The sequence below is a fragment of the Ictidomys tridecemlineatus genome, chromosome 9 (assembly GCF_052094955.1).
Source record: "Ictidomys tridecemlineatus isolate mIctTri1 chromosome 9, mIctTri1.hap1, whole genome shotgun sequence".
Taxonomy (NCBI): Eukaryota; Metazoa; Chordata; class Mammalia; order Rodentia; family Sciuridae; genus Ictidomys; species Ictidomys tridecemlineatus.
The window spans coordinates 74,715,231-74,787,319 of NC_135485.1; the positions used below are offsets into that span (position 1 = coordinate 74,715,231).

Sequence of the window (72,089 nt, forward strand, 5' to 3'; positions counted from 1 at the left end):
TCATTCCACAGGGCCATCTGAAGTCATGCTACTCTTAATCTATTCTGAAAATCAAAGATCCCACCATTTCTGAATTTCTTAAGGTCATTGATCTACTTTATGTTTCCTGTGATATACAGCCTAATCTAGCTTGGAGGTGAAATGTACCATTAAGAAAAAAAAAGTTAAGAAAAAGGATTAAGAAAAGTTAAGAAAAGGATTCTGCCATGCAGCACTTTCTGTTTCAAGTACAATTAAAGATCATATGACAAAAAGGATGTTTTTACATCTCTATGGGGTCCATTGATGACATGGACACATAATAATGTAGCTTTGTGGTGGTCTGTTAACATTTTTGTATTTTGTTCCTCTTTCCTAATAAGTATTTTCAGAAACACTGCCTCAGTGAGGGACACTGCTGTGTGCATGTATGCATGCAGGTGTTATGATTTAATTAAGCTATTTAACTCTTTTATTTGGTGCAAATAATCTTTATACTGCTTTTCTTGTTGAAGTTGCATGAGTTTATTCATATTAAAATAAAAATTTCCAGGAGATAGAAAATATCAAGGCTATAAGGAAACCCATATGTTTGGATTTTTCATATCCCCTGATGGTGTTTGAAATCTCTCTTCAACATTTCAATCAAGACTTCCTAAGCCATTGTCTTCATGTCCCTTGACAGTGAACTCACTACCTTCCAAGTCTGCCTACCAGGTTCCACCTTTAAACACCTCAGGGTTTTGGATAGTTCTATTCTATTGAGATGAGATGTTTTCCATTTTAACTTGCACATGATAAGTCTGGGTACTGTTCTCTGGGACCAATTAAAGCAAGTCTAAATCCATTTTCTATATATTTTTTACTGTTCCAAATCCTTCAAATATTTGATGTTTGCAAGTGTGAACTCTGCTGCATCTCCTCTGAACATGGTGCAATTTAAAGCAGTCTACAAAAGTTATTCTTTTAAATTTTCTCTTCATGATCTCCTTCATACATTCCAGGCTATATTCTCTTCCACAAAAATAAAGTACAAATACTGTAACTGAGGTGGAGAATAGAAAAGATCATTTTGCTCTTTGTGTTTTCACAAGACTTTTATATATTCCCAACTCCTCCCAGGCTGACAGGAGAGGGGAATTAATAAATCCACCTAATTTTTCCCACTATTCACTTGGTGACTCTTTTCAAAAAAGAATTAATACTGTCAAGAATGAATTGTTCTGTACTGTTATAATAAGGGCCAAGATTATTGCAATAGAGAGGAGAGTTTGAATTTAAATTTAATGAAAAAAAATAGTGAGAAAACTTTTAGGCACTGAAGTAAACTAATGAAAAGTACCCAAGAAATGAGGGTAAGTTGGTCAGTGTGATTATGTCATTTGTGTTTACTATTTGGAATTTACCAAAGTTCAGCTCATACAGACCCCCACAAAAGGCACAAGGCACTGGGAAGTGGGGGCTCTATCATCTTTGAAAATGCTATTTTGAAGCACAGCTGTTAGGTCTTTGAGAAGGACATGGCTGGGTTGTACAAACTGGCAGAAGGCTGAGAGAAAATTACATCTCAAAAAGGCAGAGAAAGAATTTATAATTGCCATTTTTTAAAGTAAACACACTGGATTTTACAAACCTCTCTAAAAATTTAGTCAAGTTGTGGGAAATATTCCTCTGTGTTGGTCATACCTATTTTTATTGTTGAAAAACACCTTTCATTAAGCATACTGAATAGGGCAAAACATTTTAAGAAGGCAGTAATTCCTCTCCGTCTCTCTGTCAATCTCTCTCTTGCATTTTCCCTGATGCAACAAAGCATTTTATTCTTCAGGGTGTGGGATAAATGTTACACATTTATTAGTTTCTCAAAATTTATATTTATTTCAGGTGAGCAAAATACTTCAAATTCATAGAAAGTAGAGAAAATCTCATATTGGTCTTACAGTAACAACTTTGTGTTGCAATGTGTCTTATGAAAGGTTGCCCTAATTTACAGTTATTGGGCATTACCTAAAGTTTGCAATGCCCAGATTTTATTTTTCCTATAATTATCCTGTGAATTTTTTTTTTACTAGAACCCAGAGAGGTTGAAAAAGAATGATTATGAACTTTTTATGGTTTGGATATGGCATATCCCCAAAAGTTAATGTGTGAGACAATGCAGGAATATATAGAGGTGAAATGGTTGAATAGTGAGAGTTGTCATCTAATTAGTGGATTAATCCAAAATGATATGGATTAACTGATTGGTACTGGCCAGGTGGGATGTGGCTAAATGAAGTAGGTCAGTAGGGGCATGCCTTTGGGTTTATACTTTATCCGTGGTGAGCATATTTCTCTCTCTGCTTCCTAGTAACCATGTCCTGATCTGCTTTCCTGAGCCACAGCCTTCTGCCATGAGGATCTGCCTTATCTTGGCCCAGAGCTATGGAGTGGGCCAGTCATGGACAGAACCTCTGAAACAATGAGCCAAAGTCAACTTTTAGTTCTGTACATTATTCTTGCCAGGTCTTTTAGTCACAGTGATGAAAAGCTTACTGAATCAGAACCTAATATTCATCAAGTGAAATAGATTGAGCAGAAACTGCAAGAGTTGAATATTTGAAGAGAAACAGATAAAACAGAAGATGGACATGAAATATTCAATAACTTGGAAAAACTTCTGGTGAAAAATGCTCTTCATGGGCACTGGGCACTGGACAGAGTAGGATCATAATGCAAAAATACTATGGAATCTGCTTGAAAACAAATAAGACATTGAGTTAAACTAAGGAGAGTAGAGACAGAAAGAAGAAAAATAGGCCCAAAACAGAAATCGGAGAGACCAAATTAATCCATGGTATACCTGAAAAAAATGAAAAATATATTTTTTTAAACTATGTGTGACCTACCAGACACAGGGCAAGGGAAGCTGAACATCCATATAGGACTCTAGTAACTGAGTCATCTCTTGATGTGGGTAAATCTTGTTTGACTTCTCTCCACTTCTCTTGCTGTTATATGAGTCCATCAACCAGAAACTCAAAGAAGGGCCTTGTGATCTCAATTGTAGTATAGAGGATAACACAGGTCAAGATTCTCCATGGTGTTAAATAGCCATTTATGGAGGGAAAATTTATCTCTATGAATATAGCCTGAGGAAAGAAGAATCATACTTTGACAACCAACCTTATTAATGAACTGGAGATTTGTTGGTGCTAAGTATTTATTTTGAAATGTAAAATACTGTCTTGACATAAAGTATAATATCATAAGGAGCATCAGAACTAATCTATTAAAACCAATTTATTTTAGAAATTAGTAAATTGTCCAGATTATTAAACTCCATGTGTGGACCGGCTGTTCAAAACTCCCAACAGATACAGCATGCACAGAGCAAGCTTCAATGCATACTGGCTAGGATTAACCATTATCTCGCATGTGTGGAGAAAGCAAATCAGAGGACTGAAGGGAATGTGAGAAAAGCAAAAGAAACAGCAGGATACACCCATGGGATCTATGAGGAGTATATTTCCTTAATGTTCTGCTCATTAAATCACTAGGTTAGATAATGACCTTTTATTGGAGTGCCTCCTACTTATGTGAGGTGGCACAGTGAGCAGTATGTGAAATATTGTCCATGTTTCTCAACTTGTGAGCAGAAAGCTGAAGCAGGGAGCAGTCTTGTGGGGCTCATGCTGGATCATGCTGTGGGAAACCTGGGAGATCAGAGCAAATATTGTCTCAGTGTGCCAGCTAGCACATTTTATGTGGCCTGAATTTGATTAAAACAGAGATGATTGCATACAGGGGAATTCAGGTCAGGAATTCAGAGGGGAGTGAAACTCTCTCTTTCCCTTTATGGCTGGTGCTTGCACAACCATCTGGAGAGTGTTAGGAACTGAACAGGTGGACATGACTGCATTCAGGGAGACTTGGATATTTATGGGTGGTAAAATGTACAAGACCTGCCTTTCCTCTTTCAACCAAGGAAATTGGTTAGCCAACAGTACGTGTTGAAATTTTGGGAAGCCCCTGAGGTTCAGATAACCAGCAGAAATCAACCTGTGTCCACCCTTAGAGATGTGTTGATCTAATCTCTATGGAGTAGAAAACAGCCAACAAAGTTCCACAGATCCTAGATGTCAGTCATTGGAACTTCCTATTTAGGTCTAACTCTGCATCAACCCTGCCCTACAATTGTAATCAGTCTAATATGTCCAGACAAAACTCCAATAGAGAGTACATCCTATTGTATTCTACCTCATGCTGGTAAGCAATGAAGCTGACAGCCATTTCAATCAATTTCTGTTCCCAACACTTTTGCCAGCCACTTGGTAAGCAACACAAAAAAAGGAAGGGTTTAATATCCCAAGCACTTGCCAACTCTAAGGGGTGAATAGCCCAAGAAGAAATAGATCATATCAGAATCTCTGGGACACTATGAAGACAATTCTAATAGGAAAGTTTATAGCCATGTGTGTCCACATAAAATAATCATAAATGTACCAAATAAACAACCTAATAATGCATCACAGATATAGAAAACCAAGAATAAACAAATTTCAAAATGAGTGTAATTGATAAAATAATTAACATCAGAGTCAAAATTAACATAATAGAGAATAAAGAATCAATTAAATGAATGGTTAGTTTTCTGAAAAGATAAACCAGACTAATAAACCCTTAATCAAACTAACCAAAAAAAAGACAATACCCAAATTTATAAACTGAAAGAAAAGGGATATCACTCAGACATCTTGGAAATCCAGAAGATTATTAAGTAATATTTTGAGAATCTTTAAATCAATAAATTGGAAAATGTAGAAAAAATGGGTATATTTGTAGTTATATGCCTCCCCCCAAAAAAATAACTGCACTTAGAGGATATAAGAAATGCAGACATAACAAAAGCAAGTAATGTAATTGAAACAGTAACATAAAGACTTCCAACACAGAGAAGGACACGATGACAGGAATTCTCTGAAACTTCTACCAATATTTTAAGGAAGTACTACTCCCAATACTCCTCAAATTATTACATGAAATAGAAGGGGTGCAACACTTCCAAATTCATTCTAGTATCACCCTGATTTATAAACCACAGGACATATCCAGGAAGGAAATCTACAAACCAATGTCCTTGGGAAAAAACTGATGCAAAATCTAATCAAATAATATAAATTTCATTGAACAGCACATTAAGAAGATTTTACATCAAGACAAAGTTGGTTTCATTCCAATGATTCAAAGATGGTTTAACTTATGCAAATCAATAAATTTAATTCATCACAAAAACTTAATTAAGCAGCTGGAGGGAGTTGTGCTTCAGTGGTAGAATGCTTGCCTGGTTGATGTGAGGCTCTGGGTTTGATCCTCAGCACTGCATATAAATAAATAGATAGAAAAAATGCATTTATAAAGAAAAATATTTTTAAATATGTATATAATTTAGGACAAAATCACATAATCATCTCAATATGTACTTTGGGTTTCTCATACACAAGTTTTATGATGTTGAGCTAAGTTATTTCTATCCCTAGTTTCTTCAGATTTCTTAACATAAATGCATAACTACATTTAGTTAGTCTTTTTCTTTTAAATATTTTTAGTTGTAGATGGACACAATTTATTTATTTATTTATTTTTTGAGAGAGTGAGAGGGGGGGGGAGAGAGAGAGAGAGAGAGAGAGAGAGAATTTTTTATTTTTTTATTTTTTATTTTTTTTTAGTTATCAGCAGACACAACATCTTTGTTGGTATGTGGTGCTGAGGATCGAACCCTGGCCGCACGCATGCAAGGTAAGCGCGCTACTGCTTGAGCCACATCCCTATACATTTATTGAGATTATCATATTACTTTTGTCCTTAATTCTATTTATTTGATAAATTGTATTTATTGATTTTCACATGTTGAACAATACTTGCATCCCTACAGTGAAACCCACTTGATTATGGTGTAGTATCTTCCGAATATGTTTATTAAAACAGTTTGCTAATATTGTATTAAAGGTTTTTGGTATCAATGTTCAATAGGGATATTAATCTGTACTTTCCTTGTAACATCTTTACCTATTTTGGGCATCAGGTGATATGGCTTCAAAGAGTTAATTTGAGGGTCTTCTTTATCTTTCTATTTTATGGAATCATTTAAGAAGAATTGACATGAGTTCTTTAAAAGACTGGTAGAATTCAGCTAAGAATCCATCTGGTCCTAGGCTTTTATATTACTACTTTAATAGTTTTGCTTGAGATTGGTCTGTTTAGGTTTTTTTATATCCTCCTAGTAGGATACAAAAATTGTGGTAGGTCCTATATGTCTAGGAATTTATCAATATCTCCTAGATTCTCCAATTTAGTGGAATATGTGTTTCCAAAATACTATTTAATAATCCTCTGAATTTCAGACATATCTGTGGTAATATCTCAGTTTTCTTCTCTCATTTTATTAATTTGGATATTCTCTTTTCTTGTTATGATTGATTTAGCTAATCAAAAAAAAAGGAAACAGATAACCAGGTTGCCAACTAGAGCAGCCTGGAACTGAAGCTGGTTGAAATAATTCTTAGCTTCCCTTCTCTCCAGTATAAATCAGAATAGAATGTGAAGTATTGTCCACAGGAGTTTAGTCCAGACAGACTAGATTGATGTACACCTAGGGTGGAGCTGATGCAAATTTCTAAGTGGTAATTTCCAACAGTTGGGGTTAAGCTCTGATCAGACCTTTGAAATTTTGTCAGGTGCTATCTCCTAGGACCAAGCCGATTTCTGTCTCTGCTGAGTGTCTCAATCTCAGAGGCCTCTTGAGAACTCCACTCACAGGATGAGATAACCAAATTTCTACAACTCTTACAGACTTCACCACCCATGAACGTGGCCTTCCCAGGCTCAGTTCCTATTGCCTGTTTAGCTTTCCAGCTCTCTTCACCTGGTTACATAAACCAGCCAGATTCAGAGGGAAAATGAGCCACATTCCCCTCCATATCCCTAACCTGAGTCCCCTTGGGAACAATCTTCTCTAGGCCTGTTTCAATCCCACTCTAATGGACACACCCTAGGCCACACTGTAGGTCCTTGCCAGCACAGTATTTCAATATTTGCTATGACCTGGGTTCCTGTGGCAGCATGCTGCAACAGGACATCTTCAAGATGGCTGCCTGCCTCAGCTCTTCCAGTTGAGAAACACAGAGCACTTTTAAACACCAGCTCTGGGAGTTTGGCTAAATTCAGATTGCTTTTGTGTTCCACAGGTTTTCTCATGCTGAATTTGTGTGCCTCACTTCTGTCTTTCTGTTTGTGTTTTTCCTCCACTCTGTTACAAGAAACCAAATTTCTGGATTTTTATGATTCTCTGACTTTCCAGTATCAAATTTCAGTGAATTTCTTTTGTCACAGAGCTTTGTGAGGAGCAGAACTCCTGCTTCTTGAATCCCAAGCTATGGAGCAACTAAAAAGTGCAACCCTCTTCTAATCCACCATCTTTGGTCTCTCTCTGGCATGATTCCAGACTTATGCTTATATTAAACTTTCACTCCTTTTCATGGCTGAAAAATATGCCATTATATGTCTATTCCACTGGGCTTTTCCAATCTTTTTTTAAATGTCTTCCCTCTTTACAGTTCTTCAAATTCCAATTTTAACATGACCATGAGTCTGCCATGATTGTCTAGAGGTGGCAAAGATATGCCCAGTTAATATTCCACACCTTCTATGCTCAGGTTGATGACTTCAGTGTTTATATAATTAAGAAGAAAATATTTAATATGAGATCACGTCCTTATCAAGGATGAAGAAATATTCATGGTTGCCACTTGTTCACTATGAAATGTTAAAAATTGTCACTCAAAATGTAACCCACAAATGCAAAGAAGTCAATCCATTATTAAATGTTGATGTCCATGCTACCTGCTCTCACACAGTGAGATATAATGAAACAGCTATAGAAAACCAGCACTATTCCATATACCAAGGTCTTTTTAGCACCTAGTTTGGACTGGAGTCTCTGAAAAGACATCTCTGTATAGTTTCATTCCTGTTGAAAATTGTTGTCATATACTTAGAACTTAAACTTATTTAATAAGAGAAAAGATGTTTCTAATATTTTAAACAAAACTTAGAACTTCTTTTATCTTTTTTTCTAAGTTCCCATACATGCAAAAAACAAAATAGAACAAAAGAAAACTAGCCAACATCATATTTCTGTCTCATGTATGAAGGAGTTGGTAGTTAGTAAAGGAGAGGACTCCTATGATAATTGATTGATAGGGCTTTTTGTGTATGTGGGCAGAGTTATCTTTAATTAATTACTGTTTGATAAAAGTCAGAAATTGAAATGATTTATGAAAACCTGACCCTGGAAACACAAATCCACTTTTATCTCACTTTGAGTGAATGAAAATATTAGATTTTTGAACATATGCAATTCTGGTAATTCTTTAAAAATTTTTGTTTTTCTTTTAAGAAATTTAAATTTTCAGATCCAGAGTAACCATTGTAAAAAATTGAGGTATCATGGTTTACCCACATTGTACATGGATTCACAGAGCCACATCAATTAATAATAATTATTTTTCATATTAATCAAAGTGAAATACCATGTAGAATAAAAACATATTATCCTTCCAGAAGAATTCAATTGCTGACATAAGTAGCAAGACTTTCTCAATAATATTGACACTTTTATTATTTGACAGCTCTCCACAACTACCACAACTGCCTGAAATGTGAAATCATCTTTAACAAATGTTACATCAACAGCTGGGTATTCTTCAGTATTGTATTCTGATGTTTTGCTTTGTTTTTATATCTTCTCTCAGTTCTGCATCATTTTGGTATATCAACTTGGCAGAATTTAGGAAGTTAATAACCAGAACCACTGTATTTTACTACATTTTTACTTCATTCTTTAGTATGTACACTATTGTTTATAGTGTGGTGATATAGGTTCCATGTTTATAAATGAGCATCTTTTTTCTCACACTTTACTTCCCATCATGGCAAAGAGCAGACAAAATTGATTTTAGAAAATTCATGTTATTTTCCATTGCAGACCTTAATCAAATATCTTTATGGTCTTTAATTTATCCATTTAAGTGTGTTTAATTAAAAAAAATAGAGCACATACAAATTTATAATTACCCCAAATAGTACTTTATCTGAATAATAGAATATTCTCACATGCTTTTTTTTTAACTTTAATGTCAGAACCTTCACAGTCACTCACTAGCATAAAACTTGTTTATTTTCTCTGTACTGGGTATTGGACCCTTAGGCATTGTTCCTTCAAGCCACAACCCCTACCTTATTTATTTATTTATTTGACAGAATCTTGCTAAATTTCTCATGCTTTCCTCAAACTTTTGATCCTCCTTCCTTAGTTTCCTGAGTAACTGGGATTATATGCATGTGCCAACAAGCCTATCTATAGCTAATTTTTAACCCTGTGAAATGTCCTCTGCCTTTTACATTTTAAAGAAACACTAGGGGAAGTTTAATTCTTTGTTACCCTGTAACATTGGTAGTATTAAGACTTGGGGACACCAGAATGTATCCTAAAGAGCCACAATCCAGGAACTGAGAGTCCTTCAGTGGATCCTTCAGTTGACCCTGGCCTTCTAGTTTTCAGTTTATCAGTCACCTACATGAGGAACATATCTGTGGTGACTTGAACTGCTCAAATGAGGTCTCATTTGAATGTTGTGCCTTAATAGGCAGAACCTTCCAGGTTATTCAATCATTTTATCAGATCAAATATCACAACATGAAAATAAAACCTTGTTTTTTATATTAAAATAATTTTATACTACTGCACAAGAAGAGATTGATTTTCTTGATGTCCTCACATAAAGATAGATGATAGATATATAATTGATAGATGGATAGATGAATGATAGATAATAGATAAGATATAGAGGCTACTTTCAATACAAAAATCATTTTTTAGCCAATGAGAAGCAAACTGTAGGGTGCATTCATCCCATCCTTCATTTAAAAATAACCCACAGGGGTGTGAAATGCCTGAGATAGAAATGACTACCACCACACACAGAGGAAAAGACCTTCTAGTACAGAGACACTTATGTGACACTTGCATTATTGAATGGGGAGTAAGTGCCACCATTTTGAAATCCTGTCTCAGCCCCTGTCTGCTATTAAAAGCCTGCTCAGATGACCCACCCTTTAACCATTTCAGCAGAGACATGGGTATGCATCAATTAGCATTTTGGAAACCAATATAAAATGTTAGATGCCTCTGTTGGGAAAGAGAAGTTGGACAACATTTCAACTGAAATTATCAGTCCTGAAAATGGAGCCTGTGGCCAGGAACTTATATGTATTCTATGTTCTGTTCTCATATCTGCTATTGAATATTAAGATTCTCTCTTAATTGATAAAGATTTATTAGTCCTTCAGAATAAGATAGCCCTAATGTTCAAATAGATACTCCACCATTATATCTCCATAAATATTTTATATTGTGTATACTAAATATTATAATATATAATGTATACTAATGTATACTACACTTATGTCATACAGTGTGAGACATGGTAGATGCTGAGGATACCATAGCAAATAAAGCAGATCCTAACCCCACTGTGATGATGATTCTATGAACTTGTGGAGAAATGTCACTAAATATACCACTCTATAGTTATAAGGCACAATTACATGTCATTGAGGTAATTACTGGTCAGTGCCTAGGAAGGCTTGTTGTTCATGATGGTGAGATAAAAAGAGCTTCAAGGAATGTGATTATTTGGGTAAAGGGGATCGAAACTGGCCACTTCCCTTTTCTTCAATCTGTAGATGGGAATCTTCATTATTTAGTAAAGAAATGTACTCATAAAACATCTGAAGAAATTCATCTGCCACATAGTGGGAATGCAGACTCTCATATATATCACACAAATGATAGCTAATCTAGGAGAGATAGAAAGATTGTAGCAGAAAATGGAGTCCCATGAAATCCATCTAAAATTGGGAAAGACTACTTCAGTTCTCCTGTGAACAGATGTGGGTAGAATTAATACAAATAAGTGTGGAGGAAAAGAAAATAGATAAGCAACCTAATGCCACTATGGTACAATCTGGAAGCAACTATCTTTATCTTCCAAGAAGGAAAAGAAAGAGGAGATAGTCATGAATAAAAAATAACTACTGCTCCCAAAAGAGGCAAAGACAAATTCCTGATATTAAGAGGTATAATAGGGGCTGGGGATGTGGCTGAAGCAGTAGCACGCTTGCCTGGCATGCCTGGGCCACTGGGTTCAATCCTCAGCACCACATAAAGATAAAGATGTTATGTCCACAGAAAACTAAAAAGTAAATATTAAAAAATTCTCTCTCTCTCTCTTTTTTAAAAAAATATAAAATTTAAAAAGAGTTATAATAAATACACCATGAACTTGCCTGATGAATTTTTGGCTGTTTGCTTAAAGGATGAGTAAGTTGGGGGTCAAGGTTCAGGCATCTGAATTGTGTATCTGGACTGGAGGCCATATATAAAATTAGCAGTACATTGGTCTTCAAAAATATTGAAATTAACAGTATTGGTGGAAATGGAAGCTGAATATGCATTGATATATTATATTCCTGATAAAGTCTCGGGCAAGTTAACTGCTATTGATGGGTGTGATGGGAAAAATAGTAAGGGGTCAAGCTGTCAACACTTATGCTTCAGTTTAGACACCTGCTGCCTATCCACTACCTGGTGTTCATAGCTCCGATTTTTTAATATGTAATTGATATCCTTATCTTATGGGTAGATTTCCATAAAACATAGTAAGGGAGTTTCATTTTATTGTCAAGAAATTAAACATGTGAGCTGTAAAGCCAATATTAAGTAGGCATGCTAAACACTCAACCATTGATTTTCCTGAGCTTCTCTGTATAATACATCACCACTAAACAGTGTCATCACACAAATTGTTATCAAGAGATAAAGGACACCAAACATGAATTGACTAAAATAAACTGTGCTCAACCCACAGTCCTTTTAACTACCCTATGTGGCCAATAAGAAATCTGGACAGGACTTGGTGCATCTCAAATGGTCTCTAGGAAGGAAAAGAAATCCTCTGATTAAAACAATGTATTTTGCCAGTGTAATAAGTCAAAATGGCATCAATTTTGCAATTCCTAAAGGATTGTTATATGAATCATCTATAGGTTTTTTTCTTTTATGAACTGATATTTTTAATGATTCTAGGGATTTAACCCAGGTCCTTGAGCATCCTGTGTAAATACTCTACAACTAAGCTTCATTCCCAGCTCAACTGCTGGTTCTTGTACTAACTAAAGGATATATTAATATTATTGGGCCACAGATACACCCAAGATGTAATTAAGGTGACTATTAGAATTTTATTACACAATATTAGCACTACAAAGACAAGGGCATTTCATTGAAATATTGGTATTAGCCACTTGTGCTGTATGCATTCAGAGGATTGAAAAAAAGGGAATATATGCCACTTTTCAGTATGAACCAACAAATGCCATAATAATTGGGACTCAGTAAGTTACCCAGAAAATTAAAGGATTATGGTTAAGAGTTGTTATCAAAAATAAGCTATGTACCCTTTGTAAGTTACACTTAAAAGTTCTCAAGTGGTTTAGAAAACTAAAAAGCTTTGAGAAATGCAATGTACATTAACCATTGGAGGCAGTAAGTGTTCCCAGAAAATCTAATGCCTATGAACTTTAACTCTAAAGAGATGTAGTGAATGAATTAATGCTATGAATATAAATTTACTACTAATCCTAGTCACTCTTGTAGTTAAATATAAGCATAATGCATAATAGAATGTGCAACTGCAAATAAAGTTGTTATTTTTGTCTATTATCTTAGTCCAGACTTTTTTAGAAAAAAATAATTTAGAAAGACAGTTGAAATAACATGTTCTAATGGCTCTTCTTTACCTGAAGAAAACACATTTGTTTTCCACTAGATCAAAGTACAAAATTATAAAGGTTTGAAAAGCAAATTTCCATTTCTCAATTTGAATCCCAACTAAAAATATTTTTAGTAAAGCCATGGTAAATTACCTATTTTATCTTGATAGTTTATTTGCATATGACCAAGCAAATTTGTCCAAAGTCTTTAAGTAAACTAAACAGTTTCTTGGTCAGTTACTCTGTTTTCTACCTCTAAGATTTCTAGTAAAATGCATCCTGTGCATTAACAAAAACAAAATTCTCTACTGGAAATTGAACCCTCATTTAGTCTAGGGAAGTGCTCTACAATTGAATTAATGCTCAGCCTTTTTTAAGACAGGTTTAAGATAGGTTTCCCAGCTGGCCCTGGAAATTGTAATCCTCTTGCTTGTCTTCCCAATAACTGTGATTACCATTGTGCACCCCATGCCTGGCTAATGGTTTCGATTTTTGTTGGATGTAGTGTCATGTGTTTCTCATATCAAACCCAATAAATATTTTAGCCATTTTATCTTATGCACTGCTATTATATTTTCCTCTCCATTTGTACACTGTTCCATTACTGTCATTTCTCCCAAAATGGGCCCTTCTGATGATTTTGGATATGTAGAAAAATATTTTGTTTATGTGTTATAATTAAAGAGGTTTTACTAGTATAAGTAAGTGAATTTATACTCTAATATAGGATCTTGTCTTTCTTTATACATTACTAATGTAGTATTCATGTCTTAATTATTACAGTATATTTCTTCTGTATTATGTAAATCCAGTAAGTTTTTCTGATGTTTGTGTAGTATTTACTAGTATGAAGCCACCATATTTTACTTATACATTTCTATAGTGAATGTTTGGTTCTATTGCCATCATTTCAAAATCTTTGCATGAACATAATTCCCTTGTTAACTTTTCATGTGTTGCTCTCTGGATGTATGATAAGGGTTCGAGTAATAAGAGTGAAGTGAATAAATATTTTACCCAGGACTATCAGGCTGCCCACCAGAATGACTGCCCAGGATAATCTAATTATGTACACTAGGACTCCGGTTTAAGTCATAACCTGACCAGCACTAGTACCATATACTTCCTGATAGAATGAGTTGAGATTGAGCTCTTTTTTCCCTAATTCCTGGTAACATTGAATATATACTCTAGAGTTGTTACATAATTGAGTTTCCCTTTCTGACTTAATGGGAAATGAGTATGTTTTGTTCATTGCCTGTTTTTTCAGTTAGGTTGATTAGAGTTTTGCACCCCATGCCTGGCTAAAAGATGTATTTGAATGAATTAATGCTATGAATATAAATTTTATTATTAATCCTAGTCAGTCTTGTAGTTAAGTATAAGCATACTGCAAGCTCTATTGGTTTAATGTAGATATTTGCAAAGTTATACAAAGGAATAGATAGTGTTATGTTTTGTATGAGAGGTGTTCCCCCCCCCAACCAATCTCACATTTGAGAAAATGCAAGAAGTTTCAGAGGAGAAACAATTGGGTTGTAAGAGTCTTAAGCCAATCGGTAATTTAATCCAATGATAGGGATAAACTGAGTGGTAACTGAAGTGGTAGGAGTGTGGCTGGAGGAGGTAGAAATTGGGTGTGGCTTTGGGTATATATTTGTATCTTGTGAGTAGAGTCTTTTTCTCTGACTCCTGACCACTGTGATGTGAACTGCCTTTCTCCACTATTCTTTCCCATCATGATGTTCAGGCTTAGGTTGAGCCTTGAGGAATGGAGCCAGCCTTCTATGGACTAAGAGCTCCGAAAGTGTGAGCCCTCAAATAACCTTTTTCTCCTCCACAATTGTTCTAGTCAAATACTTTAGTCACAGCAGCAAAAAAAAAAAAAAAAAAAAAAAATTACTGAAACAGTAAATACTTAGGCTTTGTTGGTGACAATGGTCTTTGTCATAACTACTTTGCCATGAAAGGGCAAAAACAGATAATACAAAAACATTTCTGCAAAGTTAATGCCTGTATTAGGACCTAAAGCCCAAGACATGGTCCCCACTTATGTTAGGAACAATCACTCAACTATTGCACACATTGCTCTGCATGTGCTGTGGTGGGACAAGCAGGGTCAGGCATCTGTGTCTTAACAAGAGCTCTCAGGAGAATCTGATGCATATACCACTGACTCAACCAGGGAAGTAAAGTGACTTCTGAGTAGAGTATCTCAGAAATGGCACAGGAGTTACATCCTCAAACCTTTGGTCTCTATTCTAACTATGACCCAAAGCCCCCAGCTGAGACTCCTGAGGTTTTACAATTTCACTAGAGAAGTATCACTAACTTCCAACATCATCAATAACCTATATCATCATAGATTTTTGTCCCCTAGAAATAACACAGGTTATTACAACACATTTTAGATTTCATATTTTAATACAGCATTAATATATATCTGTTATTTATTATAGAATGGCAGATCATGGACTCATCATCTATTAAAACTAGAGGTCTACTAACCTCCCATGCATTTTTAAGGTGAGAAAACTCATACTAGAGATATTATTAACTTTCTAAGCATTTCAGTAATTTAATTCTACTTTTCATATCAATAAATTTGACTGGACTTCTTTACTGTTTGATGAGATGAGCTAATATAACAGGTCAGTTGTTTTGGCTTGGGTTCTTTCATGTGTAATTCAGTTTGTTGTGATTTTTGTGAATATTTTCTATTAAAATATTTTTTTTTCTGAACAACAGTATGCAGGCTACTGAGCAAAGGCAAAAATATCTGCATTGGTGAAATAAATTACGGTGTTCCTTTTTAATATTAGGGTAATTCATGGTAAATTAAAGGGGATTTTAAAAATCTTTTTTTTTAAGAAGTAACAATTTTAGGTAGGTAATTGCAAGAAGGATAGTAGTTATACAAGCCAAAGCCAGGTGATTTTTCCACAAGCTCCACGGAGATGGATCAATGCCTTGGAGTGTCAAGTATTCTTCACCAGTACATCTAAAATTCAACACACAATTTCTGATTACATTTGCAGCATCTGTCAAGGTTTACTCAATATATTCACTATTTCTTTCTTAGAAGCCAATAAGTAACCAAATAGTATGAAATCATCACTTCATATATAATACTTATTATGGAGTGCTTAAAATTTTTCTAAATACTGTGCTAAGCACCTTGCACCTAATAAGTTAAGGAATTCCTAAAATAACCCAAGGGGGTATAGGTATTACACACATTTCAAAGAGGAGGATTCATTAATAAGGATTAATGAATTTGGCCAAGTTTACAGTCACACAATAAACCAAGTTCTAGTCTCCTCAGATTCATTCCATTTCAAATTTATAATGCTACTTTTCTCGAAGAAAGTATTGATGAAGGAACTTTTCACCACTTCTAGTGGGTAAAAGCTCAGCTTTAACTGATGACACCTATAGGCCCTACTGAGAGCATCAAAAGTTCCTTCTGGTTTGGCTCACCCACAGAATAGTTATCCAAAATACACAGGCAGGAATTCTACAACTACAGATAGAGGAAACAAATGCTTCTAGGCAGTCAGGGTCTGTCAGCTCCTGTACCATGATGGTAATAATCATCACAGACACTCCACTACAAAAAGATACCCAGGAATCAGACTTAGGTAGCACCTGGAACAAGATGGAGCATTCTTGCCACATGATAGAAAAGTGGCTCTTAATAAAAAACACCTTGTGCAGCCATAATTATTACCTGCTGCCATTCTTGCGCATCTCTTGGAATTCAGCCATTTCTAAAATATCCTTGACCTCTCTGTGCTATTAGAGGAGCTTCTTATTTTTCTCTTATGTGAAGGAGCCTTCTATGAGCATGAAGCCTGTGGTAGCTTCTCCTTATGTGGTCTAATGTTCCCCATCCATTTTATCCTAACTAATAACCTGGCACTAACTTTTTGTCACAGAGACTATGCCCATCTCAAAACAAAAAGAGTGCGTAGGAAAACTCCTCTTAGTAGAGGCTTTATCAATCATTAACAATAGGGTTTGTGTTTTTACAAAGACTTAATTCTATATATTTGAAAAATCTAGGAGAGATTGAACATGCCAGATTCTTTTTTCCCTTGGTAATTTATCTGTTAAAGTCAAAGATAACAGCAATCATAGAAAACAAAAGTAGTATTAAAAATTAAAAATGAGATCTTCTAAATTGATTGAAATTTGCACTTCAGTTTTAAAGACATTATGCAAAAATAGATTTTCTTGTCAACAAACTGAAATATGTATTTCTTTCTCTAGTGGATATAGCCTTTGATAAGGAGTATACTGAGTCAATGTATAGACACACACACACACACACACACACACACACACACACACAACTATGCAGGCTTTGATTTCCCATAAGTGTGAACAAAGAGAAGGGCCAGAATCTCAACAAAGCAACATTAACCACTTTTATCCTACTGCTGCTCTTTGAGCTATTACTAATCTCCAAGGGATGGGCTCACTGGTAGCATAGAATCCAAGTGATCAGAGACTATGATCCTTCACTAAACTCTGAAAGCAATTAATTTCAAAATCAATAGTTCTGAAAAAATAAGAAGTGAATCCTACAACTAAAACATCAAAATAATTTCTCAAAAGTCTCAAAACAAATATGTCTCCACATTAAACTTAAACACAATTTTATGTTCAATACAGAAATTGTATGGGTGTTCATATATATTACTGTACAAGAACTCATATTTCAAGTGATACAACTTAGAATCAGGAAGTTTTGTTAGCCTTGAAAGGACTCAAATCAGCTTTAAACCTGGGGGCCTTTCTTAATCACATCATAGGAGTAATCAAACCCTTTGTGACATTGAACACAAACTTACATCACATAGGTGGAACAGCCACTGCTTTTTGTTGTATTGAGTCCTGGACAGAAGTTTTGTCCCAAAAATTCATTATACTGCAAAGCCTACAACAAGGGGGAACAGAAGTGAAACAGACCTGGATTCCAAAAGTTTCCCAGAAATTATCCCAATGATGTGAATTCTAATCTTAATTTTGTATTTACAACATGTGAAAGTCTCATATTCACAGTCTATTTCCCACAAAATACCTTATTTTCCCTGGAAATCAAGAGGCCTAAGCTTGGGATGTTGCTTCCCATTGGCCAAGAAATCATTACTTCATCTCTTCCCAATTTTATAGTCCCATAAACACTACAACTAAAATAATACAGTGGTGATCAAAGGTAATGTTGATTTATGATAATTATGTTTTCCTCAAAACTAGTTGTAATTATGTGAGTTAGAAATTTGGTTATACATGGATGAACAGTAACTTTGGAGTTGATTGGCTTGCTAAAGCCAATACAGTTAAGAGTGTATTATGGTCTTATTTTTGCTTCTTCTACTTTCCCTAATTTCTCTACAACCTTCATCTTCCTGAAACAATGAGGTGATTGGGGAAAATCCCACGTGACTCCTGGCATTTGTACTAACTTAGGCTAATAGGAGATTCTCAGTCATGAAAGGTAACTCCTGGATAGGACTCTTTCACTGCTCATGGTCAAAGCAATATAGATAGGCATTGTTTTTGTTGCATCCAGCTTGAGAATACATTTCCTATGACAGATGAGGACAACTTACCATATAACCATAGTGAGGGATACTTAAGTACTGAATCCATGACAGCCAAGGGGAAAAGTTTCCAAAATCCAGTGAAAAATTTATCAAAATCTACAAAAAAAAAAAGCAAAAACCATGAATTGGAACAAGACTAGTGATTTTACGAGAAATTCTAGATAAGTCTCTCCAAGAACTCTAGAATTTTCTATACACTTCTGCTAGGACCAACTCTTTCTTAAAATTTCTTCAACTTATTCTAGACAGTAAGCTTCATCCTTCATCCCTTGCATATCTATACCTCCACACAGCTAAGATAGTTTATGTATTAAAGGAAGGACAATATACCTATGCTGCAGTCTGGCTGGGCACAAAATCACGAGCCACTCAAGCAGGAACAAACTTTATTTTTTTAAAACTGCCTCCAATGCCCTGTACTGCCCGGGAAGATTGCCGACCCACTCCTGCAGCAATCTCCTGGAACCCCAGAGGAAGTTCCTCCCCTGGAATTCCCTCCTACTGCACTTCCCCAACCAATGGGAAGTCTCCAGGAGTCCTGTAAGCAGGCCCAGGTGAACAGCAGGAGTCCAATATCCATATGAATGCAAATCTTAACATAATCATATCATCTCAATGACTAGCTGTCCTCACCTTTCAAACAAAAATGCCATGCATCATATTACTTGGCTGTGGCTCTTAGCATACCTATAGTATGTATTATACATTCATTTATTTGGGAGATTCAGGACAATATTATCTATATTATATTTTCCACTTATTTGGAAGATTTGTAATTATCAAGACTAAGTCCTCTAATTTTTCTGTAATTGCACATAAAAGAATACCAAGAAGTACAGTTATCCTTTGGTAGCCCAACGGTATTGGTTCCAGGATATCTAGTCCACAGATACCAAAAATCTGCAGATGCTCAAGTCCCTTATTTTTAAAATGGCATAATATTTTCATGTAACCCACATACATTCTTTATGCATAAATAAAAATATAATGTGTTTTAAAAATCATTTTAATATTTTTTAATGCCCAATACAACATAAATACTATGTAAATAGTTCATATGAGTAGAGCAAAATGACAAAGAAATAAGCACATATACTCATTGTAGACATAATCTTTGCTTTGCATAGTATTGATCTGCAGTTGGTTGGATCTTTGAATGCGGATCCCATGGACATGAAGAGCTGATTTTACTGACTATTCAAATTATACTAAATCATATGTACCCAGTAAGGAACCTGACAGTCTAAGAACAATCCTAAGCATCACATGCCCTTTTCTACTTTCATATAACAGGTAATTTGTTATTCACAAGGTTCGACACTATATATTCATTGCATTAGGAATCATCTGGAGCTCAGAAAGGAGGCCTTAGAAAACCCAAACCATAGACCTGATAAACAACATAGTGTGGTGAAATACAGCAGGAAACATAGTCAATCCCTCCATTTAAAGCTACCAGAAAGCCATGTGGCAATGAAGATGCCAGGAAGGACTGCTGGAGACACACAAGAGACAGCTGCGAGGTGCACATAATGCTTGTCCTAACTGGCGTGAGGTACCCTGGGATATTCAGAACAATGACAATGTTGTGGTTTTGTCTGCATGTGTTAAAACTGGACCTAAGCAACTGCTTAGTATATAAGTCAGCATCTCCGAGTAATGTGATCCTGGGACTGATTTTTAAATTTCTACGTAGAAAACCTTACATAATAATTAACCATATCTTTTATTTGTTGTATGACAATGTAAAAACTATAAACAAGACATTGCTTTCTCAGTGATATACATTGATTTTTGCCAAATTTATACATGAAAGAATTAAACTTTGGCAATAGCTTATGCTAATTATGTATCTTTGAAAGACAACTCCTTGTACTGTAGAAGAAAGGATGTGTGTATTAATAGGAGAACCACTCCTATTTGATGTCATTGTGTGGCAAAGGTTAGTAACTAGTTTCTGCTGATTCATCACTGTGAGTGCAAAATTTAAGGCATAAAAGATTAAAACTAAGGAATCATTAAAAGCAAAAGTAAGCAGAAAAATATTAATATAAAAAGCATCAGGAACCCATTAATAGGGTGATCTTGTAATATAAGTTTGGGATTTCCAGTGTTTTTATAAGTGCCAGGAGGAAAGTGGTACATTCTCTAATATAAACAGGATCTTAGTCCATGGCCTCCTGAAAGCATCTTAGGTCTATGCACAGAATCCTCAAAGAAGGTTTTAAAGGACAGGTGAAAGAGTGGGAAGAAACAAGGGAAAAAATTTCCTCTCAGACAATCACAGTTCACACTCACCATCATCAATAGAAAATATAGTCCCAATATTGCTGCTGTGAAAAAAATACTGTGAACTCCAATAGCAAGGATCAGGGAACCAGTTGAATAAGCCACCATCAAAATGGTAATCATCATTATGAAGAAAGCCTTCACGCCTGGTTTCAATCCTTTGAAAGAAAAGAAAGGGTCAGTCTACCTGCCTAGGTTCCCATGTATTTGACACTTTGTATATGTGTGTGTGTGTGTGTGTGTGTGTGTGTGTGTGTGTATACACCCATGAACAAATGACAGTATAATATTCTGAAAAATAATAGTATCAAGATGAAAAGTTGTCATCCAAGACCAAAATACCCAGGGACATTAATTGCATCGTTCACCACTGTATAACGTTACCACACAGACTGATTACACTTTCTACCAAAGCATTTTCCCATATAACACTGATGTTGCCCTATGTGTAATTTTGACCAATTCAGAATTGGTGAGGTGGACACAGGCAACATATCTAGCCAAATTATACTGCCTTCTCCTATTAAAGAAAACTCATCAACAACACATCCATGTACCCAGACATCTCTACATTACTCACTATCTGCTATAATGCATTTGTCGGCAAAAAAAAAAAAAAAAACTGGGATCACAATTCTATAACAATGGTTTTAATATATGGGAAGGAAAGAGAAAGAATTCATATGCTGAATCCCCCTAGACAAATCCTATTAATCTGATTCAGATTGGAGCCAAATGAAGTTTCTTCGACCACCTTATGAACTCTAATGAGTTAATGCTCACCATCAGTCTTACAATGTTGCGATTGCTGCAGGAACACCAATCAGGACTGTGGGGGAGGGGTTAGATTACATAATTAATTTTTTATGAAACAACTTTTATTTCTAAACTGGAAGGTTTACACTTTCTCAGTGGTTCTTACTCTGCAGTGTATTGTCAAAAATAGATATTTTTGTGATGTGTGTATGTGTGCATGTGAGTGCATGAGAGAGAGAAAGAAATACATTTACATTCTTACAGCATGAGCCTGGGAAGAAGTCTGAGCATAATGCACGAATGAATGTGTCTATGGTCATTAAACAAGTATTCTTGTTAAATCCCTGAATCCAAAAGTCATCATCTTTCTTTAAATAGGGAAAAGGTGAAGGAGAATAAATGTGTGTGTGTGTGTGTGTGTGCACGCATGTGCAAGTGTGCGCATATGTGTATGTGCGCATGTTGATTTTTTAGCTCTCTCTTTGTATCTCTAATACCTATTTATTGTTTTTCCATTTATATTTTATCTTTATGTAGAGGTATACGTACAGAGACACAGAGAAAAATTAAAAAGCAATAAATATCCCATTATCTCCAGCATAGTCTCAAATATGAAGGAATTCTTTCCATGTTTTTGTATGAATCACAGCATTTTACTGACATAAAATTTATTTATAGCTTTGAAAGTCCAGTTGAGTCCAGTATGGTGCCATACACCTGTTATCCCAGGAATTGGGTTGACTGAGAAAGGAGGAATCCAAGCTTAAGGCAAGCCTGAGCAAATTAGCAAAACCCTATCTCAAAATAGAAGTGTAAAATAGGGCTGGAGATGTAACTCAATGGTAGACCACTTGTATAGCATTTGAGTGGCTCCAGGTTCAATCCTCAGTACTGCACACACACACAAGTAACAAATAAAAATAAAAGAATTTGTGTAGAACAGTATTGACAACTGAACTACAATTTTAGAAAGTGAGGAATGAATACTTGCTCTCCTGGCTTATGACTTGATCTTTCGTTTTGGAAACCATAAATATGTTTACAAAGCAAAATTAGTTTCCTTTCATTTGTAAGACAACGGACACATCCTCTTTATCTTGTTACTTACCTAACATGAAGTATACTATACAAGTAAATAGAATAATTGTTAACAAACTCCTGGGTAGAAAATCAGATAACAGTTTTCCAAAGAAGTAAGAAGACACTCTGTAATATCCACTGATGTACTCTTGTCTGCAGAACAAAAACACATACCATACATCCCAGATTAGTCCAGGAAGGCACAGCCCAGAGGAGACTTTGCTGTGCAGACTCCTGCTTTCACCAGGTCTGACACTGCAGATGTCCAAGGTTTGTTGGCTGAACCCCACCTCCACGTTATTCTCCACTTCAGGTGCAGCCTCCCTGGAGCATCAGCCCACCAAGACTGTTGCTGGGATCCTCTAATGACAGCACTCCTCCTGTGCTGCCCACTCTGGCCCACATCACCCCTCCAGGGACAGAGTCTGCATCTCCTCACTTTCCTCAGAGGCTATATTTCTCCTCTGAGCTGCGCTCTGCTTGAAGAGCAAAATGTTGGGCTAATCTCAGTGATAACAGAGGCTTTTATTCTCCCCACTTATGATTGTGACAAAGGTGGCTTTATTATTCTTCAAGGCCCTATAAGCAGGTGCAGTTTCCTAAACTCCTTTTACTTTATTTATTTATTTATTTTATTTTTTTTTATTGTTGGTCATTCAAAACATTACACAGTTCTTAATACATCATCTTTCACAGTTTGATTCAAGTGGGTTATGAACTCCCAACTTTACCCCGTATACAAATTGCTGTATCACATCAGTTACCCTTCCATTGATTGACATATTGCTTTTCTAGTGTCTGATGTATTCTGCTGTCAGTCCTATTCTCTGCTATCCCCCCTCCCCTCCCCTCCCCTCCCCTTTTCTCTCTCTACCCCTTCTACCGTAAATCATTTCTTCCATTTGTATTATCTTGTCTTACCCCTCCTTTCCTCTTATATATCATTCTCACTCCCTTTCCCTCCCACCTCTCATCCCTGTTTAATGTAAATCTTCTTCTCAAGCTCTTCGTCCTTACCCTGTCCTTGTTTACTCCCCTTATATCAAAGGGGTCATTTGGTATTTGTTTTTTAACGATTGACTAGCTTCACTTAGCATAATCTGCTCTAATGCCATCCATTTCCCTCCAAATTCTATGATTTTGTCGTTCCTTAATGCAGAGTAATACTCCATTGTGTATAAATGCCACATTTTTTTTATCCATTCATCTATTGAAGGGCATCTAGGTTAGTTCCACAATCTTGCTATCGTGAATTGTGCTGCTATGAACATCGATGCAGCAGTGTCCCTGTAGCATGCTCTTTTTAAGTCTTTAGGGAATAGACCGAGAAGGGGAATAGCTGGGTCAAATGGTGGTTCCATTCCCAGCTTTCCAAGAAATCTCCATACTGCTTTCCAAATTGGCTGCACCAATTTGCATTCCCACCAGCAATGAACAAGAGTGCCCTTTTCTCCACATCCTCTCCAGCACTTATTGTTGTTTGACTTCCTAATGGCTGCCAATATTACTGGAGTGAGATGGTATCTTAGGGTAGTTTTGATTTGCATTTCTCTGACTGCTAGCGATGGTGAGCATTTCTTCACGTACTTATTGATTGATTGTATGTCCTCCTCTGAGAAGTGTCTATTCAGGTCCTTGGCCCATTTATTGATTGGGTTATTTGTTATCTTATTGTCTAATTTTTTGAGTTCTTTGTATATTCTGGTTATTAGGGCTCTATCTGAAGTGTGTGGATTAAAGATTTGTTCCCAGGATGTAGGCTCCCTATTTATCTCTCTTATTGTTTCTTTTGCTGAGAAAAAACTTTTTAGTTTGAGTAAGTCCCATTTGTTGATTCTAGTTGTTAACTCTTGCGCTATGGGTGTCCTATTGAGGAATTTGGGGCCCGATCCCACAGTATGTAGATCATAGCCAACTTTTTCTTCTATCAGATGCCGTGTCTCTGATTTAATATCAAGCTCCTTGATCCATTTTGAGTTAACTTTTGTGCATGGCGAGAGATGGGGATTCAGATTCATTTTGATGCAAATGGATTTCCAGTTTTCCCAGCACCATTTGTTGAAGATGCTATCCTTCCTCCATTGCATGCTTTTAGCCCCTTTATCAAATATAAGGTAGTTGTAGTTTTGTGGATTGGTTACTGTATCCTCTATTCTGTACCATTGGTCCACCCGCCTGTTTTGATACCAGTACCATGCTGTTTTTGTTACTATTGCTCTGTAGTATAGTTTGAAGTCTGGTATCGCTATACCACCTGATTCACACTTCCTGCTTAGCATTGTTTTTGCTATTCTGGGTCTTTTATTATTCCATATGAATTTCATGATTCTTTTATCTATTTCTACAAGAAATGCCATTGGGATTTTGATTGGTATTGCATTGAACTTATAGAGAACTTTTGGTAATATCGCCATTTTGATGATGTTAGTTCTGCCTATCCATGAGCAGGGTATATTTCTCCATCTTCTAAGGTCTTCTTCTATGTCTTTCTTTAGGGTTCTGTAATTTTCATTATATAAATCTTTCACCTCTCTTGTTAGGTTGATTCCCAAGTATTTTATTTTTTGGGGGGATATTGTGAATGGAGTAGTTGTCCTCATTTCCGTTTCAGAGGATTTGTCACTGATATACAGGAACGCCTTTGATTTATGCGTGTTGATCTTATATCCTGCCACTTTGCTGAATTCATTTATTAGTTCTAGTAGCTTCTTTGTAGACCCTTTTGGGTCTGCTAGGTATAGGATCATATCATCTGCAAATAGTGATAATTTAAGTTCTTCTTTTCCTATTTTTATGCCTTTAATTTCTTTCGTCTGTCTAATTGCTCTGGCCAGTGTTTCAAGGACTATGTTGAACAGAAGTGGTGAGAGAGGGCATCCCTGTCTTGTACCAGATCTTAGAGGGAATGCCTTCAATTTTTCTCCATTCAGAATGATGCTTGCCTGTGGCTTATCATAGATTGCTTTTACAATGTTGAGGTATGTTCCGGTTATCCCTAATTTTTCTAGAGTTTTGAACATAAAGGGATGCTGAACTTTGTCGAATGCTTTTTCTGCATCTATCGAGATGATCATATGGTTCTTATTTTTAAGTCTATTGATGTGGTGAATAACATTTATTGATTTCCGTATATTGAACCAGCCTTGCATCCCAGGGATGAATCCTACTTGATCATGGTGTATAATTTTTTTGATATGTATTTGAATCCGATTTGAACTCAATAACACAATTAACAACCTAGACTTAATTGACATATATAGACTTTACCACCCAACATCAAGTAGTTACACCTTTTTCTCAGCAGCACATGGAACCTTCTCAAAAATAGACCACATATTATGTCACAGGGCAACTCTTAGACAATATAAAGGGGTAGAGATAATACCATGCATCTTATCTGATCATAATGGAATAAAACTGAGAATCAATGATAAAAGAAGGAAGGAAACATCAAGCATCACTTGGAGAATGAACAATAGGATGCTGAATGATCAATGGGTTTTAGAAGACATCAAGGAGGAAATTAAAAACTTCCTAGAGTTAAATGAAAACACAGACACAACATATCGGAATCTATGGGACACAATGAAAGCAGTTCTAAAAGGAAAATTCATCGCTTGGAATTCATTCCTCAAAAAAAGAAAAAACCAACAAATAAATGATCTCTTACTTCATCTCAAAATCCTAGAAAAAGAAGAGCAAAACAACAGCAAAAGAAGTAGAAGGCAAGAAATAATTAAAATCAGAGCTGAAATTAATGAAATTGAAACAAAAGAAACAATTGAAAAAATTAACAAAACCAAAAGTTGGTTCTTTGAAAAAATAAATAAAATCGACAGGCTCTTAGCCATGCTAATGAAGAGAAGAAGAGAGAGAACTTAAATTACTAACATACGGGATGAAAAAGGCAATATCACAACAGACACTTCAGAAATACAGAAGATAATCAGAAATTATTTTGAATCCTTATACTCCAATAAAATAGAAGATAGTGAAGGCATAGATAAATTCCTTAAGTCTTATGATCTGCCCAGATTGAGTCAGGAGGATATAGACAACCTAAACAGACCAATAACAATAGAGGAAATAGAAGAAACCATCAAAAGATTACCAACTAAGAAAAGCCCAGGACCGGATGGGTATACAGCAGAGTTTTACAAAACCTTTAAAGAGGAACTAACACCAATACTTTTCAAGCTATTTAAGGAAATAGAAAAAGAGGGAGAACTTCCAAATTCATTCTACGAGGCCAACATCACCCTGATTCCGAAACCAGACAAAGACACTTCAAAGAAAGAAAACTACAGACCAATATCTCTAATGAACCTTGACGCAAAAATCCTCAATAAAATTCTGGCGAATCGGATACTTTATTTATTTTTAATTTTAATTTTTTTAGTTGTAGTTAGACACATTACCTTTATTTTATTTATTCATTTTTATGTGGTGCTGAGGATGGAACCCAGGGCCTCGCATGTGCTAGGAGAGTGCTCTAGTGCTGCTGAGCTACAATCCCAGCCCTCTCCTTTTACTTTTGCTACTCTCATAATAAAAAAAGAAGAAAAAATACTTTTTCTTTCAATGATCATGTCTTTCAACAATACATCCTTTTAGATACTAAATCCTCATCTTTTCTCTTCTTCACATGGATTTCCTGTATTTTCAAATTGTTCCACCAGTATCTTCATTCCTTCCTTCTCTGATGATTGCTATCCTTGGTGCATATGTAAGCACGGGCAAATCTCCTTTATATTTGAAAATCTCAAGAGAAAAACTGAACCTTTTCTTCTTTTCCTTTGATTTTTACATTCTTAAATCTACTGAAGGCTGCACACCTTCAATTCTTTGTCAGCTTTATCTACTACTGCTAATTTGCTGATTAACCCACCACTACAATTCTACCTAGCTCCTCAAAATGTTCTTGCTAGAGTCATCTTGATTTGTTTTTTTCTAGAAACAAAAAGATCATTTTAGCTCCTCTATTACTTTCTTTCTCTGCAGCACTGGAATTTGCTGACTACACCTCACCCCAAAACTCACTCTTCCTTTGGCAAGAGGCCCCATACACTTGACTTTCTACCCTGTTCATTTTTTTTAGTTAATACTGGTTATCTCTGCAGATACTTTGAAAGCTCATATTGTACATAATAGGTATATATGATTTGTATTCATCCTTTAAACACATCAACATATGAAAGAAAAAAAAATACTAATATTCTCCCAATCAGATCCTTGGTCCAATTATGGATATCACCAATTTAGTCATCAGACATCAAGCTCCTTTCTAAAATAGAGATCTACTCACATAAAGAGCTTCTTCTCAAGTGCAAAGGTCTCCTTTGCTGACAGGTTGGGTAAACACTGAAAGCCAATTAGCAGACAGAGTGTCCAGGTCCTGCCAGGACAGAACAGAAACAGAAGAACCATAGTTTTTTTTTTTTTTCATAAAAAAAGGAAGAAAGGAAGAAGAAAAAAATTACTATTCTGGTTAAAAGAGAGAGGAAGAATGACCCCATGAGGTCTCTCCCAGTTTAGGGTATAGAAATTCTGTGTGGGAAGACAAAAAAAAAAAAAAAACATTCTGGGGTTGGAAATTGGCTATAGTTGCACAATGAGCAGGTGCTTGATGCACTGAACAGTAACTGTACATTCAAAAAGGGTTAAAAGGGTAAAATTTATGATGTATACAGTTCAACAATAAATAGATACAAATATATATGAAAAATAAAATTAATTTTCCACTCATTTTTCAATGCATGAACACATCCTACCCACAATGAATATAATGTTTACTCAATACTTATACTCAAAAAATATGAAATGGATTTTTCCAAGCTTGAAAAAACTAACAGCATTGATTAAAATTTACTTACCTAATCTGGATTTCGGTGCAATCATTTTTTAGATGAAGGAGAATAGAACTTGTAACAAGTCCACCTATGATTGTGGTAATGATCTTTTTAAAAAAGGAAAATGAAAATGATAAAGGAAATAGTTTCAATTAGAAGTGAAAAACGTACACCATTTATGATAAAATATACAGCTTCATAATCAGATTTCACCACTGAGATAAACAATTTACATGGCTTGGCCAAAGTCTCAGAGAGAATCGGAATACAGTGCACACTATTACACTACTTTCTAAATTAAGTTGAACACTAACCTGTTTTTGTTGAATTGAGAGAATAACAGAGCAGATTATTGGAATTGCCAAGACTCCTCTGTCTACCAATTATTCCCAGTTCAGGGCCCAGTTCAGGAGCAGGACCTATGAATGTCCTACCACATAGTAGCAAATCTATGCAGGCACCTGGCAAAGTTGATCTGGGAACAAATTAAAGACCATGCAGCTAAGAGGGATGACTTCAACTGAGCTATCAACTCTTCTGCCAGGAAACATGCACATTTTCCACCTGCCCATTTCCCATAATCAGGATTACATCCAGAATCTCACATATGCAAGGCAAATATGCTCATACTGAGCCACATCCCCAGCACTTTTTGTTTTGCATAGGGTCTTGCTACATTCCCAGGTTTGTCTCTAACTTGTGATCCTCCTACCTCAGCCTCCTGAGTAGCTGGGAATACAGGCATGTACCAACATATTAGGCAACTATTTTATACTTTAAGAAGTTTCAAGTGAAAATTCTTACGTTAGAAATAAGAAAAAGAAAAAAATACTCATAATTCTTAAGTAGACTATATCAGAACCCAATTGCTCCCACATAAGAATCTCACAGCAAAATGAAAAGAATCTTTCAGATTACCCTCTCTATAGAGGTCCTGTAATTAGGCAGCAAGTTTTTGAATGAACGCCAGGAAATCCATCTGAGTTGGTGACAGAAGGAGGTGACATAGGTGGTTTCCATGAAGGCTGGTCTCCTCTTCTTAAGACCACCTGAGAGTTCTTCTAATTCAGATTTTGTGTCTTTGTACAGGGAGGAGATAGCATAAAACTCAGCTAATGTTTTTATAACTGTTTTTTCTCTCTTAGGAAGTTCTTCATTGTGGCTGACTAGAAGAAAAATAGATAAAGAAGGGAAATATTATTAGCAGACAAGAACTGACTTAACCCAATTTTCTGTGACTCATTTATGAGATAACAATTTTATTCTAAAGCTATCATGAGTGTTGTCATTGATGTAAACATTAGTAAACACAGCTAATTGGCCAGATTCTACCATAATCATATCGATAGAAAAAACTCACTCGACCTTTCCCTAACAATTTAGATCTAAGTTCTTGAAATAGACTTCTTACCACAAAGAGTTATATTTATTAGTATAAAACCTTGTCCTTATTTTCTACTAGGAGAAAATACATAAAGTACCAAATTTTTATTATAAAAGTACAATAAATAATAAGCAAATTTATTTTTAGTGAATTTTCCTCTTACAATAACAGCATCATATAATTGCTCATTCATAAATTGAATATAAAACACAGCACTCATTGACAGTAAAGTCTATCTATTGGCTGGCATCAGAACATGGCATAAACGTGAATTCACAAAGCTAAGTTTTAATGAGCCACCACATTACTAAGCTTTGGTCAAACCAATTAGGCAAATATCTGTGAATCTAAAAGATTCACATACCTTCATGGTCTTCTTCCTCTCTGTTTAATACCACAGCAGAGGAAATTCCATAAATGACATCCAGGAAAAAGTCAGCAGGGTCATTGTGGGGCTCACAGGAATAACCTGTAAAAGGAGACAACCCAAGAACTCAGCGTGATGGTCTTGGAATGTAAACAGGTCTCATTTCCAGATGGTGATGGAGGTGAGGCTAGGGAAGACAGAATCTTAAAATTTCTCCCTCCTCTTCTTGCTCTCTTCTCACCTCACAAATTTGTACTTTCTTTCATCCTATTCATTCATGCAGACTTTCAACAATATTCTATCTGCCAGCAATACATGTTGGGTATCATAAATCATGAAACTTGAACAGAACAGCTATCAATATGCTCTGGTGCTTCCCAGTACTAAGCTTAGTACTTCCCAGTGAACTTAGTACTTCCCAGTACTAAACTTTAGTACTTCCCAGTAGTAAAACTAGGTCCAGAAAAAAAGTATTAAAGGCCTGGGTATAGTATGTTTTTGAGTTCACGTAGGGACTGCTGAAACTTCCCCGTGCATGCAGCAATGACTGCTTCTCTGCCTACTGAATTTGGAGGTGCAAATGATCACCTCACATGCTGCCATATTCCAAATATGGAGCAGCATTCTTGAGAACATGACCAGCAGGTTATACCTGAACTACCACCTCAGCTTCCTTTGGCACAATCATCTGAAGAGAGCCTGAAGTCTGACTCTCAAATTCATCTCCACTGGACTCTCCAGACTCATACATGCTTGGTTAGATTTATTTTATTTTATTTTTTGAATAGTTTGTTAGTTGTTGATGGACTTTTATTTTATTTATTTATTTACTTACTTATGATGGTGAGAATTGAACTCCATGCCTACACACTCCACCACTGAGCCACAACCTAAGCCCAGGTTATATTTAAATGAAAGAGATTAAAATAAACAAATAAAAAAATTAGCTAGTGAGTATTCACTACTTCATTTGGAGTCATGGAGAAACACGTATGATCATCTCCACATGTCTTTAAGTAGATTTTCGGAGCCATTTTAAAAAAAACACATAATTCAATATGAAATAGAACCAGGAAGCTCAGAAACATTGGTTCATTAAAAATGAATTTAGAACCACACATTCTATTGACTATTATTCACACCCATTCGATTCATAAATCTTAAATATAATGTTCCTAGAAAGTGGTGTAGCATCTTCATGAGCCCTTATCAAGGGAGAGCAAGATCACTGCCAAGTCAAAATAGAAAAACCACAATTGATTCTATGATCAAGAAGAAAGTAATACTGGTACTTTCCAAATATATTGAAATGACAGAATAACTAGATGACAGTACAACCAGTTAAATAATGAACTTTCAGGAAAAGAGCACTGTAACGGTTTGGATTTGAAGTATCTCCTTCCCCAGATTCATATGTTTAGAACTTGGTCCCCAATGTAGCAATGTTGGAAGGTGGGACTTTTAGAAAATGATTGGCTCATGAGGACTATAATCTCCTTAGTGAATTAATACATGTGATTAATTAAAAATATGAATAAATTACTGGGAGATGGGACCTAGATGAAGTTGGTGAGGGGGGCATCTCCTTAAAGGTTTTATGTTTCCCTTGCCCCCCCCCCTCATTCTACTTCCTGGATGTCTTGAGCTAAGCAGCTTTCCTGTGCCATGTCCTTCTGCCATGAGGTTCTGCCTTATCACAGTCCCAAAGTAATGGAGCCAACTGAAGGTGAATTGAAACCTCTGGAATTATTAGTCAAAATAAATCTCTCTTCATCAAAGTTGATTTTCTCATGTATTTATCACAGTGATGAAAAGTAGACTATCAGAAAATATGTACCAAGAAGAGGAGTCATTGCTGTGACTGTGCCTACCCATGTGGTTAAGAAGCCTTTGGAAGTGATTTGCAGGAGATATCTGGAAAGGTTTGGTGATGACAGCTACAGAAGCCTTAGATATTTTAAACAGAGCTTATTGAACAATTCTGGTGGGAGGTCAGAAGACCAGAATGCCCATAGGAATGCATACAGTAAAGATTACATTCATGAGTTTCAGATGGAAGTGAGGACTCTTTGGGGAACCAGACTGGAGGCCATTAGTAATACATCCTGGAAAAGAACATATGTACACTTTTCCATGTCCTTAGGCTTTGTATGAAGTTGAATTTAAATGTGATGGACTAATTAATCTGGTGGAGAAAATTTCAGTGCAGCACAGCATTTTGATCTGTTTGACCATCTTTATAATAAAAAATCAGGACTCAATATCAGAGCAGAAAGATTATGAAAATTTTGTAGTTTGGCCAGAATTTAGCATGACTAAAAGCAAAACAAGTATTTCTCATAGAGACAATAGGAGAGACGCCTTGAGGGCATTCAGGAATTGACCAACCTGCATAACAGGCTCAAGTGTGTAAAAATGAAAACATGTTGACAGACTTTAAGAATAGTCCTTAGCACAGGGGTGCCTAAGAAGTTCTTTCCCTAGGATTCCTTTCACCTTGTGTTATGGTTTGGATGTGAGGTGTCCCCCAAAGGCTCACATGTGAGATAATGCAACAAGATTCAGAGGAGAAATGTTGGGTTGTAAGAGTGTTAACTCAATCAGTGATTAATCCCCTGATAGGGATTAACTGAGAGTAAGTGAAGTGGTAGGGAGTTGCTGGAAGAGGTGGGAATTGGAGGCGTGGCTTTTCTATCTGGCACGTGAAGACCTCTATCTGCTTACTGATCATCATGTGAACTGGTTCCCTCTGCCACACTCTTCTGATGTTCTGCCTCATCTTGAGCCCGGAGGAAAGGAGCCTTCTGTCTATCCATTGAGACCTCTGAAATTGTGAGTCCAAAATAATCTTTTCCTCCTCTACAATTGTGCTGATTATGTCTTTTAGTTGCAGTGGTGAAAAAGCTAACTAAAACACCCTGCTTAGCTGCGCATGCATTCAGAACTGCTGCTACCATGGTTCAAGAGGTCCAGAAGAGAGCTGTGGCTAGCTGTACAGTTTGCTATCATCCACATGATGCTGATTTTGCAGAAATGCAGGATGCTAGAGTTAGAGGAGTCTCTCAGACTTCAACAGAGAGTTCAAATGAAGGCCTGAGAGCCAGATAGTGTGTTTTAGAGTTGGAATCCCTGAAGGTGAACCCTGAGAAGACAAAGTGTGAAACTTTGAGAGTGAAGCAAATGATGCAGTGGAATTCCAGCAATTAAGAGATCCCTAGAATGTAGAATGTCTCCCAAGGAAAGCTGCAGACTAGGAGCAGAACCAGAAGAAGGAGCCATAGTGGTTACAACCAGTAAGGACAGAGGTGGAGGGGCTCCCCCAGCCCTAAGAGCCCAGGTCTTGCTACCATTGTCTCAGAAGCTAAACGTGGACCTACAGAATTTAATGTTTTCACTGCTTTGGTCCAATCCCTTCATTCTATGTGCCTATTTCTCCCTTTTAGAATGGGAAGGTTTACTCTGTCATTATATGTTGGAAGCATAGAACTTTTTTTTTTTATATAAGAGTGTACAGCTAAGGTTTTGTCTTGAATCTTAGAGGAGATATTAAAATTAGACTTTTGAGACCTGGTAGAACTGTTAAGGCTATGGGGATTCTTGGGACTGAATGCATTTTGCATTATGAGATAGGCATGAGTTTCTTGGGACCAAGGTAGAAATTTATGGTTTGCATATTAAGTGTCCCACAAAGATTCCTGTGTACAAGGCTTGGTTCTCAGTGGAAAAATATCCAGAGGCGGGGCTTTTAAGAAACAATTGGATATAAAAGTTCTAACTTCATGTGGATTAATCCATTTGATGTATTAATAATTCCAATTATTCCTACTGGGAGGTGGGACCTAGTTGGAGGAAATAGGTCACTGGGAGCATGCCATGGAACGATCTGAAATTCCATTCCCTTCCCCTCCCCTCCCCACCTCTCCCCTCCTCTCTGGTCATCATTATCCCCCCCCTCCTCCTCCTCCTCCTCTTCCCTCTCCCTCTCCTTCTCCTTCTCCCTCTCCCTTTCTCTCTCCCTCTTCCTCTCCCTCTCCCTCACCCTTTCTCTCTCTCCCTCTTTCTCTCTCCCTTTCTGCTTCCTAGTAGCCATGAACTGAGCAACTTTCCTCTATCATATTCTTCCTCATTGGACCTGAGCTGAGATTCTTCCTTGTCTCAGCTCAGGTCCAAAGCAATGGAGCCAGCTGACCATAGACAGAAGTCTCTGAAACTGTGAGCCAAAATAAATTATCTTTTTATAAGTTGTTTTTCTCAGGTGTTTTGTCACAACAATAGAAATCTGACTACCAATCAATGATAACTGAGAATCATATCAGACAGGTCCAGTAAAAATACTCAGATGCACACACACATGCATACTCAGATAGGAGAGGAAAAAGAAAGAGACCTAAAAAACAAACAAGCACTGCCAAAATGAAGAAAAATTCTGGCACCAAAGTAACCAAAGATGTTTTAGGGAGGTGGAATCCCAGGTACCTCTATATTATCAAACAGCACTCCTGTGGACTTCTCTGCTCTCTCCCAACATAGGATGAATGAAGGATCAAGTACATGCAAAAAAGTCTACTACACCTGCTGATAAGAAGTATTCCAAAGCCTTCTGTGCAGGACCATGGTACATTAATTTTCCTGAAGCCAAGATGGTGAGGCTGTCAAACAGCTTGAAGATGAAATAGTGAGGTCTATGAATAGAGAAGATAACTGTTCGTCCCTGCTGAGAAATCCTAAGTTAAAAGGGAAAACAATATGAATCCTGAACTTCTTGGTAAAATATTTTATTCTTGCTATTAGACCATTTGTTCCCAGTTCCACTTGATTTTCTCTTATGGAGTTCTCATCTCATTTTATATTATCTACATGATTACTGGGGAAATGAAATTCAATCTTTTTGTTAAAAACACTAGGACATGGGCTGGGGATGAGGCTCAAGCAGTAGCTCACCTGGCATGTGCAGGGTGCTGGGTTCGAATCTCAGCACCACATAAAAATAAAGATGTTCTGTCCACCGAAAACTAAAAAATAAATATTACAAATTCTCTCTCCTTCTCTCTCTCTCTCTCTCTCTCTCTCTCTCTCTCTCTCTCTCTCTCTCTCAAAAAAAAAAAAAAAAAAACTGGACTTCTTAAAGGATTGTGAATCAACAGTCTGGAATCTACTATAAAGATTCCTGGATAGTCTTCCCAGATTTTGAATTAAGATCTAGGGGTGGGTACAGGGATTAATTTTTATTTTTTATTTTTTTGTACCTGGGATTGAATCCAGGGGTGCTTAACCAGTTAGCCCTCTTTTATTTTGTATTTAGAGACAGGGTCTTATTAAGTTGTTTTGGGCCTTGCTAAGTTGCTGAGGCTGGTTTTGAATTGTTATCCTCCTACTTCAGCCACCTGAGCTGCTGAGATTACAGGCATGGGCCACTGCACATGGCAGGAGTCCATATTTTTAAGAAGCATCCCAGTTAATCTGTAAGTACACTTGAGTTTGAAAATGAGTTATAGAGTAAATATTATTAAAGGTGTCAAATGGTAAATTCTCCTTGATCATTTGTATCTTTTAGGTTTAATTTTCATTCTTCTCACCCGATAAAACAATTAACATTACTATGTGTTTGCTAAATGCTTTAGAAACAGCCATGTTTTCATGTTCACAATATTGTTATAAGGCAGTTCCGATATACTTATTTTCTTCTTTTTACATTTCAGGCTTAACGTTCAAGCAAATGATCAAAGGGTTTTCGAATACTAGGGAAAAAACTTTGAATTTGATTTCTGGTTTAATTCTACAGTATAAGCAGTGCTAAACTTCCTTTACAAAGGAGTTATAGCTTATGAGTAGAAGACACAATGACAGAATCACTGTTGAAAAACTATATTTGAAATACTTTAGGAACCAGGCATAAAGCTACATGCTTTTAAACCTAGGTATTCAGGAGGGTAAGGAAGGAGGATTGCGAATTTGAGGCAAACCTGGGAAATTGAGTGAGATCCTGTCTTTTTTTAAAGACAACAAAAGACAACAAAAATTAAACGAACTGAAGATATAGTTCAGTGGTAGAGCACCCCAAGGTTCAAACTTTAGTACTAAAAAAAAATATGAGAAGACAGCTTGAATATGCATACTTGAGAAGCACCTAGTATATGCTAACTGTGTGTGGAAAGATGCTTTACCTCAAAGATAATCAGGCCAGTAGGCCAATAATTTCAGTACAATGGGAATTAGAATTAGATGAGGGTTCCATTTAAGCAAAATAGGAGACTTACATCCCATTATGAAGATAATACTAGTAGACCATCAAAAGTCTCAACAGGAGTTATCTAAGAATAGAAGACAGCTCATTCTTGGAGAAAAAAATAAACAAAGCATGAAATTTTAAAAAATGCTTATTTTGGAAACTAAAAGAAGCTCTTTTTTTACAAAGCAGGACTTATGTGTGTGTATGTGTTTGATAGTGAGATATTAGATGTTGGATGAAGAAAATAACTAAAGAGATCCCCCAAAAAAGGGACGATTAAGTCTTCATTCAAAAAACACAATTGCAGCCAGCAGGTAATAGGGAGCTGGACTGGAAGCAGGAAGCATAATTGCATGACAGCCCTGCTTCCCAAAATGTTGTCTGAAGACCAGTGGCAATGTTATCAGAATCCCCTGTTTGATTCTCCTGTGGAGAATCTTAGGCTCTATCTCAGACTAAAGAAATAGAATATGCATTATAACTAGACCATTGATGATAAGAATACACATAAGTCATTTAGAATGACCAATAAGAGCTCACTGAAGTAGGCAGCATGCTTGTGTGCTACGTAGTACAAAGCATAAAAAAAGCAGTTATATATTTTGTATCAATCCATCATTTGCTAATAAACATCATTAACATATTTCTAAATAATAAAAATATCTTGGGTATATTCTGAAATGGTACCAGAAGGCTAGACCCATAACTTGGCATCTACACTTGTATGTGCACTTTACATTTCAAAATGAAGATGTTTAATTATCCATCTTTGCATCTTTCTGTTTCTTCTCTGCTAGCACAAAACCTTGCTTATGGGGGCATGGGCACCAGAGGAAGTGACATACTGATAGAGAGGGTGAGCCATGAAGGTGGTGTGTCTGGCAGCTTAATATATGAGGCAGAGGGGTTCCAGAGGTGGTAGACCAAAGCAACTGGGAGACTGATTGCATTAAACAATTAAATTACTTAACTGAGAAAATAAGCAAATATATTGAGATAATGGGCCATATCTCTGACTGTCTAAAGTGACTTGCAAAGATTGAAAGGACAAAATTTAAAATAACACTGAAGGGGGCTAGGGCAGTAGCTCTGTGGCAGAGCACTTGCCCAGCATGAGTGAGGCACTGGTTTGATCCTTAGCACCACATAAAAATAAACAAATAAAATAAAGTATAGCTGTCCATCTACAACTAAAAAAATATTTTTAAAATACACTGAATTGTTAGATTGGAATTAGGAATATTATTATGAATTCATGGGATTTTAATGATAACATTAAATGCTAAAAGAAATATCAACATTTGCAGATGTATGTTTATTTGTGACTATCAGAAATTCACATGTAGGTGTTGGTAATGTTGCTCAGTGGCATATTGGGTACGTACAATGTGGAAATCACACAGAGACTCATAAATGCACATGTAAGTATATTTATAATTATTATCTGAACAAATAAAATATAGAATCAGATTTCTACTTTATATGTGTGTACACACACACACTTACACATGTATATTTCCTATATTTGTCTACTAAAGGCAATGCCACTAGAAGCTAAGCCACTCCAATAGTAGTAAGTGCACTAAACAACCAGATCTTGGTTTCTAACCAAGGGCACCTTCTACAAATGGCTGATATAGTACAACATGAGCATGGAACATCATAATGACCACAAAGGAAAGAAATGCTGGACAAATGATTAGGGAGAAGTCAAAGGAACACAAAAGCCACATTGAATGAACTCTAATAGGCCCAATCAGAATCAACTTGATCACTAAAACAGGGAGTAATAGAGATTCTGACTCACTGAATCATATGAGAAATGAATAGGGAAGATGAAACACCTCTTTTTTAGATATGCTGTCAACAATTACATGTTGGGCAGCTACCACAAGAGCAGGAGATTTGGGTGCATCTAAAATTGGTGGGGGACATTTGATGAGGAATAGAATTTGGCATTAAATAGTCTATTTTATTTCCCAATAATATACTAATCTATTTCAGTGTGGGGAAAACAGTAATTTATCAGAAGAGAACTCTAGCAGACACCAATGTGATCAGATGATGGAGGTGTACACCAGCTGTGGTGGGTGAAGCTCAGGTGTGTTATCCTGAGAACTCAGCATGGTTTCATGCCTGAGTCAGCCTAAACAACTGTAATAGACCATCTGAAGGTCACTCATGAAATTTCCTAACTCAACCACATGAGAGCCAGAGAAAGACTGAGAATCTTTTCCAGATTAGAGGATAAAAAAATGAAACATTCAGGAAATACGTGTTTCTTCAGAATCCTGAGAGAGAAAGAAAGCAGGGTGAGCTTGTGACATCTGACTGGAGTTTAAAGACTCAATAATTGTGAAGCTGTCGTTGTTAAGTTCCTCACTGGGAGGTTGATATTGTATAGTGTCTTTATATCTTGGAGTTTAAACTAAGGAGTATTCAGTAGTGAGAGAGGATGATGTAAAATAAAAAAAAATCTATGTAATGGTGAGCAGAGACATGGAGAGCGAGAAAATGCAGTAAAATGTAACAATTGGAGAGTCTAGGAGAGAAGAGTGGATTTTATTTGTAATATTCTTGGAGCCATCTTATAATTTTGAAATTATTTTTTATACTTTCAAATGAATTTAAAAGTTAACTTTTGAAATGTTGTTTCCTATAAACTTTCCTTTCACAGTCTTTCATTTTCTTCTTTTTGTTATTGGGAATTGAACTCAAGGGCACTTAACCACTGAGCCACATCCCTAGTCCTTTTTTGTATTATATTTAGAGACAGGTCTCACTGAGTTGCTTAGAGCCTCACTAAATTGCTGAGGTTGGCTTTGAACTCATTACCCTCCTGCCTCAGCATCCAAGCTGCTGGGATTACAGACATATGCCACCATGCCCAGCTCCACAGTTCTCTCTTCTTTTTTTTTAAGAGAGAGAGAGAGAGAGAGAGAGAGAGAGAGAGAGAGAGAGAGAGAGAGAGAGGAAATTTTAATATTTATTTTTTAGTTTTTGGCGGACACAACATCCTTGTTTGTATGTGGTGCTGAGGATGGAACCCAGGCCACACGCATGCCAGGTGAGCACGCTACCACTTGAGCCACATCCCCAGCCCCAGTTCTCACTTCTTAATAAAAGCTATTGTCATTTCTTTTGCTTCATTCTTCCTCTTAATAGGCCTCAAATCTCAGGCATCATTCTCTCAATTCTCAAAGCCCAGGTCCACTTCCCAAACTGATTGTTCTTTCCAGCCTCAAACAGATTCAGAACCTGTGCTCCTCACCACTGCAGCATGAGCACCTTAGTCCAGACCCCATCTGCCTCAACAGTTATTTCTTAGAGTCCTTCATTCATCCTACCTGAACTTCACAGCCTTCCCTATAGCCAGTGCCCTGCTCTAATATGCTCAAAATGCTTCCATGAGTCTTTTGTGTTAAGTGCAAGGTAATCAAACTAGATTTAAATGGGTCTGTTTTCCAAAATCAGATTCTCAGTAACCAATCATAAGAGCTCTATATTACCTGAGTTGCATTACAAGAAAGGCCCCTCTGTTTAACCCCTTAAGGAAAGTAACTTTCTAATAACCTCTCTGCTATATGTTCTCTTCTTTCCTCTGCCTTTTTCTTCCTATAAAGCCAACACCCTTTGCTCAGTTCATTGAACATTCATTGTTCCCAATTCTAGAATGGCAAATGAAAGCTTATTGTATCTTTAATAAGACAAAAAATGACCCAATGTCCCTAGCAAAAAGAATAGAGAGCCATATATTTAACACTGGCCTAGGAGAGCTAGGCCAGCCCAACTTCATCTCACATCATTTCTAACTGTGAATGGTGGAATTCTGGCTTCCCCAAAACTCACATGTTAAAGTCCTAACCCCCAGTATCTCAGAATGTGGCTAGTTTTGGAGATAAGTATCTTGAAATTGGTCATTATGATTGCATGAGAACCTTGAATGTCCTCACTCACTGGTGTCCAGTTAAGAGGAGATTAGAAACTGGCATAGAGGGAGAAGATGGTCATCTACAAGCCAATAAGGAGGCCTTGGAAAAACAACCTTGTGGAAGATCTTAATATCAACTTTCAGCCTCCAGAACTAGAAGGAAATTAATTTCTGTTGTTTGCCTCCAGTCTGTGGTATTTTGTTTTTACATCAAAATCACCCAGTTTCCTTTCCCCTTATCTACTAGGTTCTGTCTCTGTGGTCTCTCTGATGTTCCACACACACCAGGAATTCTCTTTCTCAGGGCCACTGGCTGCTCCTTCCACCCAGAACTCTTTTCTGCAGATACATCAGGTCTCACTCCAGCTCACCTATCACATGCTTGTGGTCTTCCCTGACCCTCCTACTATTTAAAACAGCTTCCCAACCCCATTACCACTTTCCTTCCCTACATTCTTATTTCATCAATCTCGATAACATTTCTTTGTTTGTTTATAATTTCCCTCTAACAAAGAAGTAAGAAAGCCTGCGATGTATTCTGATTTCCCTGAACCAAGAATATATGGTAAACAGAAGTAATCATATATTGAATAAATGAAAGAACTTTACCTTTTCAGGAGCAAAAGAACAGCATTTGTAGTGCTCAAATCTAAACCAGTTGTTGGTTTATCCAAAAACAAGATGGGAGGATCTGTGATCAGCTCCATTGCTATCCTGGTCCTTTTTCTTTCTCCCCTAGATAAAACCTAAAGCACAGATTATTACGTTGTCAGCAAGAATGGCACAGTCAGTATGATTGTTGAACAGTCCTGACAGAAATACTTTATCTCATTATCCTAATTATTGTGAGCAACAAATAAATGAACATGGGGGAGAAGAAAGAAGTTTCTCTTAAAAGTGAATAAACTGAGGGTCAGAGCAGAGCTGCTAAGTAAGTGCCGAGACTGGCTGTGAAGCCCATGCTTTGAACAGTCCTACATGTTTTTAAGTATATTTAGGTTTAAGATAGTCTATTAGAACATGAAGAGTCATTGCCCTGACATAGTGAAATTATAGCCTAAAATGGGAGAGAAAAATAGGAGAGGAAAAGGGGAAAACTTTATGGTGATTTATTAGACTTCTAATAACTTCCCACACTGTTTTCACCAAAAGTCCCCAAGTGGACTTACCAAAAATAAGAACATTTAGAGCCAGGAAATGTTCACTATCTACCATACCACACTGGCACCTTTTCAGTTTCTACAAGGTTTTCCATACTGACATTGTCCATGCCCTAACTGAATGCAGAATTTCTACTTTACCTTTTCAGACTTAAAAAAAGACAGGTTATTCAACAGGGCAATTGGCTCACTCATTTGAATCAGTCAAAGTCATTCTGTGTGTGAGTAGAGAAGAAAGGTTTTAGGTAGGCAGAAAGTTAGAAGCAATTATGAAATTCAGAGTTCCCAAAGAGTCTCTTAACAGGATTCAAACAAGGGTGCTATTGACAATTGAACTATAAAAGACATTTGGACACAATTTGGAAAATGTGTCCGAATTAATATGAACTCCATAGAGATGATGATGTAAATACATTACTCATTGTGTTAGTTGATAATGGTATTAAAACAAGGAAGGCAATGTTCTGGTTTGTTGGAGATGCATAACAAGAGGTAATATATATATACATATATATATATAATTTCTATAAAATACTTCAGTAAGAAATAGCTACAGTAACTAAGGAAGAAGATATTAACAACTGAGAAATCTAAGGGAATAGAATTAGGAATTTACTCTTCTATTAAATGATTCAATGATCACATTATAGTAAGGAGACTATCTTTTCTGTTTTTAATTAACTTTTTAAAATTTATATATACAGCAGAATGCATTACAATTCTTAATCATATAGAGCACAATTTTTCATATCTCTGGTTGTATACAAAGTATATTCACACCAATTTGTGTCTTTATACATGTACTTTGGATAATAATGTCTATCACATTTCACCATCATTTATAACCCTATTCCCCCTTCTTTCCCCTTCCACCCCTCTGCCCTATCTGGAGTTTGTCTATTCCTCCCATGCTTCCCCTCCCTACCCCATTATGAATCAGCCTCCTTATATCAGATAAAACATTTGGCTTTTGTTTGAGGGGATTGGATAACTTCACTTAGCATTATCTTCTCTAACTCTATCCATTTATATGCAAATGCAAAAAGTAAAAAAAAGAAAAATTGAACTATGGAATTCAATTAGATTATTTGAATATAGGCAGTCAGTGACTACCTCTGCATATTTTCCAGCAAACTTAAGCAAGAAATTTAAGGCTGTGGGTGCTTAATGTTAAAGAATAGAGTAGAATCCCACAGAAGAAACTCAAAAGTCAAGTCAATAAACAGATGAAAAGCAAAGACAGGTCAATCACTAAGTACACAAAAAATAAATGGTAAATAATGTCATCCTAGGGTTATTCTTCCATAACAAATATATTTCACATGCAAGAATATCCACAATAATACAGGAAGCATCAGCCAGTAGAACCCCAACTTTCACTGCTTCTAAGTCAAGGAGTTCTTAAGGAGATGAACCATTTACAGTCTAAGTAGCTCATTATCACACACAGCTTCAAATGTCTGCTCAGCAATCCCTGCCTATAGACTGTTCAACTGTTCAATAGTGTTAAGTTGATGCATTCCACTCAATTTTTCTCTCTGATGCCTAAGTAGGCATTAACTGTTTGTCACACTTCACTCTTTGTCACACTTTCACAACTGTACCTCTCAAACCTAAAGAAGCCTGGAATATAGATCTGAAAATAGGACTGGCAAAGGAAAGGAAAGAAAGGAAAGAGTGAGGTGGGGATAAGAAAACTGACAAAGAAAGGATCCAAAAATTCTTGGTGACGATATGAATTAAAAGTAAATTATAATTTGACAAAATATAATTTTGAAAGAAAAATTAAACATACAAAGCAATAATCTTTGGATTCTTGTCATTTATCAATTCCAGAAATTCACCTCAAAAAAATCATGGAACAAAGGTCCCAGAAGGAAGAGAAAGAAAACAGCAGTTAATAGCAGGAAGAGAAACAGGAAGAAGAAGGGTTAGTTCAAACACATCAAATGAGCCATGACTTAACAATGAGGGTGGAAAGGGTTCTGTGAAAAACACTCCCCACACAAGACCACAATACATTCCTAGGATACAACCATTATTAATTTCCACTTAATTCCCACCTTCATAGTATGTAAGTAGTCATTGTTCTCATCATTACAGAAAGCAGCTACTTTTGACCCCACACATTTTGGGGAAAACACAATTAGGTCATAGCATCTACAAGGAGGTCATCTTTCATGGTTATGATACTATCAGGTTTTTTCACACTACCTTGGAATTTGCTACTTTATCCAGGTCTAAATCTTCAATGACTTTATTGATCCTTTTATTTTTTTCATGATTTGTCATAGCCGTTGGAAGCCGAAGAGCCGCTGAGAACAGTAAGTTTTCTCTCACTGTCAGGGTGCCCATCACAATATCATCCTAAATGCAATTTTTTTTTATTTTTGAAATCAGGAATCAACATTTTCCCTTTACCAAAAAATGTTTTATTTTTACTTTCGATTAGGAAATTGCCAAACATATTCAAAAATAGACAGAATAATATAATAAACTCCACATCTTCAAAATTCAATTTCAGTAATTATAAACTCATGATCAGTGTTGTCTCATCTATAATTTGAAGAAAATTCCAGACATCATAGTACATAGTTCTATGTGTATATAAAACGTAACCACAATATGATTATCATATCTAAAATTTGTTAGTGATAATATTTAATATCATTAGATTTCCATTCAGTTTTCCCTATTTCATACTTGTTTCTTTACTCTGTAATGATTTTAGATGCTTAATCATAAATCTGCTCCAGACTGGACTGACTTCTCTCTGGGACTTTTTTTCACTAATTTTCTAAGTTGAGTGTACTTTTCCCTGTACATGTGTCTTCTTCTGTCTCATTTTAATCTCCTCAGTCATATTTCAGTATATGTAACTTAATCCATGATCTATAAAAATAATATAACCAAGGTAAAGTTCAAGCTAATAGTAAACTTTCAACTATACCAATTGCAGTGACCCACATAAAGATAGCTGCAGAGTCCAAGGAAGTCATTTTCATTCTCAATCCGCATGCCAGGTTTGAGCCCAGGTAATCATGCCCACTAGAACCAGATACAGCCAGGTTGCTTTGTACAAGGATTTGCAAACACATCTTCTAGGGAAAGGAAAAAATGCTAGAAGGGTAAAAAGGACAACTGTGGACACTTGTAAATTATACACAAGCCAGAATTGATAACATTGTCCAACAGGGTCATTTTCCAAGTCTTCCTTGCTTTTCCATTTAACTGTTTAGATGGAAGATTATGAAAGCTGGTGGAATGAATATTGGTTATGTGAGCATGTCACATATACAACTAGAAGCATAATAAGCTGTAAGTAAAGAGTATGCTCATACAGATAAAACAAAAAAGGCAAATTTACAAATTCTTACCTGAACCACATAACCCAAATTACATTTGAAATTATCAGATTGAGGTGCTCCATTGATCAAAACATCTCCAGATAATCCAGATGCATCTCTCCTTGCAGCTAAGATATTTAGCAACCTATAAAAGGACATGTATGTTACATATTTCTCTCCTCCATTATAGGCCATATCTCTCATATTCTGCTAAACTTAGAAAATTTACTACTCCAGAAATCTGAGGTTTAACTAAAATAATTTATATGTTCAAATTATCATCATCTTTTTGCTGTTGTTGTTGTTGTTGTTACAAGAAAACCCAAAGGTATATAAGAAAAGCCATGTTGGCTGATCCAGCACAGTCTTCCCAAATGAGTTTCTAGCTGTCTGAATTTGGTGGATCCAGCTCAGGCAATGTGCTTCTTTACCAAAAAAAAAAGAATTCTTGTCTTCAATTATTATTTCAGCTCCATCCTCCCACTTTTATCATTATTCCCTTTCTCCCCTCTCCAATCACTTCTAATATGGACAACATCACCATATCAATTGTTTAGTTGTGCTCTAGTAAACTTTAAAAAGTCATCTTTAAAAATCACACAACAACTACACAGAAGTGGTTGAGAAATATTTTCTGTTATACTCACAAAGATTTTCCTCTACTTTGGTGTGCCAGAATAGCATTGAGACCAGGTTTCATGATTCCACTGTAAACACAAAAGCATGATGATTTATCGTTCTACTTTAGATGCAGTACTATTTATTTAGACTCTGCAATGATACACTCAAGGAAGACTGAAGAAATTGCAGACAGAAAACAAGCACCAAATCAAAAGAAAAAAGACTTATTGGTTAACAGAAGTCTAGTCTATGAAGGATGTCATTATTAGTCAATATTTATAAGAAAGATGGATCAGGTCCCTCTAAATTCCTTTCAATTATTCTTTAAACCATGATCCTTTTTGGACAACTATTCCATTTACAATAACCTCAAAAATAAAATAAAGTACTGGGAATTAAATTAACCAAGAAGGGGAGAGACCTCTACAATGATAACTACACAATGTTGAATAAAGAAAATGAAGAACTTAGAAAATAGAAAGACATCCCATATTCTTGGATAGGCAGAATTAATATTGTCCAAATGGCTATACTACCAAATGCAATAGACATATTCAATGTGTGTAGGTAGCTGCATACATACACTCCCTAGGTCTGTCCATTTAGAAGGCACAGGAACAATGACACCCGAATAGCAATGAGTGTTCAAATCACCCAGATCATGTTTTCTCAATACCATTCTCCAAAAATAAACACTGGAGGATTCCAGGACTGGGAAGGCAAGTATACAATAAATTTGGAACTTCTTGCTATGCCAAAGAATTGAGATTGGTGGGATGAGTTAAAAAATAAAAAAAATTAACCTGTTTTCAAAAATTTCCTACTGACTAAATCAGCATCAATAGGAGTATGAAGATAAATAATACTAATGAAGCATTACAATTGAGTGTTATTGTATAGAATACAAATCTATACTAGACACTGTGGTGCACTATTGTAATCCAGAGACTCCTTATGCAGATGCAGGAGGATTGCAAGTTAGAAGCCAGCCTGAAAAATTTAGCAAGATACTGTCTCAAATCAAACTATAAAAGGACTGGGGAAGTAGCTTAGTGGTATAGTAACTCTTAGTTCAGTCCCCAGTAAAGGAAATTTAAAAAAAAATACAATCCATGAGTCTATACAGTAACCAAAAGGAGAAATGATGAATGAAGATTTTTCCTATAATTGGAATGCAAATTATGAGACAATGAAAATAGGAACTCACCCTTTATCAATGATCATAGTGGTTGCTGATCCACACAGGAGTCACCACAGTGGAATGAAACTCAAGTTTAATAAACAACAAGATTCTGGAGTAATATCAGAGTATCACCATTCATATTAATCAAATACAAAGAGGAAAATGGTGATCTGATAGTGAAGTTTGACAGACAACAACATAACTAGGTGATCAGTTTTAACATCACCTGGAGTGGGATGGGACTAGAAAGCACCAGGATGGACAAGACTGCAGAGACACGATGTGGTGGTTAGTCAGTTATGTGAGGAACACAGTGAAGAGTAATCCTCAGGACCTCTCCTGCCTTCACTCTGAGGATACATCATTTCTTGGTTGCTACCAGAAAACAATTGAGTGATTATACAGGGCAGGAATCATCTTTCTAGAAAGTAGTACTAAAAGAACTAGGGATAAAGGTGTATCCTGTGGATAGTGTGCTCTCAAGTGACTCACAAAAATCAGTAGTAACAATGGACACAAATGAGACACAGTGATGGGAGCAAACAGTGCAGTGTGGACAGTTAAGAAACCTGGTGAAAGGGTTATGAACATGCAGCTTTACATCTCAAATTATTTCAAATAGATAACCAGACCAATCTCTCAAACAGGGTGAAGAATTTTCCTCACAATTATAGGATATCCACACATCTGCTGGAATGGAGAATTTTTTTTCATAATATTTTTTTAGTGGCTAATGGACCTTTATTTTATTTTTTTTTTATTTTTTTTTAAAGAGAGAGTGAGAGAGGGGAGAGAGAGAGAGAGAGAGAGAGAGAGAGAGAGAGAATTTTTTAATATTTATTTTTAGTTCTCGGCAGACACAACATCTTTGTTGGTATGTGGTGCTGAGGATCGAACCCGGGCCGCACACATGCCAGGCAAGCGCGCTACCACTTGAGCCACATCCCCAGCCCGGACCTTTATTTTTTACTGATTTATATTTAGTGCTGAGAATTGATTCCAGTGCCTCATGCATGCAAGGCAAGCACTCTACCATTGAGCTACATACTCAGCCCTCTTTTGATAATTTTCGCATTGGTAAGAGAAAGCTCAAATGCTAGATATGCATAAAAACTAAGCAAAATAAAATTCTAAGAAAGTAGGGAAAATTAATAAATTCTCATGATCAATTTTTATCTTATTGTCTTCTTAAACAATGAACAGAAAAGCAAAAATCCAAAGAAAAACCAATATTCTCATGACTTTTTCTTGAAATATTGTCATCATTTTCAGTAATGATAGTGTTATCCAACACAAACCAAAAATAAGATAATGAGAGTGACCCTTCACACATCAGAGACTATTTGAGTCCAGCAGATAGGAGAAAGTTTGGAAACACTGCAGCCAGAAAAATATGACCTTATCATGAATAAAAAACCAGAAATGTGAATAAGTATGAAAACCAATGCTTGCTATGTTTGTAACAGTAAAAACAAAATAAAAACTTCAAGACTTACTACATTTTATAAGCCTAACAAAGCACAAAACAATGGCCTCCTCCTTTGTAGAGATGCAGACCACTAAGCCATAAACTCAGTGTGAACTCTTGAATAGAGGAGACCCTTAGTATATTGAGTCAGTAGTCTCCCAGGTAAGAAAAGATAAGCAAGAGGAATTGGGTGTGTAGCTCAGGGGGAGAATGATGATCTGGGGAGCACAAAGCCCTGAGTAAGATCTGTTAATCCACACTCCTCCATGCCCCAACAAATAAAAAAGGGGGGAGGGATAAAGTGAAGGGCAAGGTAAATATACATACCCACAGTATGTTTGAACAACTATTCAATATGCATGTGGTCAATGACATTACTTTCTACAAAAAATCTTGTCAGCATTTCACAAATCAATTTTAATGAGTCAATTTTAATTCACTAAATGGAATCATTTTAGTCCTAGTTTAGTCAAAAGGAATGAAAGCATGTGTCTATACACCAGCACAAAGGCTGAAACACAAATGCTCACAGTAACTTTTTGGTATTAGGCAAAGCCTGTGACACCTGAGATAGGTCATTAAAGTGGTCTTTTAAAAAGTTTATATACATACTTGATATTTGATAGTAATTTTTTCTCAACTGTTTTCCTACAAAATAGGAAGCCACTCTTCACTTTTTCCCGATAGCAGATGTTATGGAAACTTAACACAGCCCCTTCAGGAAATGTCTTCAGATCACTGGAGGTCATCTCAGGGAAGTCACTGTTGTTTCTTTGTAAAAATGGTATATAATCCTGGTCATTACTGGGAGACATTTTGACATATTCTGCCTTTCTGTAGAGGGGGAAACAATGTAAGTTGATAGTCCATATAAATGTGATTGTAAACCCTTGCTACTATATTTAAATCAATTCTGTTTTAAAGTGTGCTGCACTAGATTCCTTTCTAATAGCCCACATCACTATGATGAGAACAGTCTTTGAACCCATAATGGAAGGAAAAACAACTTTGAATCCTCAATTAGATGAAACACTCAAAATTAGATGCCAAATAATTTCCTGATAATTAAAAAGTACCCAAAACTCATAATGGAGGTAAAAGACAGGTGAGCGTTTTAAGTGCCTAATATAGTACTTGAAAACATAGTACGACACAACTTACATTGAGGGATAGCCTACACCATCATCATGTGCCACATTTTTTTTGAGTTTATAACATTGTTATTATGAATACAACCTTAGTCAAGCAGTCAAGCACAGGAGAAAGCTCTCTGAATTTATAATTTTAGACTTTATATTTCTGGTTGTTATGCACCTTCAATTAGCTGAGAAAGTAAACTTCATCATAATTTTTCACAATGGCAAATCATTTCCTTAATGGTCATTTAAATTGTAGCAAAATTTTAAATTAACTATAAAAATTATTAAGTAAATCAAGCCAAGAGTTAAGAAGCTCCATACTTTAAAGGAAAAACTGAATATTACGTTCATAAAGTAGATTTACAACATTTCACTAAATAAGTTGCAAAGGCCCATTAAAATATTTAATTAGAGTAAGACATTAATGCGAACTGGTCTTGTGCAAGAGGTTTGAAATGTTACCTGCAAAAAACCTAGCTTTGTTTTTGAAAAGACAATGTCATCCATGAAGAAATTTCTCTCTGCCCTAATTTTTTCAAAAATAACAAAATTCTAAAAAAGAATTAAGTAGGAAAAAGAGGTAGCACACTCAGTCCTTAAGACTATGGGGTCAGCAAACATAAGGAAACAGAAGACTGAGAAAAGCAAAGTTATAAAGCTAACTATCAATACATATTAATACACAGGCATACATATTAATATTGTACTTTCCTCTAACACCATGCTAAGGGCTTTCCTAAATTAAAGAGGAGAAAGGCATGTGGAAACTAGTCACTGGAATAAACCATGATAACCATTTCCTTACTAGCATATTAAAATTATATCACAGAACAGAGACCTAATATGATAATGAGACAGGTAGCCCATGAAGACTACTTCTTCTATGATGAAAAGAGCCCAGGTGGGCTCTAAGACTGCATCTCTATATGAAATGACATCACTGAGTTTCTGCCTGCCTATATATGCAATTAAACACACACAAAAACAAACAAACAAACAAACTGTGTATTTCTCTTTCTTATTGAATGACTGTTAATCCCATTCCCACCTGCTGCCTTCCCTATATTAGAGCTTAAGAATCAAAGCCTTGTTCCTGCCAAACAGTATTCCTGCCTGATTTTACTTTGGGGGAACACAGGAACCTGCAGTACTGGTAACAAAAATGGTGTGTACTTCACGTTGAAAATATTAAATGGGCAAAATTAGAAAGTGTGGGAAAAATCTAAAAGAATATGCTTCTACTGCCTTCTATTAGCTAAATGCAATCCATTTCTTCAAGCAAAACAAAAGAGATTCATCCAAAGAATTAAATCTGATCTCTAAAGATAATTCACATTATTTTTCATCAAAACATAACATCTTCATTCCTGAAGTCAGTTTCATATTTTTGTATTCCAAATTTCCAATAGCAATGGTAGATAAAGCAAAAAAGAAGACAAAACAAGAACAATTCCAATACCTATAACCTTTCCAGGAATTCCCACCCTTAGGCCTTTCCTAGTAAAGTCTCAAAGATTCCTAAGCATGTATGCCAGTATTTAGATTATGATTCCATTTAGCATTAAAATGGTCTTCGAGTTCAGTCATAGAGTATGAACTTTTGCCTCTTTGCTCTAGCCTGTCTCCTCTATTTAAAGTAAATAAAAGAATAATATTAACAGAAATATCTCCTTTAGCTTTTTATTGCAAAACCACAATTTTTAAAAATCATATTTGTATTTGAAAATTAATTGCATTTGAAAATTGAATTTTTACTTAATATCATAATATCTAGTTATTTCAGCCCTTGGATCTCCTCACACCCTATTCTCAAAGATTCATATAGAATAAAAGACTAATGAACCACAACTACTATGAACACAATGAACCACAACTACTATAGTCATTAACAAGAAGTCAGGAGCAATCACCTTAAGAATTAGATTTGTAGAACTTCTCTAGGGATGATAGATTATTGTAGTGTTTTTCTTCCTAGGTATGGAAGCTCATCCCATGGAAAATCAATGTTTAAGAGATAGTTTTATTCAGAGTTCAAATAATAAAGAATGGGAATATTTACTCATAAATCAGTTACTGGACTCTAGAGGTTACAAATATAGGATGCAAATAATGAGGAAGGGGGACAGGTTACTAAAAATGAGAAATATCCATATATTTTCTGGGAATAGGAAAGATCTTCAACAAACTCAAATCCCACCTCTTTTAACTCTTTTTATGAAACCCCCAGGGAAAGTCATTGTTAGAGATCAAGGACATCTATGGAGCCAAAATTCCTCTAGATGTCTTTGGTCACTTATTCTTTGTGATCATGCTGGAAAGATTTCAGAGGAGTTGCTCAGAGTAGCTAAGGCTTGAGTTTATTAGAAGAGACAGGAGAAAAAGGATACAATGGATCTTCTCAAAGAAGAGAGGGAAGGTGCAGCCCTCCTGACCTTTAGTTTTATTGGGGATCCAGGGAAGTTTCCAGAGTCACACCAGGTCTACCTCTTGACTTCTCACTGATAGAAGGATTGCATTAGACTATCAAGTCACCACTGCAAATGGTCTTTTGCCATGAGAAGACATTTTAATATTATAACAATATGTTAAAAATTCAAAGCAACTCTGAGTCACTTTGGCCCGTGCTGTCCAGTTTTAATTAGAACTTGTTCTTACAAATTTTATTGATAGTGTGCTTTGCTTTTAATTTTTCTGTCTCTTTCTTTTTTTAAGAAGTGTCATTTAAGATCACATTTTCTTTTTTTAAATTTATTTTTCCTTTTTATATAAACATAATAAAGAATGTACTTTGGCATATTATACATACAAGGACTATAATTTATTCTAATTAGGATCCTATTCTTGAGGTTGAACATGATGTGGAGTTACCGTGATTGTGTATTCAAATAAAAGGCTAAGAAAGTATGTCTCATTAATTCTATTTTCCTTGATATTTCCCTCACTACTCCCTTCCTTTCATTTTCCATTGTCTAATCAATGGATTTCTATTCTTCCCTTCCCCATTCTCCCTTGTTGTGGATTAATATCCACATATCAGAGAGAATGTTTGTCCTTGGGTTTGGAGAGACTAGCTTATTTAACTTAGTATGATATTCTCCAGTTCCATTCATTTACCTGCAAATGCCAAAATTTCATTCTTATTTATGGCTGTGTAATACTCCCTTATTCTGTCTCATTGAGTCCTGGAATCTGCCCTATATAAAAGTCACAAAATCCCTCCTTCAGAGAACTTGTGTTCTTTTTATTAACAGGAAGGAGTCTTTGGCCCTGCATTTCTCCAGCAGATAAAATGTTATTTACTGATGAATCTTAAGCAAGAAAGCACGTGGGGGTTAGCACAGTTTATAGAATTGCCCCCCTGAATCCCATGTTTCCACCACTCACATCTGTTATCCGTCATCATCTTCTCTTCTACTTTCTCTTCTTCTTTACTATGGTTGGCCTCACTAATCTGCACTGTAACAAGATGACCAACAGCAAAGAGGGATGATTAGAAATTTGTAGAATCAGGAGATCCAAGGGGAAAACAAGAGGAATAGGCTAAGATCAAGCTGAATACTTGAGTTAGAATTTACCAGAAGCTTTACATCACAGGATCTAAAACCCAGTCCTTCTGAAACAGAGAGCTCCTAAATTTCACATGAGAATAAAAACTCACACAAGCTGAAGATAGATGTCAAGAAAATTAAAACTGACACAGTCTCTGGTTAAACACAGCCTAGTTATACTTATATCGCTTACCTATCTTTTCTATAAATGTTAACCTCTTTTGGCACCAGCAGAAAAGCAATATAGCTACTTCTCCACAGTTTGATCAAAGTGCATAAAATACATTTTTTTTTTCTTTTTACATCACTTGCCTTTTATAAAAGAGTAAGCAGCCTAATCTGGTCTGCAAGGATTATGTGTGTCTCATTATGTATGCAGGACTGGAATTGCTAGTATCAATAACATCACTGCTCTTATGACTAAAATAAATATGGATTTAAATTTTAACTGAGTTCATTTATCACTGTGTATTCAGTCAGCAGATACTGAAATTAAAACTAAAATAGAGGTAGTATCCCAAATGTTTTGGATATTAAGGGGAATTTTGAGCATGCAAGAAGAGCATGGGAGCCAAAAACTATTGCCTAAAATCTTTATTTCTGGAATGAGGACCCAGACTCACAGGCTTGTCCCAATATAACAGAGAGGGAGTAAATATCATAATTCATTTGAGAATATTTTAAACATCTCAAGAACAGGATTTTTTTTATATCTTCCCTTCACATACAGTCAATTATTAGCCAAGATGAAGTTTAATCAAGCTCGTAAGCTAATAAAATGTTCTGGGCTTCTTACTAGTGACAAATAAACAGCTCATGTGTACACTGATTGTTCTTTTAACACTTACAAGCCATCATTTGCGATAAGCTGGGAACTTTTAAAAATTCCAAAGTGCTAGCAAATTGATCTCCTTACCCTTAAAAGACTGAATCCAAATTGCCAACTACAATCAGGTCCTATGTAGTGGATAAAATTTAAGGTAATACCAGCCAGACAGAGCTTCAGGTAAATTGCTTTCAAAAAGAAAGCATGTGGGGGTCAACACAGTTTACATAATTGCCCCCTGAACCCCATGTTTTCACCTCTCACATTTGTTATCTGTCATGATCACTGTTTCTCTTTTCCTTTCCCAAGGTTGGCCTCACCAATCTGGCACTGTGACAAGATGACCAACAGCAGAGAGAGGTGATGTACTTAGTAGTCACAAATCTATTACACACAAATGTCACAGGGCAAGTCTGAAAGAAGAGGTTTTGGTGGCAAAAGCCGATGCAATGTGAACAGCAAATCGAATAAAGGTAATAATGGATTGCAACCCATATAACAAAATAAACACCCATGAGTCAATACTAATATAAATTTGAATAAAAGAAGGAAAGGGGAAATTCTTTCTTACAGGAAAATATAAAAGTGTAGACGAAATGAACCATTGTTTAAAAACCCATCCTGAGATTGACATAATATCATTTACAACATGTTCCAAAAGTAGATGCCAAAATTCATCAGTGGAAGTTTAAGAACAAACAGGATATTTACATAACACAAGTTTTTTCTCCCAAGATATGTCTTCATTACCAGGGGAAGATGATGACTCCTGGCAAACATCACCTCCACCAAGGCTGACATCATTAGCAATGAGAGGCACCAACATCACACCCCCCTGATATGATGCCTGGGAAGGCCATTCACTGCTGTGGTATTTTTCTCAGAAGGCAGGACCTCAAGGTGATCATGAGAAAACATCAAACAAATAAAATGTGGTGCTTCTACCCATAAACTAATTGATATCTTCAATAGTATCAAGATCTTAGGGGGAAAAAGGCTGAAAAATTATTATAGGGAGGAGAAAACTACATCTATAGCAGTGAACTATAATGTGAAAAACTGGATTGGGTCCTGAAGAGAAAAAGGGTAGTAGAGGGACAATAAATCTTGGAATAAAGTATGTAACTAATGTATTACAAATAATTTAATTAGTAATATGAATCTAATTAATAATACTATGGTAGTCTGCAATGGATATTTATTAGTTTTGATGATTGTACTCTAATTATGCAAGATGTTATGAAGATTTTCCACTTTTTTAAACTTTTCATTAAGTTACTCGGCCACATAGTGAGGCTCTGAGTAACTTAATGAGACTCTGTTTTTAAAAAAAGAAGATAAAATGGTTGACCCAGCTATCCTTCTCCTTGGTCTATACCCCCAAAGTCTTTAAAAACAGCATGCTATAGGGACACAGTCACATCAATGTTTATAGCAGCACAATTCACAATAGCTAAATATGGAACCAACTTAGATGCCCTTCAACAGATGAATGGATAAAAATATGTGGCTTATATACACAATGGAATATTTCTCAGCAATAAAAGAGAATAAAATCATGGCATTTGCAGGTAAATAGATAGAGTTAGAGAAGTAATGCTAAGTGAAGTTAGCCAATTCCAAAAAACCAAATGCTGAATATTTTCTTTGGTATAGGAGGCTGATTTATAGTGGGATAGGGAGAAAAAGCATTGAAGGAATAGAGGAACTCTAGATAGGGTAGAGGGGCTGGAGGGGAAGGGAGGGGGCATGGAGTTATTAATGATGGTGGAATGTGATAATCATTATTATCCAAAGTACAAGTATGCAGACATGAATTGGTGTGAATATACTGTGTATACAACCAGAGATTTGAAAAATTGTGCTCTATATGTGTAACAAGAATTGTAATGCATTCTACTGTCAAACATAATTTTTTAAAGTAAATAAAATGGGCTGGGTATGTGGCTCAGTGATTAGCTTTCCTGAGTTCAATCTCTGGTACCACCTCCTTAATAAAATAAAATTAAATATAAAACAAGTAACATTTTCAATATTTGTATTAGAAGTATAGTAGTGGACTTAATCTACCATCATTGTTTCTGAAGTTTTCCTTATCAAAATCTATACAGCCCAGTCAAAGCTTATTCTATGAAACATTGTTTTGTGAAGAATGACATAGCAAAAATCTCCCTTCCTGGTTAATATGGCATGTTTGTAATTAACTGATATTCAAATGACATGAACAATGAGATTCCTCTAGAAATCAGGCTTGTGGAGATGTCTCTGGCACACTAAGAAAGGACACGGAGCAAGAAGCTTATAGTTTCCTCCTTCTTGTTGGCCTTCAACATGAGCTGCTCTATGAACAACTAGGGGAGATATAAACTCACTACCAGGTTAGGGCAAGGGAAGAAGAGAAGGAAGGAAGAAAATAAAAGAGGGTGATAGGAACAAAGTGAGACACGGAGGAATAAAGACATAGAGATGGACAGACAGACATGGTGCACATTAAAAAGTTCAGCAGTATTTTGTTACCAATGAACTCTCACCTTTCTTATGTATTAATACTGCACCATAACACCTACCAGGAAAAGCTTTGCCCAAGCTCTATGTGTGTGTGAGGGGGGAAGGGGGTACACACACACACATGCACACACACAAGGTAGGGACAGAACCAGGGAAACATATATACTGAGCATGTGCTCTACCACTGAGCTCTGCCTTTACCTCCTAACTTGTCCCAGCTTTGAGTGACCCTAGGAATTCTCAAATTCCTCCTATATATATGTGATGACTAAAATTCCTACCTGGAAGCTAAGAGTGAACATGGGAATGATTATAAATGACAAATGCACACAGTAGCATTCAGTTGCTCATTAATGGCCACTTCCTTCTATTATGCAAAAGACTTAAAGAATTTTTTTGAAAAAATTTCCACATTTTTATTGGTACATTATAGTAATACATAATGGTGGGATTTTGTTATGTATCCATACATGAAAACAATATAACAATATTATTTGGCCAATATAACATCTAAAGATCTTAAGCCATCTCAAACTTATGGAAAGGGTAAGGTAAAGTATAATGTTTTCTTCTTTCTTCTCAGCATTCTGCCATCCCTTTTCCCCACCCTAAAGTACAATCAAGGTGGACATGATTGAGGTAGTGCTGTTGGAAAAGGGAAGCAGAAGGAATTGACCTCTAGCTGAAGATATGATAAGTTTGGGTATTTCTCAGACTGTCTTCCTATATTTCCTCAGTTTTTTTTTCTACTGGGAATTGAAACCAAGGACTCACAAACGCTAGGCTCTCCCTCCATTTGTTTTTATTTTGAGACAGAGTCTTACTAAATTGCTCATGCTGTCCTTGAACTTGAAATCAGGCTGCTTCTATCTTGAATAGCTAGGATTTTCAGTATGCACCACCAGGCCTGGGTAGTCCTTTCTCTTTCTTTTTAAGTCACTAACTTCCAATGGACCCAGAGGGAGATTCAAAGCCTTATTAACTTTTTAGACACTTCTGGCATTAACTTCTGAAGACATCTTGTGTGTGTCACATGGGAACATAGAGGAGACTGAGTAATCATAATGCGAACATCCTCGGTGCTATCCTATAATGCATAAAACACTGAATGATCTAAGTGAGCTTCTTAAGACAGTTTATTATAGTTGCAATTTTTCTTGTCCTAATTGTTGTTACCAGAATCCTAAATCTGACAACTGACTGACTTTGTGTCCCAATCAATCAAGTCTGGGCACTTGCCTCAAAAAACAAACAGAAAAAGTAATAGCAAAAAGCAGGTATTAGGCAGGAATTTGGGAACACCAAGATTATGGAGGCAGAGTATAAGAAAAGTGCCACTGGAGGACAATACAGAGAGATGAGGCATCTTGTCCCTATTTATAAGTCCAATTATCATGCCATCTCCCACCACGGAGGTCTTATGGCCATGAAAACTTATGTCACAGGATTGGTATTCTAAAACAACCAATGGGAGTAAGGTGGACAGTGTTCTAATTAAGTTTTCTAAAGTAATATTGAACACTATTCTAATCAGGGCTTATAAAATAACCAATAGAAGCAAATGGGGTAAGGAAAACAATGCCCCACAGCTCAGTATGTAAGACACTAATTTTTACTCACTCAGGTCTTGAGCTTCCCTCTTTTGCTGTGCCCACTCCACTCTACCTTACAGAGTGCCATTTCCACCTTCACCTCAACAAATCTGTGCTTTGCCTGCTACTCCTGTGTGTGTTGCTCAGTTCTTTGTTCAGGACATGAAGAACTTGGACCCCAACTGTACTACACTGATTAAAGTTATACCCCAATCAGTATAGCTATACCAGGAAACAAAGGAGACCAAATTTCAGCATTGTTTTTGAGTGTATTAATTATGAGCCTTCAGATCACATCTATACAAAGGGGGACCAGGAGTCCTGGGAAAGCTGTGGTCTGGGGGATCATTATGTCAGAATTTATCAGGGGGAGGTCTTTTGTCAGATTAGAAAATCCAGGATGCTTATTTATAATTTTAGAAATTTAGAACCTGAATATTTGTCTTATATTTTTCTGTATTATTTGTGTTTTTTAGTACTGATTTCAATGTGCATTGTAATAATCTGGTTAATTTTTATTTTTTTTTATTTTTTTTTAAATATTTATTTATTTTTTAGTTCTCGGTGGACACAACATCTTTGTTGGTATGTGGTGCTGAGGATCGAACCCGGGACGCACGCATGCCAGGCGAGCGCGCTACCGCTTGAGCCACATCCCCAGCCCCAAGCTGGTTAATTTTTAAAGTTAGTTATTAAAACTCAATATTCACAACTACTCACAGAAAAATTACAAACAGGAACTCACTAACTCTTCAGCAAATCATCCAAACTTGTGGAGAAACTTTGTGTCATGGGAATAAGTAAAAGAGAGAATGCATTTGTCAATACTTTTCAAATAATGTTTATGAATTTCTCTTCCATCCATAGTAACGCCCATGCTCAGTAAATTTTTTTCCATCCCTATGTTTGGACACAGGTAAGGTTTTACCTGAACCAAGACACACCTAACACACGACAAGACCCAGAGTCAGTTGCACCACCACATCATTTTCTGAAAAGGCATCCCACAAACTTTTAATTGTCAGTTTGTATTTCATACTTTCAAGTGAAACTAGCAGGTGTTACAAATGTAACAAGGACCCAGACTTCACTGGAACCTACAAATACCCAATGGGTAACTAAACATAGGATTTAAAAAAAAATGGATTCTCTGCCTCCTTTTTTCATCTTTCTCCTTTGTTCTGAGTCAACTTGGATTCTAGGACCAACATGTCTGATGGATAAACATCTTGTGGAGAATAAGAACTGCCACCCAGGCAACAGCAACTTTACTGTCTCCAACAAGACTCCACCCGATTAGTCCTGACCTAATGATTATCCAGGCCACATTTGGATCAAGACAGATGTACTATGCTTTTTTCTGATCCATTTGTCTGTATATCCTAGAAGTTCTTGTCAATATCCTAAAGACAATGCTGGAGACACTGGTCCCCTTTGTCTTTCTCATGTAGCTGCACTAATTAAAGTTCCTTTCCTGCTTTTAATAATTAATATTTCCATTTGATTTGGGGGGCAAGTGATCACACTTCATTTGTTGGGACTCCCAGAGTTGAAGCTCTGCTCTAGGACTCTAGCAATACAAACTCAGTCATCTCATTCTAGCTGTGTGCTATTTTCTCACAAAAAAAGAGCACATAATATCCATCTTTCTTTCCTGCCACACAAATTTGCTCACTTGACTTAATAATGGTTCAAGCAACCAAGAGCTTAGGTCTCAGGATGGATGTGCTCAGAAACAGAGCATCAACAGTCTTTAAATAAACTTTCAAAGGAGTAAGCTGGACCTTCCAAACAGACCCATAGAAGTAGTTTCCTGTCAGCAATGATGCCAAGCATCTGTGTTGTGCAATTCCTGAAGGGCTTTCCCCAAATATCATTGGCTCCCTTCCAGGCCTGTTCCCTTCAAGTGTGTCCCAGAGACAGTTGGGAATCCCCATGAAAAACACACCCCCTTAAGACTAAGAGAGTAGGAACTATGAGAGGGGAAATGAGACAGTCAGACCCAACCCCAGCCCTCCACCCCAGCTAGAGGAAAGGCACTCCCAGGACTTTAACTTACAGCCTGTCTGCCATTAAAAGTGTGGTGTGTGTTTCTTCCTGCTGCTCACCCTCTCAAGCAATCTTATGGACCTCAAATCCAGATACATCATTAAAGCCTGGATGCCTTCTCCTAATATGTCTGAGGATAAACTAGATAAAGAATGAAACTGTTGGGGAATCTCTGCAAAGGGTAAAGGCAAACTCTCAGGGTCTTTCTTTAACTTGTTACTGTACATGATTTGTACTTTCCCCATCTCGTGTTCTCTTAACAACTGCCAGGACTCCTCCTATCACAAGGCAAGGATTTCTTACAAGATAGCACCAATACAAGGAGCAACATGTTCCTGGGCTCCAAACTGACAGTCTACTAGTCCAGGCAGAAGTGTTTGCATACAAAAACAGCACTCATGCTTTGAAAATGTACACCCAACCAATGAAAATCCCTGCACTCTAGTCCATGCCTACAACAGGTACATGTGAAAAAGAACCAGTCCCTGTCTTTTCTCAAGCAACCAGCCAGCCTAACAGGGTCAGAGCTGGGCCTCCCTTCTGGCTACAGAAGAAGTGAAATACAGCTTCCCGTGTATCACTAGATTCACTTTCGTTTTGCCAACAAAGAAATTCCTGTCTCACAATCCCTTAGTGGTGGACTGAGGGCTGCCCTTCCTTCCTTAGTTCTGAGGACAGTGCAGTCTGTGGACCCAGGAACACAGCCAACAGCTGCAGCAGAGACCCTTCCAGATCAAGGACCAGATGACTCCACCAGGGCCCTGACCTGGGGGCCAGACACTCACCGCCAGCGGCTGCCTGGGAAGATGAGAAGCTTCCCCATTCAGGGCTGCAGGGGGCTAGGAAGCGGCTTGGAGGCCATGAGGAGGCGGAGTGGAAGGCGTGGATGCGGCTTTGCCACGTGGGGCACGGGTCTCAGGCCAGGGCGCAGGTGGCCTCTCCCTGGTTGGCCAAGGGACAGAAAGAGGAAGGCACAGCACCCCCTGCCAGTCAGCAATAAACATCCGGGGACCTGACAGCCAGATTCAAGAAGAGTGCCCAACCCAAAACTTGTTTTTTTTTTTCTTTTTCTTTTCTTTCCTCCTCCCCTTTTCCCTCCCCCTCCTCCTCCCACCTCCCCCTCCTTCTCTCCCCTGCCCCTTCTCCTCCCTCCTCCTTCTCCTCCTCCTCCTCCATTCCCTCCTTTTTACAAACACAAAATGGGTATATGATTAAAATAGAGATGTACACAGAGTGTGTCTATGTTGTAATGGAGGATAAGACCCATGGTTGCCAGGATAGGGCCACCTTGGTTCATATAATTTGCTTTATACAGCAGATAGTGAACAACTAAGAAATAACTCATTTGAGCTTGGTGTGGTGGTGCAGGCCAGTAATCCCAGCTACTGAGGAGGCTTTCAAATTTGCCTTTCGAATATGAGGTGAGCCAGGAGAAGTTAGGAGATCCTATCTGAAAATATGAAATAAAATGAAATGGGCTGTAACTCAATAATAGAACGGTTTCCTACTATGTGCCACGACCTGGGTTCAATCCTTAGCAGTGCTAAATAAGCAAAAATAATTCATTTGGTTATAAGGTTAACAGCTAAATCCAGTGAATACATTGAGAAAAACAAATACTGATGTTGGTAATTAACTTGGAGAGTCACATAATACAGCAGCAGATATAACAATAGTCTCTGCTTCATAGGCTGAAATGTTAAATGGTGAGAGTTCAACATAATAAAATTTCAATACTCATACAAGTATTTTATTTACATATATTTTTATGCAAGTAAAATGTGCGTATAAAATAAAGTACAGAAAATCTCAGTAGACAGCTTAATGTATATTTTCAATGTGTATATCTGTATATCTGCTACCCCAATTTTCAAAAGGGCCTTAATAATACCTCAGAAGCTTCTCTTACACTCCATCCTAGCCACTATTTTTCACGGAGGTTACCACTGTGGATTATACATTAGTTTTTGTCTGTTTTACACTGTTTAATATTTATTTATTTAAATATTAGTGCTTTAGATGGTGCTGTGGATTGAACCCAGGGCCTTACTCATACACTAACTCCATTACTGAGATATATCCACATCCTGTGAGGATTCAAATAACTTTCTTCATTCTCTTGTTGATTCTGCAGTCTTTCCTCCTCCGTCCCTCACATAGGTCCTCAGCAAAGTCACTGAGGATCTCTTCATTGCCAAATTCTCTGGGCTTTTTTCAGCTTCTCTGGCATTTGATCTCATGCCATTTGATAGTCAAGAAATTTTCCTTTTTGATTCTCTCTCACTCTTCCTGGGTTTCTCCTTGCCATATTTGCTTTCTTCATTTTCTTTCTTAAATTTGTTTAGACAATGTATTCTCTATGACTAGCTTAGCTTTCTCTTAGATGATCTTTCCAATAGCAAAGCATCAACTAGTACTGGTATGTAATGACTTCCAAGTCTTTCACCTCTTTCATGAGCTGGACACCTTATGCCAGACATCCTGATGGGATGTCTCACAGGCATCTTATCCCTAATAGTCCTAAACCTGTCTCATCATCCCCCCCATCCAAACATAACTCAGTCACAATCTCTACCTGAATTAATGTTACCATCACCTGCCTGAACACCTTATCTCAAACCTGAGTGGCATCTGAGAAGTCTTCCCTTATCCTTCTTATAACATCCTTCTACTTCCTTATGACTTCTCACTTCTGAGAGGTCTTCTGTTATATGGTATTCTTATTAGTAGTTAAGCCCTCATCTTCTCTTTCCTGAGTTACTCTTTTTTTTTTCACTAATTTGATTGTTTAGGAACAATTAATCGTGAATGTATTCAGGCCTGGCCCTTAAGTGTGGTAGGTGATATGAAAGAAATGGAGGGGCCTAATGCCTTCTTCCTTTGACTTCCCTTTCTTCACATTTTCTCAGCAATTGTAATACACACACTTGATTCTGTAACAATGTTTCCTGGCCAAGCAAGGAAAAGAAACATATTCTATTTCTCAGTAAATTCAGACAAAAAAATGGTAATAAACTTGGGTACCCCTTCAAAGGGAGACTTTGGAGGAGATTGAAGCTGGGTCTATAAGATCTTTAAGTTGAGATGTCACTGATGTTTATGTTCAATCTAGGTCATGATCATTTTACCATGTCATACTGAAAATGTCACCACTGTCTGGACAGGTTGGCATATATAACCAGGAATCTGATTTTACTGACAGTAGTAGTAGATCAGATTACTTCAGCAATAAATATGTGAAACCTTTTGAAGAAAAAAAAAAGAAAGAATATGACTGGGGAAGATAGTTCCCCTTTAGGGAAAAGGCTTTGAAACCTGAAGCAAGAATGGGAACCATTCAGAGGAGGACAGAACTTCAGGAATGAATGTTTTAAGGCAGAAAAACCTTCAGAACATTCCAGAAGTTGAGTGAAGCCAGTTATCAGACAGTGCCAGCAAATGAAAATGGAAAGGTAATAGGGACCAGATCCTGTAAGTCCTGTAAACTTTGATAAGGGGCTTATGATGGAAAGCTGGGGTTTAAGTATGGTGTGATACAATTTATTAAAATGTTAAGACTCTGAAAACCATGGGAACCACAGTTGGATGGTAGCCATTCCCCTTTGTAGTTCAGCATCCTCATGTGGGTGTCCAGCACTACTGCTTCTGACAGCTGATTAATGCAGATTATTCTTCCAGCTGACATGCTGTAGTCACCTCACCTTGAAGATGAAACCTGGATAACAGACTAGAATTCCACTATATGGTCTTTGTTTACTTATTCAGAACTGCTAACCCCAGTAAATACCTGGTACTTCAACTCATCAAATTTGATCCTCAAAAAGATCTCCAGGCATACTACTACATTCCTGTTTGTTTGTTTAGTTCCTATTGATAAAGAAAAAAATATTCAGCAATATGTTTTAAGACCCCATAAGGTACACTTTACTCAGGACCATAGTTATATGTATGGGGACAGTGCAAGAGGATCTTGCAGTGGACAGAGAGACTGGGCTGGACTCTAAATGCAGCATGAGCATTCAGAGAATGCAAAATTATAGTCAGGATTTAAGGTGGAATCAGGGGATGGAAAGTTACTAAGAGGAAACATCAAGGGCCAGAGGGATTCTAGCTAATCCCACCTGACAGGATTGTTGTTGAAGATTGACCAGAGTGATCAAACATCACCTGAGTGATGTCACTCAGGTAAGGAATCTGAACAGTCATCTTGATAAAGTGATTTAGCCAAGTTCTTTGTTAAAGCTGGACTTTACAAGGAAATGCACAGATGGGCCTAAGAGCAGCTTCAGGAGACTGACTACAGTAAAGAATCTTTGTCACCTGTCATTCTTAAAGATCAGTTCAGGACCAGATCCAGGGAGAAGCTTTATTGCTGTGCAAATGAAGCAGCCCCTTCTGAGGTTTACTGATGTTCTGGGCATTTCATGCATCCTCAGGCAGTAATGTCATACTGGTTCATGCACCCATCACCCTCACAGGGAGGGAGGAAAAGACTCCATCATGCACATGGCAGTGTTGGCACATGGAGCTTCTCACTTATGGTTGGCAACATTGCCCCTTTCCCTCTTGTTTACCAGTATTTATCTTTCACTGGTGCACTGAGCCTTCCTTGAGGTTAATGACAAGTAAATAAATTCCAGGCTAATAATTATTTGGTTTATATATGTCACTTCTATTTTTTGTAATCTCTTCAAATATATGTTCTTTTTTCCTTTCTTTCTATTTTTTTTTCTGGTACTGAAGATTGGAGATGCTAGGCAAATGCTCTATCAATTGACTAACATTCCCAGCCCCCTTTCCCCTTTTTTGATACAGGTCTCATACAGTTCCTCAGGCTGACTCAAACTTGCAATACCATGCCTCAGTCTCCTGAATAGCTGGCTTACAGGTGTGAACCATTATGCCCAATCCATATGCCCTTATTTCATCTCTATTATAGCATTGTAAGAATACAGTGTGACATAGAGCTAGCAAAGTATTTAGGTTCCCTATGAAAGTGGCAGCTTCACTTTGTGGCATATGGACTGGAATCTGGGACCAAAGAAGACCTCTTGGTTCTACTTTCTTTATATCTGATATAGTTATATTTTTTTATGACACTTTGATATCTTCTTTGAAAATAAATAAATTTGTAAGTAGCTTAACTTTTTTATGTTATGCTTGTTTATCCTTCTGTTAATTAGTTTTCAGAATTAATGGCTTATGAAATGTTGCCTGTGTTTAGATTGTTCATGATTCGTTTCTTGTTTAGTCTTAGGGGGAGAAATTTCTTACATTGTTTTAGAGTTTGGAGCAATATATGTTTATTTTATAAGAATTCTGGAGCTAGAAGTCCAAAATCAAAGGAGGGCTATGCTAACACTGAAAATGTGGGGATCCTTCCTTGCTTCTTCTAGTCTCTGGTGGTTGCAGAAACTCGTGCCCTCCTTGGTGTAGCTATATTATTCTGATCCTCTATCCTCACGTGCTGTCCTCACTCTGTCTCTCTGTCTATAAGGACACATAAATGACAAGTCCTTTATAAGGACACCTGCCCCATTAATTTTTCATTTTATGTATTTGCTGATGGGACAACATAGAGGGGAAGAGAAGGAAAAGGGGAAACACTGGGGTAAATATAGGCCAAATAACATTATTATATTGCATGTATTAATGAATATATGATGACAGATCCCACCATTATGTAAGACTGTAATGTACCCCCAAAAAATTATGGGAACAATTTGAACAAAAATAATATTTTAGTACAACTATATTTCTGTTGTGAACTTTGCTAAAACATGGAAGAGAAAAGGCCTCAAAACCATAGAATGTATGCAGCTACTATGCTAGAATTTCTATGAAGAGTTAAGATAAATGTTAGGTATTATATTTTTCTTATCATTTTCTCATAATTAATGTCTATGAGAATAGCTGTGTAGCTTCATTTTCATATTAGTTTAGCTCTCTAAATGAACTGAGAAAACCAACAGAGTTCAATTATAAGATAAAATGGTGTCTATAAACAAAAACATTGGAAGAAACCTTAAAAATGTCACTTTTTCAATATCTTGTTTAATAAAAAAAGTACTCCATTTATTTTCTTTCCCATGTGTCTCAATTAATTTGCAACTGAATTTAATGTTATACTAATGAAATAGAACCGATTTACTTTTTAATATGTAATAAAAGTTTTAATTTAGCAAATATTAATTGTAAACAAGATTTTAAAGAAGTTTAATAAGCCATTATAAAACTAAAGTTGTGGTTTTACACTGTTTCAAGAATATAATTCTCTTCTTAGAAGTGTCTGTTCAGTTCTTAGGCCCATTTATTGGTTGGGTTATTTGTTTTTTTATGATAAGGTTTTTGAATGTTTTATGTATCCTAGAGATTTGTGCTTTATTTGATGTGCTTGTGGTAAAGATTGCTCCCATTCTGTAACCTCACAGATTGTTTATTTGCTGAGAAGAAGCTTATTAATTTGAATCCATTCCATTTATTGATTCTTGGTTTTAATTCTTGTTGTATTAGAAAGTTGGGGACTAATCTGATATGATGGAGATTTGAGCCTGCTTTTTCTTCCATTAGATGCAAGGTCTCTGGCTTAATTTCTAAATCTTTCATCCACTTTGAGGTGAACAGACACTTCTCAGAAGATATACAATCAATCAACAAGGAGAAAATGTCCAATATCTCTAGCAATAAGAGAAATGCAAATCAAACTACTCTAAGATTTCATCTCACTCCAGTCAGAATGGCAACTATCAAGAATACAAACAACAATAAGTGTTGGTGAGGACGTGGGGGAAAAGGCGCACTCATACATTGCTGGTGGGACTGCAGATTGGTACAGCCAATCTGGAAAGCAGTATGGAGATTCCTTGGAAAACTTGGAATGGACCCACCATTTGACCCAGCTATCTCACTCCTGGGTTTATACCAAAAAGGATTAAAAACAGCATACTACAGGAACGCAGCCACATCAATGTTTATAGCAACTCAATTCACAATAGCTAAATGCCCTTCAGTAGATGAATGGACAAGGAAACTTTGGTATATATACACAATGGAACATTATTCAGCATTAAAAGAGAATGAAATCATGGCATTTGCAGGTAAATGGATGAAATTGGAGAATATAATGCTAAGTGAAGCAAGCCAATTCCCCCCCAAAAAAAAACAAAGGCCAAATGTTTTCTTTGATATGAGGATACTGACTCATAAGGGAGATGAGGGGAATGGAGCATGGGCGAAATGGAGGAACTTTAGATAGGGCAAAGGGGAGGGAGGGAAAAGGAGTGGGTATGGGGGTAGGAATGATGGTGGAATGAGTTAAATATTATTACTCTAAGGACATTTATGAAGGCGAGAATGGTAGTGAAAATACTTTGTGTACAATCAGTGACTGGAAAAATCATGCTCTATATGTGTAATATGAAATGAATTGCATTCTGTGATTATATACAATAGATAAGAATAAATAAATAATTTAATAAAAAGATAAGCAAAACAATATAGTTCTCAAATACTGCTGATCTTTTATTCAAAACTAGACTTTATTATTCATTTGAAGTTTAATTTAATTAAAAGGAGTCTATAGTTTGAAAGTTTATGCATTATCAGTAAATATCAGCCAAGTTTTGAGTTACCAGCTATTTTTCTAATAGGAGAGTATCTCCCCCAATTTACATGGGAAAATTTATTACTCAATAAAAAATAAAAACATTATTTTTCAATAATGTTCAGTAATGTGACCTTTAGAAAGTGAACATGACAAATAGGATACAGTGTTTTTTTGTTAAATTATTTATTTTGGGGTTGGGGTTGTGGCTCAGCAGTAGAATGCTCATCTAGCTTCTCCAAGGCCCTGGGTTTGATCCTCAGCACAACATAAAAATAAATACATAACATATAGGTATTGTGTTCAACTACAACTAAAAAAATCAAAATTTTTTAAAAATTTATTTATTTACTTATTTATTTGTCCTAATTGTACAGTTTGTATTATCAACTCACTTCATATTATACCATGAATCTACCATGGCATCATGGTTTTTGTTAATGGCTATAGAACATTAATATATATTAAATAAATATGATGTCTAGATATAAAAAATGATAAGCTTTAAACTTATGATTCATATGAAATTACTGAAAAATATCAATGTCATCCCTGGTATTGGATATTTAAATGGTTCCAGGTTTCATTATTATATAATGCTATCAATAACAAACATCAATATTTCTTTCATATTTTTGGCTATTCACATTGAAGAGGCAAACAACAGGGACTAATATTACCAGATAATAAAAACTGACTTAGAATTTCTTTATAGAATTCTTTATAAAACTGTGTGGAAATTTACTAATCAGGTCAGTAAGTGTCAACTCATGGTTTAGATGCCACTTGCCAAACAATTTTTCAAAATGTTTATACCCATTCATAAAAGGAAAAAAAATCACATGGTTCCTATCTGCCCACCTGCAAATATAGCAGATGTTTAGAAAATTATTTATTTGTGTTTTAATTTAAATAAAATTTTATACACAAATAGGAATAAATTTCAGAACCTCAGATGTTGCCTCACAAAAGACAGAATTCCCTAAAACCTCTTCCAGAATTTAAAAAGAAAGGGACATATTTAAAATTTTAAGGTAGGGATTTCTTTTTAGTGGATAAAAATTTTCCAGAGAATAAAACACAATCAATAATTTTTTAAAAAATCACAGTCCACCACCGATATCTAAAAGGGGAAAAGAAACTTCTCTAAATAAAATAGAATATTTTTCATCAGTGAATATGCCAAAGTGGCATCAAATTTACAATTCCTTAAGGTTTTGGATTTTTTCATGCAAATCATTTGTATTTTTTTTTCTTTTATGAACTGTTGATTCTACTGACTTAGAAAATATTTAATACTTTTGGGGGGAAGGTAAACCCAAGGTGTGATTAAAACGCTAACTTTTATCACAAAAATCGCTGTGAAGACAAGGCAAATTTTCATTGAAATCGTGCTATTAGCCACTTGAGCCATATAGTTCACCCAGAGGATGAAAAAATTGACTGTATGGCTCCTTTCACTATGAAAATTCCAAAGAGAGTGATCACTGGATATTGTTCACCCAAGAAAATGGAAGGATTGTGGCAAGAGCTGTTTTGAAAATAAAGCTCCCTGGCAGAGCGTCACTGAGTTCAATTTCCAGTATCACCAAAAATTTAAAAAATATAAGACTACAAAGACAATTGTAAAAGAAAAGGGAGATAAAGACAGTAGTATATATTCTTATTAAATTCATATTTTAAAAGTACAAATGGATTAAAAAATGTGGCATATATAAACAATGGAATATTATTCAGCAATAAAAGAGAATAAAATCATACCATTTGCAGGTAAATGAATGGAGTAAGAGAAGATAATGCTAAGTGAAGTTAGCTAATCCCAAAAAACTAATCCTGAATGCTTTCTCTGATATTAGGTGGCTGACTCATAGTGGGGTAGGAAAGGGGAGCATGGGAAGAATAGATGAACTCTAGATAGGGCAGAGGTGTGGGAGGGGAAGAGAGGAGGTAGGAGATTAGCAAGGATGGTGGAATGTGATGGACATCATTATCCAAAGTACATGTATGAAGACATGAATTGGTGTGAACATACTTTATATACAGAGATATGAAAAATTGTGCTCTATATGTGAAATAAGAATTGTAATGCATTCCACTGTCATCTATTTTAAAAATAAAGTTAATTTTTAAAAAGTGTAGGTATTGTACTTTTGACTGTTTTGTTTGTTTTGGTTGGCCTAGTGTGAGCGTAAGGTATACGTGTACGTATATGGAAGCATCTACAAAATGAGGAAGGCACAGGTAGAACAGTATAAAACACAGAAAAATAATTATTCACCTTGACATTCACATAATAACCAGGAAAACTACATTATAAGTTTTGAGAAGAAGTCTTAGTCAAATCATAAGAAGAATATTTTTTTCTTCAAATTTAAATATAAAAATACAAATCTTTGTCTTCAGACACATGTTGCAACAACATGAAAGGCAGCATAGATGGGCTAAATGATATAAGAGGATGACCAGTAACTAGGGATCTCTGCTCACTAGCTTCCAAATTGCTTGATTCCTGTAAGTATTTTGCTTTTAGGAAGGGTAGCTGTATGGACTGTGACCTCCTGAACTGCAGCCTGGAACAGTGCAACAAGGATGGTAGAAAAGTGGTGAAATCTGAACAGAGTGTGCAGTTGAATCAATAGCAATGTCTTGATGTTAATTCTTAGCCTGACTGTACCTTGTTTTATAGGAACATATAAAATATTAACACTAAATGAATCTGGGCAAAGGGCACATGAGAACTTCCTACATTATCTTTTCAACTTTTCTATAAATCTAAGATTATTTGAAAATTAAAAGTTTACTAATTGTGGGAAGGAGATTTAACTATGTAGCTATGCACACAAGAGCACAAACCTGAGCTGTAGTGATGTTCTGATAACAGCAATGGAGATGATTGCACACGTGTTATTTCAAAAACAACCCATGGAGAAAAGAGGAAGTAGTGGTTGGGAGAGGGGCACCTGGGCCTCCCAGTTCTGATCATGTTTTACTTCTTGACCTGAACTGGAGGTTGCACACATGTCTTCATTTTTTTGGTAATTCACTGAACTGTACTTTTGGTTAATTACCCTTCAGTAAAAGAAAGGATTTAAAATACTTCAGTATACTTGTAAATACTTTCCCATTCCTGGTAAAGGGGAGAATGATCACAGTATATGGAAATAAAAGAGGTGTACAAGTAGGGGGATCCTGTGTGGAACCAGATCCAACAGTCATTAGACTATAAATCTAAAGCTTTTAGAGCTAATGGACCTTGTACATGGCCAAATCCAGTCCTGGCAAGTTCTTCAAGAAGGCAGGTTTGCAAGTGCTGCTGTGGTGGACAGACAGGGCCAGACACATAAATGCAACCAAGACATCTGGGGAGTGAAGTGACTCCAGAGGCCGAATGTGCCCAAAATGCACAAGAACTATATTCACAGATCCCTGGCCCTCTGCTAAATCTCAAAGCCCACAGCCAAGACTACTGAAACTGTATAATTCCAATAGAGAACTACAGTAAGTTCCACAATCTTAATAGACTTATCATAAACATGTTTTTCTATCATCATTATTTTTTTTATTTTTTTCTTTATTTCTTACATACATGACAATAGTGGAGTGCATTACATTCATAATTATCCATTCACAGCACAATTTTTTGTAACTCTGTATATAAAGTATGCTCACACCAAATTATGCCATTATACATGAGCTCTCTTTTTTTGCATACAATTATTATTATTATTATTATTATTATTATTATTATTATTATTATAAAGGTGTATTAAGAATTGTATAATTTTTTTTACCCTGAATATATCTCTGTTTTTTCAGCCCATATTAGATTTCATTCTACCATTATAGCATTAATATATTAACATATGTTATTTATTAAGTAATAGCAAATCTATTAAAACTGAAGGGCTACTAATCAACGTATTAATTTTGAAAATGAGAAAACTGATTCCAGAGATATTAGTAACTAGACAAGAATATCCAGAATTCAATTTTTTTTTTCTGAACAATAAATCCAACTGGATTTCTTCCCCACAATTACTGTCTAATGACAATATACAATAGTTTTTGGCTTAGATTCTTTCTTGTGTAATTCCATTAGTTGTGTTTTTTTTCTGAAAATATTTTCTATTAAAAATAATTTGACAGTATGTTTGGCAATTATGCACAAGAAAACAAAAATCTTCATTGGATACTTAAAATAAATTAAGGTGCTTCTTATTAATGTAAGAGTTAACTCATAGTATATTAAAGGGGAGCTTAATAACTTCTTTTGAGAAATCGTAATTTTAGGTAGACAATTATGAGAAAGCAAAAGCCACATGATTCTTCCATAAACTCCAAGGTGAGAGATTGATGCCATGGTTTGTCAAGGGTTCTTCACCAGTAGATATGAAATTCAACACAAAAATATATGACTATATTCTAAGAATCTTTCAAATTTTACTTAATATAGTTGCTACTTCTAAAGAAGTCTATAGGTCACCTAAATCTTCAGTAGTTGCCATTTCATATATAATAGGTGACAGTTATTGAATATTTAACATTTGGCTAGATATACTAAGCATCTTGTGCCTGACAGCTTAGTTAATTCCTAAAACAATCTAAAGAAATATAAATATTATACACATTTCAAAAAAGAAGTGATGCAAGCTTAACTTACTTGGCCATGTTTACACAGTCATACTGTGAACCAATT

The 72,089-nt window shown here is 36.2% G+C and overlaps 1 protein-coding gene and 1 long non-coding RNA gene across 2 annotated transcripts; both read right to left on the reverse strand.

Moving 5' to 3' along the window:
• Window positions 1–15,257: 15,257 nt before the first annotated feature.
• Window positions 15,258–20,905, reverse strand: LOC144366527 (uncharacterized). Its single transcript, XR_013425584.1, has 4 exons — window positions 20,763–20,905; window positions 18,471–18,560; window positions 17,709–17,794; window positions 15,258–15,853 (listed from the first exon to the last, which is right to left on the reverse strand). It is a non-coding gene; the product is annotated as an uncharacterized LOC144366527 (long non-coding RNA).
• A 1,704-nt stretch (window positions 20,906–22,609) lies between these two features.
• On the reverse strand, window positions 22,610–45,051 carry LOC144366458 (broad substrate specificity ATP-binding cassette transporter ABCG2-like). Its single transcript, XM_078020737.1, has 8 exons — window positions 44,887–45,051; window positions 40,959–41,095; window positions 34,762–34,913; window positions 30,187–30,291; window positions 29,357–29,604; window positions 28,463–28,545; window positions 27,895–27,984; window positions 22,610–22,742 (listed from the first exon to the last, which is right to left on the reverse strand). Exons 1-8 carry the CDS (start codon window positions 45,049–45,051, stop codon window positions 22,610–22,612), a joined length of 1,113 nt encoding a protein of 370 aa, XP_077876863.1.
• Window positions 45,052–72,089: the final 27,038 nt, after the last annotated feature.

Bases quoted from the DNA above. Each gene is read 5' to 3' on its own strand.
- LOC144366458 (XM_078020737.1), bottom strand. From the start codon at position 45,051: ATGGCCTATAATGGAGGAGAGAAATATGTAACATACATGTCCTTTTAT. The intron at 30,292-34,761 runs GTGTAGTAGACT...CTCCTTTTACAG, and splicing joins GGAATACTTCTTATCAGCAG to GTTATTCCTGTGAGCCCCAC. The intron at 28,546-29,356 runs GTAATCTGAAAG...TTTTTTAAAAAG, and splicing joins ACAGGACCTCTATAGAGAGG to ATCATTACCACAATCATAGG.